Raw genomic sequence first — 72,089 nt, 5'->3', positions numbered from 1 at the left:
TAATAACGTGATATGATTATTTCACTTTTTATATATTTTTATTGTGTTAAATAATAATTATATATATTTGTATAATGTCACAGTATTATATAAAAGGAGTCCATGACACCTGATTATAATATTGTAATGTGATATACATAATTATTTAAACATGATTAACATTATGTACATGATATTATTAACATAAAATTTACATATACATACATTTATTTTTTTAAGATTTTGTAACGGACATAAACGGTTAGTTTTTACCCTATAAATATTATTTTACAAACGCATTCAATTACTCCAAACATACTATTCATTCCTAAAAATTTTCTTCATCAAAATTTTCGAAAAAGAAGAAGATGGTTCTTTCAAGGTTATTTTATATAATTATTTTGGTTATTATACTCACTAGTTTTGTATTTATCCGAGAATATATGACTCGTGTTTTTTTCTTTATTTTTAAGAATGCTTATTCTTATAATTTATTCTTAACTTTTTACTGTCATATTAATAGATTTAGAACTTAACTAATAAAATGCATTATTATTTTTCTAGTACCGCCATGTCAAATTTGACAAAGTTCGAATTTGTTGCGCTCGACAATACGAGAAAAATTATATGCCATGGACTCTCGATGTATAAATGCATTTTGAGTTATTGGGTCTAAGTGAGACCATTAAAGAAAATAGTATCTCATCATCACAAGAAAAAACAAAATTTATAATATTTTCGCATCGACATCTTGATGAATGATTAAAATGTGAATATCTCATTGAAAAAGATCACGTGGCTTTATGGAAATGCTTAAAAGAAAGATTTGAATATATAAGGGAAGTTATACTTCTGACCGCCCGTGATGAATGAAATACGTTAAGATTCCAAGATTTTAAGAAAGTCGGTGATTACAATTCAGCGATGTATCGAATAATCTCACAATTTAAATTTTGTGGACATGAGGTTACGAAATCGGAAATGCATGAAAAAATATTTTCCACTTTTCACGCATCAAATATAACTCTACAATAACAATATAAAATGTGTGGATTTGTGAGATATTCTGAACTTATCGCATGTCTTCTTGTGGCGGAAAAGAACAACGAGCTGCTATTAAGAAATCATCAGTCTCGACCCACTGAATCAGCATCATTTCCAGAAGTAAATGTTGTAAGTAAAAATGAATTTAAACATAGAAACCAAAATCAAAGTCAAAGACAAGGTTTTGGTCGAGGTCGAAATCGAGGTTGTGGACGTAGACGTGGAAGTGGTCGTGGTCGTGGTTTTGAAAATAATCTAGATATTTAGTTCTATAACTCATCTCAAAATGGCGTCATGAACCACCCACTGAAATGACATCATAAGAACATGAGTGTTAATGAAAATCACTTAAAACGATTTAAAAGTTCTTATTTTAGATGCGACACTCCAGGACATTGGTCTCGTATTTTTCGAGCTCCAGAGCACCTTTGTAAGTTCTATAAAGAATCGATAATGGGAAAAGAAAAATATACCAATTTCACTAAACGCAGTGAACGTTTGAGTGATTCAACTCATTTTGATGATGCATATTTTCTGAATGATTTATCTGAAAATGATCAATATATTGGTGGAATAGAAATGTAAAATATTTTATTTTTCATGTGCTTATATGCTAATGTTTTATTGTATAATTATGATATGCATTATATTTTTCAATAAATTACATATATAATGTCAATAATTTTTTTTCATTGCATATTTTTTTTAAGTTCAAATATGAAAAATGCTATGAACAAAGCTAAACAGAGAATTAATCACATGGAAGTTTGCATATCTCATAGTGGTAAAAATTCACACTATTATCCGAGATAAAAGATATTTTTTTGGAATTATGGTGAATACAATATCATGTTATGTAAAGTTAAGGTAAAACACTTTTTTTTGTTACCTAATGGTACAAAATTTATGATAAATGATGATTTGTATTCATCACAATCGAAAAGAAATTTGCTGAGTTTTAATGACATATATTCCCACAAATATGATACTCAGACAATAAATGAATGAAATGAGAAAAATATATGTCTTACTACATATAAATTAGGAAAGAAATATGTAGATGAAAAACTACCAATGCTCCCTACTGAATCGCATTATAAACATATAAGTCTAATTGAATCAAACATGGTAATTGATAATTTTTCAATACTGATTAATTGACATGATCGATTAGAATATTCTGGTTCAACAATGATGCAAAGAATTATAGAAAATAAACATGGTGATCCGCTGAAAGACCATAAGATCTTTCAAAATAATAAGTTCCAATGCAAAGCACGTTCTTTTGGAAAACTTATTATAATACCAACACCAGATAAAATTCAACCGATATTTCTTGAACGTATTCATGGCAATATATGTGGGCCAATTCGACCACCATGTGGACCATTTAGATATTTATGGTATTGATCGATGTCTCCAGTAGATGGTCACATATATGTTTATTATCAATTCGAAATGTGGCATTTGCAAGATTACTTGCTCAAATAAAAAAATTGCAGAATCAATTTCCCGATCATACAATCAAGATTATTGTATGTCAATGGAAATCACTGTTGAGCATCCTATTGCTCAGGTACATATACAAAATGGATTAGCTGAATCATTTATTAAACGTCTACAACTGATTGTTAGACCAATGATTATGAAAACAAAACTCCATGTTTCTATATGGAGAGATGCAATTTTACATGCTGCTGCATTAATTCGCATCAGACTAAGTGCATATCATAAATACTTCCCATTGCAGCTTGCCTTTGATAAAGAACCAGGCATTTCTCATCTGAGAATTTTTGGATGTATGATATATGTTCCTATTGCACCATCTCAACGAACAAAAATGGCACTTCAAAGAAAGATCGGAATTTATGTTGACTATGATAACATATCAATAATTCGATATCTTGAACCTCAGACAGACAACGTGTTTACAGCACGTTTTGCTGATTTTCATTTTAATGATGAAATCTTCCCAATGTTAAGGGGAGAAAAGAAATATATCAAAAATAAAATTACATGGTATACATCATCATTGTTAAATATGGATCCAAGAACTAAACAATGTGAAAATGATGTACAACAAATTGTGTACTTGCAAAGAATATCAAATCAAATATCAGATGCATTTGCAGACACAAAAGGGGTAACTAAATCATATATGCCCTTGCTCGAATTGAAATTCCAAAGAAACAAATTGAAAATACTCATGATGTCATTAAACGCTTGAAGCGTGAAAGGCCAATCGATTCCAAGGATAAAAATCATCGAAAAATAAAAAGCATAGATAAACACGATGATCACAAAATAGAGAATGATATTCCAGCAGAAATACTTGATGATGAAAATGTTCTGTTAAAATCACAAACTGATGAGAATTGTGAAATCTCTATCAATTATATTAATACTGGAAAAATATGAAACTGAAAAGATATAAAAGAAATTGATAAGATATTTTCTTACAATATGACATTTGACATCATAAATGACGATGTAGATCATGAACCAAAATCTTTTGGTGAATGTAAAAATCGACATGACTGGATAAAATGGAAAGACGTCATCTAAGTTGAATTGGATTTGCTAAATAAACGTAACAGTTTTTGGACCTATAGTCCTTACACCTGAAGGTGAAAAAACCCTACAAATGGATTTTTATTCGAAGGCGAAATGAGAAAAATAAATAGTAAGATATAAATCTCGACTTGTTGCACAATGTTTTTTCAAAGGTTTGGAATTGATTATGAAGAACGTATTCTTCTGTTATAAACCATAGTAAGGGAAAAAGATTGCAGTAACGTAAACTCTCCCTCATGTTAACACAAACGATTCGACCGGATTGATTTCTCCCATATAACGATCTTTGCAATTTCACAAAATAACATAATTTGGGTTTTGAACTTTGTTAACAAAGTTCAAAACTCAAATAATGTTATTTTGTGAAATTACAAAGATCATTATATGGGATAAAGCAATCCGGTCGAATATGGTATAATCGGCTAAGTGAACACTTGAATGCAAAGGGATATGTAAAACAATTCAATATTCCCTTGCGTTTTCATTAATAAAACAACATCCGGAGGCGTAAATGATGTTGTATATGTTTTGATTTAAACATCATGGAACGGACCAGGAAAGTCAAGAAGTTTGGTTGTACTTGAAGGAAGATTTGAAATAGGGAACTTGAAAAAACAAATTATTGGATCTGGAGTTTTGCAAATTAAACAAAAGAATTTGAAATTACAAAGATCATTATATGGGATAAAGCAATCCGGTCGAATATGGTATAATCGGCTAAGTGAACACTTAATGCAAAGGGATATGTAAACAATTCAATATTCCCTTGCGTTTTCATTAAGAAAACAACATCCGGATGCGTAATTATTGTTGTATATGTTTTGATTTAAACATCATTGGAACGGACAGGGAAATTCAAGAAGTTTTGTTGTACTTGAAGGAAGAATTTGAAATGAAGGACCTTGAAAAAACAAATTATTGTCTGGGTTTGCAAATTAAACAAAAAGAATGTGAAATATTTGTTCACTAGTCAAATTATATAGAAAATGTCCTTAAATGCTTTATTATGGATAAATCAAATCTTTTAAGTACTCCAATGATTGTTAAATCATTAAACATAGAAAAGGATTCATTCCGGTGATGTGAAGATGATGAATTTATTCTTGGTCCAGAAATAACATATCTAAGTGCTATTGATACCCTTATACATCTTGAAAATTGTACAAGACCTGATATATCTTTTGCTTTAAATTTAATGACAAGATTTAGCTCATATCCAACAAAGAGAAACTGGAACATAATTAAACATATATTCCGTTATCTACGAGGAACGACAGATTGAGACTTTTGTATTCAAAAAATACCAATCGAAGCATAATTGATTATGATGATGCAGTGTATTTATTTGATCCACACAAGTCACGTTCTCAAACCGTGTATGTATTTACTCGTAGAAGCACTGCAGTTTCTTGGCGCTCACAGAAACAAACACTCGTAAAAACTTCATCAAATCACGCCGATATTATTGGACTACATGAAGCAAGCCGTGAATGTGTATGGCTAAAATCAATGACCAAACATATCCAAATCTCATGCGGATTATCATTCGACAAGAAGCATGTGACACTATATGAAGATAATGCTGCATTTGTTACTCAAATGAAAAAATGATACATAAAAAGCGACATAACTAAACATCCCCCTAAGTTCTTCGCATTCACTCAAGAGCTTGAGAAGAATAAAGATTGATATTCGTCACATTCAGTCAAGTGAAAACTCATCATATCTCTTCAAAAGGCAGTTCCTACTGACAATATTCAGAAATCATATATATAATATTGGGATACACAATCTACGAAATTTGTGAAGAATCGTTTGTGTTAACATGAGGGAGAGTTTACGTTACTGCAATCTTTTTCCCTTACTATGGTTTTTATCACAATGAGTTTTTCCTAGTAAGGTTTTTAACGAGACATTATAAAAACACGTAATGAAGACAATCATTTTATCATGATCATAATCACAAAAAGAAGTGTTGAAAATAAGATATTGAGTGTTGAAAATATTGAAAATTAGTGTGTGATGATGTATGTAATGATGTATTTATTTTTGGATTATTTCCAAAGAAATTCTATAAATAAGTCTCTCAATTTATGAAGAAAAACACAACTGAGTGGAGAAAATTTTATAAATGTGTGTAGTTTAATATATTTTGTGAGTTTGAGATTTTTACTTTTTACCGTAAATTTTTACTTTTAACAGTGTTTAAGATATTAATAAATTATCATTTCAAAAAAAAAAAGATATTGATAAATTATGGATTTTAGAAATTGGTATATATGATTGATCTTTTATTGATAAATAAATTATTGGACTGCATGTTGAATTGTTTAATAATTATTTGTTGGCTAGTTAAGGTGTTCACTGTTGAGTTTGATGAAGAGTTGAGATGTAATCGTGGTTAATATTTTTCATAACGTTTTTTTTATATGGGTACAGTTTTTATTGATTTGAATTATGATATAATTAAAAAAATCAATTGAAATTTGATACATATAACAATCGATTATTGGTACAAAACCAAATGTTACAAAAAATGTCGTACAGTCTACTAATTTAGCATCACCTTGATTTATTCTTTTCTTGGATCAGGCAATTTTTTTGTTAGAAATATTTTTTTCTACTTAATTGTCCAATTTTGAATTTTTTGTTTATTAAATTTCAAAGTTTGATTTTAATATATTAATTTTTAATTGTTGTTAATTTGGTCCGACGTGATATAACATATAGGTAAAAATTTATGTGAGACGGTCTCACGAGTCGTATTTTGTGAGACAGATCTTTTATTTGAGTTATCTATGAAAAATTATTACTTTGTATGCTAAAAGTATTACTTTTTATTATGAATATCGATATGATTGATCCGTCTCACATATAAAAATTCGTGAGATCATCTCACAATATACATACTCTAACACATACCAATAATTTTCGATATTACTTTAACATTTTGTTACGTAAAAAAAATAAAAAAATAAAATCAAATCAAATCAAGCAGCTCGGATGTGCTGTCCATTTAGAACCTCACATCCAGACTTACAGAGGACGGTGGCAATGGAGCTCCATCTGCTAAACCCAGTTGCCATCCGAGTTTCGTGCTTCGCTACGAAATCGTCATCCAGGAATAATCCAGATTATGACAGCAGCATGGAGTCACGGGGCCTCCAGTTCCGCAAATTCTCCAAGAAAGACCTCTCAAGAATCTTGACAACCGAGGCCGCCATTAAAGCAATTGAAAAGAAGGCAAATTCTTCCAAATACAGCAATCTCTGGCCTAAGGCCATCTTGGAAGCTCTAAATGATGCTGTTAAACGGAACCGATGGGAGTCTGCTCTAAAGGTTCTTCCTTTTAGGACCTTGTTTTCTATTGATTGCTTGTCTTTGTTTGTGATCTTATTCGCATTCTTGTTTGGTGGCGCGTGGATTTGAATCTGTGTTGTTCATGTTTTGCGGGCCTATAAAATATTCTGGAAGTTCTTTTTATGATATCTTTTGTGACTGGAGTGTTGATGGATGCTAGGGTCAGAAGTTGATTTTCGATTTTCTTGCAATTTTAGTGCAAATATTGTGTTTCTGATTTTTTTTGTGTTAAGATTGTTGTAAGTAGCTGTTTCAAAGTTAATCAAATGGATGATGATTTGCAAGTTCTTGAGTGGGGATAAACTGAAAGCATTTTGATTGTGCTATCTATTGTTCTGGAGAAATTATATGTGACATTTCGAATATTTTTTACTCGAAGTGGGATCAACTGTGTTGCCTGCTCTGCTTGCTCCCTAATTCAATTAAGACAACTAAACCGTTCCAGACCCAAGCTTTTTGCATTTTATACGTGCAAAATGAGGTAGCTGTGACTTTGCCATTTTTTTGAATGAAAATTTGTTTCTCTTGCCTGTAGATATTTGATCTTCTACGTAGGCAAAATTGGTACGAGCCCAGATGTCAGACATATGCAAAGTTGTTAGTAATGCTCGGCAAGTGCAAGCAGATTGGTCAGACAACTATTCTTTTTGAGACAATGCTGGCTGATGGCCTCCGGCCTACCATCGATGTTTATACCGCTTTTGTCGGTGCCTATGCACTCAATGGCCTCTTTGATGAGGCATTTCGTGTATTTAATGATATGAAGTCTGTCCATGATTGCAAACCCGATGCTTTTACTTACTCTATCCTTGTGAAAGCCTGTATGAAACTCCGTCGATTCGATATGGTAGGGATAATCCTCGAAGAGATGTTGCTTTCGAGAATTGAGTGTAGTACTGTAACTTACAATATTCTGATTGATGGATATGGCAAAGCTAAAAGACTTGATTTGATGGAGACCTCCTTGACAGACATGATTCAGAGTGAAAAAAGTCATCCTGATGTAATCACTTTCAACTCTGTCATAGCGGCTTATGGCGGTTGTGGAAGGATTAAAGAAATGGAGGGCTGGTTTGATGAGTTTCAGCTAATGGGAATAAAGCCTGACGTTATGACTTACAACATTCTGATCAAGTCATACGGGAAATGTAGCTTGTACGAAAAAATGGGATCTGTTATGGAGTTTATGAAGAAGAGATTATATTCTCCAACAATTGTGACCTTTAACATATTAATTGAGACATTTGGAAAGGCTGGGAACATTGAGAAGATGGATGAAATTTTCTTGGAAATGAAACATCAAGGACTGAAGCCTAACTCAATTACTTACAGCTCTCTTACATGGGCATATAGTAAAGCAGGGCTTTGGGGAAAAGTTGATTCAATTTTAAGACAAGTGGAGAATTCTGATGTGGAGTTAGATACTCCATTTTTCAACTGTATTATTAGTGCTTATGGCAGTGCGGGTGATGTCGAAAAGATGAATGAATTATTCATGGCAATGAAAGGTACTGGATGTAAACCAGATTATATAACCTTTAAAACTATGATTCAAGCCTATCGTGCACAAGGAATGATCAAGGTTGCTCAGATTTTGGAGAATAATATGATATGCGCGAAGGAGACTTTAGGCACCACGTAACCATCTTATTAACTTGCTTAAGTTTTTTCTTTTTCTTGTTTAGTGAAGTTGATATATCACCTGCTTCTCTGTATTCTTTACTCACTAGTTTTATATTTTATTGACAGAACTCCATAAACCTGGGCGCTGAGGAATCTTCCTAACTATAGCCAGAGTTGGTCAAGAACTTCAATTATTTTTAAGGATTTATTTATTCCTCTGCGAGGAAGTTGGTGGTAGGAACTAGAGAAGCCATTAACCATGGGAAGATATTGCCATCTCCATTAAACCTTTGGCTGGTGAGTACATTCTCCTATAAGCCTAATTTAATTTGCAATATTTGAAAGTTTACAAAGTAATTATTTCAGGACCATGTATTAAGAGTGTTTTAACATCCTCATTTTTCACTGTGATGGATCTTCTGTTTTCTAATGCTTCATGCTAATGTGTGTTTCTCTTCAATTGATTGCATATGTTAAAGTCTCCTATCTTTAAACACCGCTCATTCTGCAAAAACATATTCAGTATGTCATAAACTATTCTTCAATAGGCCACAATGCACACGCCTCTTAGTAGAATGCATGTCTGTCTGAAACTTATCTTAAAGGAATTATTAACATGAACTGGATAGTGTTGATTTGGATACGGAAACTCTCTGCCATGAGATTTAAGACATTGGCTGACCATCAACGATCAAAATTTAATAAGTTTGAATTAACTTTTCATATAGCAGTTCTCGGATAAAGAACTACTATCTCAAATTCTACGTTTCTGTAATATTCGGACAATCCAAAAGAATGTTCAACCAACATTGTCCTTTGTTTGAAGTTTCTATCAGGTAAACATAAAACTAAAAGAATGTCCAGCTAAACTAAAACTGTTAATAAACTAATATGCACCACACTCTAAATTTGAAATTGTAGAAACTTAAACAAAAGCAAATAAGAAAATAATTGTCACCTTGGGTTGGATTTTACTATTTAATGAAATGAAGAAATAAAATTAAAATTTATTTTAATTAATTAACTAATAAGAAATTGATTGATCGTACACCCAGAATTCTAGTCCTAAATTCTTATTTTTTTAATTTAGGAGTTCGTTAAATATAACAAATCCATTTGATATTCGATTGGACTCGTGTATTTTCATCTAATTGAATAACTACTATTTGTAGTGTAACTAATTATTTGAAAATGAATATCCACGAACCAAATAAATACTTCTAGCATGATCTGTGCATCAAATATTTATTCAGTTGTGAAAAGATCTGATTAGGCTTGATATATGATGTTTACCACTACTAGATCTGAGTTCATCCACTAACAGTATATTAAAGGTGTCCATTCGATGACATGTAAATCGCAGATTAACTTAAACGACGAACAGAAGATTAAACTAAATTAAGTTAAATGCAATCCAATTTCAACATAGAATTCAATGTAGGTTATATTTTTTTAAACTCCAGCCTCTAAAAATAATTAATAACATGATCAAATAAATAATTTCGAGTAGAAAGTGAATGAATAAAATCACTTGTAGATTATGCTCAATCACGTTTCGATTTCAGATTGTGAATCCTTAGCATAAAACTCCTTAGTTCTTTTCACAAAATTTGTACTCTGAGTTTGCCAATTTCTTTGTTCTTTTTTCTTCTTTTTTAATTATTTTGGTTGCTTCTATTAGTGAGATCCGTTTTGAAGAAATTCTCCAGGGTTAGATATTTGTTAAAATCATACTTGACCATTAACTCATTTATCAGTTGTTTAATCGTGTAATTTCATCCTTCATAAGTAGTGCCAGTTATATATGATTTTGTTGACAATGTATGTTTAATAATATGCTGCCTATGATTCTGATTGCTTAATGTTTTAGCTGGGCTGAAATTTCGAGGAAAATATACGTTGCTGTCCGCCAGCCTAAATTTTGGACAGATGCAAAGCCAATTAAATGATCACATAGAGGTTCCAATCCTCCAGTCATGGGAGGACCAGAACCGTTCTGCGTCCTCTGGTTTGCTCACTCTGGACACCTTTTGGCATTCTCAGGAGTCAGGTTAAAGCGGGGAAAAAAACCTTCTTCCCAGATTTGATGCCATACTTCCGAATACAAAGGTATTGCATGTGCAGGCATCAAGATTGCACAACTGGTTTTTTGAGCATTCTGCCAGTTTTAAGAACTTTCAACTGGGGATGTTACTTGCTATGTCAAAATTATGTAAGCATGCTTATGCATATAAATCTGGTGGTTTCTAACGAGGATACAGGTACATATATACAAGACTTGTGATAAATAATTATTGAAAGAAGGGCCAACATGTTCCCCGGTTAAATTTATGTAGTGGAGCTACTATCTGGGTATGGTTTCTAAAAATGTTTACTCATACGGGGTAGCCGTTTCGAGGAACCAGCAGTCCAAAGTGTTAGCTCCGCCGCCTGCTCAGATGATATCTCCTCGAGGTTTGGGCGCTCTTTCTTGGGCACGACCAGCCCTTCTGCTCCGGGGTTGTTTCAGGTTGTCTTTAGATTGATGATTATTTCAAATTTCTTATCGTAAGATAACATTGGAAAGTTGTACAAGGAAATTGTGAAGGTAAGAATGGTATTCCAAATGCATTTGAATTCTCTAAGTGTTGGCACACAGGAAAGTGCGACTAGGCGCATGCTCATATTTTAATATGTTTCCATAATTATATATACTAATAATAATAATAATAATAATAATAATAATAAATAAAGAAAATAAACCTAAAATTGAGAAATATTTTTTGAGGAAAAAAAATTAAGGATATTATTATGACCTAGGGGTAGCAACAACCTATAATTAAATGTATGTGACTTTGTCATTTTGGTATTTAATAGGGAAAATAACCAAATGATGATTTAAGAATGTCGATTTAGAGATTTTGGTCTTTAATAAGTAAAAATCGTGTTTTAATTATTCCAATCGATTTAAAACTTCGGTGAAATAGAACTAAAAGCTAAAAAAAAACTGATTATGACGGAAAGACGCAATTTTGACGACTTGGATGATCAAAACCTAAAATATATATCTTAGAAAACTATTTTGGCAAATTTTTTCATGTTTAATAATATGTTTGTATTAGTATTTTCTAAATGCCGTTCAAATGCGCTTTCATAAGATATGATCTCTATTATATCTTTATCTCATGCTCATCTTTACTATTTTTTAATCTATTTTATATTATAGTTTTTTAAATTATTCTATATTATAGTTTGATCAAACCTAATATAGTTATATTCCACAACTTTAAAAAATAACGAAAAATTACCTTATTTAAATATGGAACAATAACTTATCATACAAATGCTATATGTGTGTGTAATTTGCATTTTTGGTCTCACATATTTTGTCTCTTTTCGATTTTGACATATATATTATCAAATTTCAGGTTTTAGTATGTTATCTTATTTTTCCAACATGATTCTGATGTGTCACAAATGTGATCATGATCATGTGACATTGATGTATGTAGTGTCACATTAGCACTCTAAATAAAAAAAAACTAAAATTACCAAAAATCAAAAAATACATAACTAAAACTGAAATTTGATAATTTAAAATACCAAAATCGAAAAAAAAAAACAACAATAACCACCACCATATATGATAAAAATGTATTCTCCATCGGGTGATAATGATAGTGGGTTGCTATTGTTTTAGCTATCCAAGAAATTCTTGGCAGGAAGAAAACATGTGTAAAAGGGATCTAAGTTAGTAAGTGCTTTCAAGAATCAATCATTACCATAATATGTCTTGTCAAATTCCAAGAATATAATTCAAAGAGTTGACAATAATAATGATTGATCAAACTCCAAGTTTATAATGGGGACACAGTCCAAATTTTGAATTTGCAAACTATGCAATAAATAATGGGTTTTTTTTGTACCTAGTTTCCCAATTCTATGCAATATTATATGTATATATATCTATAGTTTTGATATACTGTCATGTGTAATTTATTATTTGATTTAATCGTCTTCCGCTGCGTCTATTTGATCAAATTGTAGAGAAAAAAGGGTAAAATTTGGCGGAATGGAATGAAATAAACTCCGGGTATCCACCCACTTGGTGGGGAAATTGGCCTCCTGGATAATTTGATCAATTCCACTAACTTTTAATGTTTCAATAAGGTTGATAATTGTATCACATCAAATTCCGCAAGTTTAGGGATGATTTTGTGACCTGAGTATTTTGAAAAACTGAAAATATTGAGTAACCGATTACTTATAGTGGTTGGATTAAGCTTTGGGAGTTGTATATATGGACTGGACAATTCTCATTTGAAATAGTTTTTGGGGTGAAACTATGTTCAATTCTATGATTTTATCAATCTCAAGTCCGAGACGTGATCTCGGATTCGAGACCTTTTTTTTGGCTTATGGCTAGTGAGAAAAAGTATTGAAGGTTTTATTGTAATGTAATTATGTTGATTGTGAATAATAAATTATCATTATCCATTTATTCAATTTTTGCTATGTTGCAGACTTTCAGTTCTTACATATGGGAGCATCAATAACGTGCCACATTCTTGAAATTGTTAATCTAATAGAAACATGTCACCTCATTGATGCTCATATAAATGAGCATCAGTATATACGGTACATAAGGATGTAAATGAACCAAAATGTTTGTGAGCTATTCGAAATTCGATTTGATAAAAAATCTTTTAGCTTGTTTAATTAGGCACGTTAATATAAATAAACCAATATCAAGCTTTCAATATTCAGCTCGTTAGCTCGTGAACATGTTCGTTGGTAAGTTCATGAGTCATATTTTAGATGAAAAAATAATAGTTTCGATATTTGATTTATTGATTTTTCACAATACTTATTAAATATATTGAAAATTCTATTAAATTTATTTATTCTAATAAATTTACAAATTTAAAAAAAAATGTCATATTTTTCTCTAAATATAGAATTTACTTTTTAATGAATTTAATGAATATGTAAATGTATTATTCATATTTATTAAACTCGTTTAGACTCGATAAAAGCTTGAATAAGCTCGTGAACCATGAATATATTCATTAAATAAAGCTCGACGAACTCGATTATACACGACTCAAGCTCAAACATTCAAGAGTTCAACTCGACTCGATTATATCCTTAACAATACAGCAAAACTGCCCATTTATAATCTTAATTTAATATGTGAAAAGACAATGTTTCCTTTGACAATCTTCCTTTGAGTTCCAATTGGATGAGCCAAAATGAGTGGTCGACCTAAATTTTTCAAAGCCGTTTGAAATTACTAGTTAAATAAGTAATTGAGGGTAGACCCGTTGCACTCGACAATACATAAGAAAATTTAATTCTATAAAATTATATAAAGTTTTTTTTTCCCTCGTTTGGATCCACTATTATTATTTTAATTCGGTTGGTTAAGCTTACATACATTATATTATTAAGATCTAAGGGAAGGATTGACTTTTACATTTTCAAATGTAATGGAAAAATATCCTCATTTGATAAAAAAAAATTATGAAAAATTCTATAATACTAGATTTTTCTTTTTGAAAATGATAAAATCAGATATTTCATTTACTTAAACAAATCTCGCGATCCATGCCCAAATTCTTTCTCACTCAATGTTTTCACAAGTTATTTTAAATTAGTATCTCGTTCGCCTGCGTACACACACATATATATGTATGTATATACATACATATATATAACACAACCTCAAGCAGTTCATCCATAAAGCTTAGCAACTTAAATGTAGGTATAACAACTCCATAACTCACCCTCTTCTAAAATAAAGTAAAGGAAAATGTATTTTGACCTCACCTAATTCCTCTTGACATTTGTTGAGCTCCTAACTAGGGTTACAACCAATTTTTAAATGAATTTATGAAATTTGTTTTTTTATTAAAAAAAAACATGATAAAAATATTTTAATTTGAAGACTATTAAAATTTTATGCTTACATCATACAAAAAAATATTGTTAGTTTGTCAAATTGAACTAAATTGGATTTGATCAGCAATTTGATTGTTCTAAAATTGATCTTAGCACAAAATTTAGTTACTTTTCACTTTCTATATTTTTTCAGAGTAATACTGATATGACGACTGATATCAGCAACATTCAGTGTTATGTCACCACTTCGACCAAGAAAACGAACTAAAAATCTATTAAAAAAAATCAATTTATTGTACTATGAAAATATTATTATTTTCCAACAGTGACAATCTTAGACATGTATATTTAGAGATCACAAAATACAATTAATTTATAGATTTATTTATATCTAATGGTTCAATTATTGTTCATCATATAATTTATTATTTCAATTATTTATATAAAAATATCGCTTGGGCAAGGAATTGCTGTATTTTATTTTTAAAAAAATTTAATACTTCAAATTTCATAAATCGACCTAACTCGAAGGAAATATTGTAAAATTATTTTGAAGAAATAATTAATAAAGAATTAAAATGTTTAACTATTTGAAAAATATCTATTACTTATTGGAAAAGTTGGAGTCGGAAGGAAAAAATCAATGTGTTCCCACTTCCCCACTAAGGCAAAAGCAAGAACAAAGTCTAGAACCCAGTTCAGTTTTGAGAGTGCATGCATGTGCTATGTAGAAAGTGATAGACAAAAATGTGTACTTTCATTCAACTTTACTATTGTAATCAATAATTACTCTAATTATCGAGAGAACGATCGAAACATATTATTTAGATTACAATGATGTTTTGAAAGATTGAAGTCACATGCATTGTTATTAGTAACTATAATTTTTTGTAAAAAGAAAAGTACTTGATCCGTATAAATTGTATCAGTTAGGGTCGATTCTCATAAATTGAAAATCAATGTAATTGTTGGATAGCCATAATTTAATTATTCCCAGTAGGAGAACAATTTAAACTTATACTTGATTTTTAAATTGTATAACAGCTCAGATACCACTTTTTGGTTGCTATAATAATGCCGCTAACACATATTTTATTTACAATATTAGGTCCAGCCTATAAAATTCATGAACCATTCATCCTTTTTAATAATTAAATTAAATAAATAGAAAATTACGATATAATATTAAAATAATAAGTGGATGATCTAGTAAAGAGAATAACCTAACTCGTGCAAATTAAACAAGTATCAGTCGACCTAATGTGATTTCATAATCATTTCGATCTGCAAGTAAAAGCGAAAAGGTTTAAAAATGACGCAAATCTAATCAAGATTAATTTCGGGATTGCATTTCGAAATGTATAAGTTTAATCTTCCTAAAAAAAAATTAATTTTTTTTAGAAAAATGATTTTCTTGAGAAAGTTCATGATTATCCTTTGAAATGTTATTCGTCAAATAGGACTATAATGATTTTCTTGAGGAAGTTCATGATTATCCTTTGAAATGTTATTCGTCAAATAGGACTATAAATGAACCGAATCAATTCGAATATTATTAAAATTTTAATGTTCGAATTCGGATCGAATTAAGATATTCAAGTTCGAGCTCGATTCGAAGCTCGAAAGTTTTAAATTTTTTTGCTCGAGTTCAGCTAAAAAAGAAGTTCGAGTTTGGTTCGAAATATTCGAGCATATTCGCGAGCTATTTGAACTATTGTTCGGATAGTAAGGTTCGACAATGGAGGTTCGAAAGCATATATATATATATTTAATATATAATTAAATTATGTTAATTAAATATTAAGGTTCATGAGCGACGCTTAAACTATCGAACAAAATAATTTTGACTTGAGTTCGGCTCGAAAATAATTCTAACATATTAGAGTTCTGCTCGAGTTTGATAAATTCAAAACCGAATAAATATTTATCGAGCAGGCTCGAAAATTTAGCGAACCGGTTCGATTCGTTTGCATCCCTATTTTTTATCTAGCTTTCTTAGGCTGTACGTGTTATTGCGTACCGACTACATCAACTAAAATTCAAATTTAAGATTGGGAAATTATTTTTTTTTCTCCTCTAATTTTGTTATTTGCGATTTTGTTTCTATATATTATCAAATTTCAGTTTCAATCTTGTATCTTCGATTTTTTGTAATTTTAATCATTTTTCATCGGGAATGCTGATGTGACATTATGCACGCAGCGCCACATCAGCACTACATTGGTATCACATTAACGTCACGTCGGAAAAATGAATAAAATTGCCACAAAAAAACTAAAAATGAAATTCGACATATAGAAGACCAAATCACAAAGATAAAAAGATACCGGACCAAAAAACAATTTCACTCACAAAGATAAAAAGATACAGGATTTTGGATATTTATATATCCTGCATCATTAATTTTCGTCATTTTTTCACAAGAAACATCATGTCGGCATTATATCAATATTACATCGATCTCGCGTAAGCACTACACACATCTTACATTTTGCTCGCCATTTTTTAGTCTTCTCTTTCGGTTTTGTTGTTGGCTACTTGGCTTCTCAAAAGCCATAGTATGGATCCTTGGTGCAATGTTTATCCCTCGTTATAGCCCTTATTTCAACCATTTTATGTATGATATGATTGAAATACAATTTCTCTTTATTTTAGATTTGTATAACACAAAATATAAAATGAACTTCGATATTATTTTAAAAAAAATATGTTCAAAATCAGGGTGGTAAATGATCGTGCTTGCCGACTTGAGAAATATTTGATTCTTACGTATTTGAAATTATTGAATTTGAATATGTTTAAACTTTTTTTTTTATCCGAACTAGAGATCAAATTATGTTGTTCGATAGTTCGCGAACATTTTGAATGTTTCGAGTAGAACTTCGAACTCAAACGCTAGCTCAAACCGAATTCAAACCATAATTTTTTAAATTTTAACATAAATATTTCGAGCCAAATTGAGCTTTAAAATTTTCTTAATATTTTGTTTCATATATATATATATATGTGTATGTATATGTATATGTATATGTACCTCTATAATATTTTTCCTAAATAATTTAATTTAAATTAAATTAAAAGTCATATCATAATTATAAAATTACTGAGATGATAAAGCACAATTTGATAGGGATATTATTAAAAATAAGTTGCAATGATAATTTTGGGAAAAAATGTTGGTGTAAAGACAATTTATAAAAAATAAGACGGTGTTTTCTTTGTCTCTATTTGATAATTAAATTCTTTGTATAATAGTAAAGATAGTATATATATCTTCACTATTTATTTTTCTAGATTTTTAATTAATTTTTTATTAGTCAATAATCCATTATATATTGCCCGACTCGAATTTAAATTAAATTAAATTAAATATGGTATTTAATAACTAAAGCGTAGTATATAGTATTTAGCCATAATTTATAAATATATAACAAATAATAATAACAATAAATTAATAATATCCAAAAATAATTGGTAAAATTTGTGGAAATTAATAGATTATAAACTATGTAAACATGAAAAATAATTTGTAGTTAAAATTATGAAATGATAAAAACATGCATATGAATAGTATCATAAGAGAAGCGAACACATGTAAAACACAAGCAATGTAGCAAGAAGGGCCAAGTGGTGACGATAAAACCGACCATGTTTCTTTTGGAATCGTGAATCGAATTCCAAATGGAAATCGTGATAATTTTAGGTTTTTTCTCGACATGACACTGATGTGTTATTGATGTGTTTCTACGTCAACATTTCCGATGAAAAAAGACGAAAATCATCAAACTTTAGAAGATATATGATATTGCAATTTTAGTCATGTATGTTGGTTTGTTTTGAGTTTTAGTGTTGTAACATGTCAATGTTTGATTTTCATCCAATAAATTGAATATATATATAAGGTCGTATCTGGGTAAATATATTTGAATTTCATGGATTTCGATTATGTTTTTATTATTAACAATTAAACATCTATATGAAATCATAAATCCATAACTTATTTATTTACACATTATATACACAAAGTAAAATTGATCTAAACTGCTTACATTATTTAGTGAACTTGAAATCCATCATAATTAAAATGAAACACTATATAAACAACATGGAAGAATATAATGTGAAAAATACATTTGAAGTTTATAATTTAGTTTATCTAAAACTACAAAAAAAAAAAAAAACATTTGAATATATTTGAAATCTATAGATTTGAAATACATTGATCAAAACGCAATCAAAGTTATTGGATGAAATAAATTACAAAATTAAAACACAAAAGATGTTGATTTAGCATTACTAAAATTACAATTTATCAATTATAAAAATACCAATCAACCTTAAAAAGTAATTTTTTTCCGTATAATAAAAATTACTACGAAAATTAAATTTATAATTTATCCACAACTACCACATTTCATCACTTTTTGAAAATAAACAAAAAATTTATACAAATAATCGATATATTTTATATAGTTGCATCAATATTTTTATTATAAAATTCACGCAGTATTCACACAATAATTACAAACTATAATACCATAATTGAGTGGGTTTTATATTAGACAAACTCACGGATCTATATCCGTAATACAATCGATCTGGTCCATATATGAAGTGAAAATTAATATTTTTTGTATTTTTTATAGATCGAGTCAGAAGATACATCTCACAAAACTTATTTAAGACAATCTTAAAGTGAACATAATTATAATATTTTCAATTTAAATCTTGATAGTTTTACTTAAAAATTATCTAAACTCCAAAAACAATTACCCATGATCAACCGACTAAGACGTGACGGTGGCCTATTTATTTGATTTATTTGTGCATAAGCAAAACAGGAAAGACGTCGGAAAGAGTCCAAAACCAAGAAGATACATGAAATGCCATGGATTCCTCTATATATAGCCTCGCTCTGCCCATTATCTCCTGCCAAATCTCTCCCCGTCTTCTTCATCAATTATCCATCCATTTACATTTATCTCACTCGATTTTTTTCATGGATAACCCAAATCGATACTCTGTTATCATCGTCGGAGCCGGAATTTCAGGTACATAATTCCCAGTTGTTCAATTCCTTGATGCCCAGAAATTCTTGATTCTGATGAATGATTTGCATGTGCGTCTGTACGTTTCTACGTAGGGATGACGGCGGCGAAGGTTCTGGCGGAGAATGGGGTGGAAGACGTGGTTATACTGGAGGCGTCGGACAGGATAGGCGGGCGGCTGAATAAGGAGGATTTTGGCGGCGTTACGGTGGAGCTCGGAGCCGGATGGATCTCCGGAGTAGGCGGGAAACAGTCGAACCCCGTGTGGAATCTCGCCCGCCAGCTCAACCTCCGCACCTGCTTCTCCGATTACAGCAACGCTCGATACAATATCTACGATAAAAGGTAATTATCATTATTTAAATTAATTCCAAATTTAAGTGAACGCAATTAAATTTTTCTTTAAAAAAAAATTTAAAATATATTTACACATGCATGCACTTTTATTAAACCAGTTTATCACAATCATTCAAATCAATATTTATCAATATTCATTGTCAGACGTTGCAGGGAGGCGTAGTAAACCGATATCCCTCGAGTTAGTGTCTATATATATTATATATAAAAAAATTTTATGAGACAGTCTAATCGATCAATTTTGTAAGACTTATCTTTTATTTGGGTCACCCATAAAAAATATTATTTTTTAATTATAAATATAGACATAGTTGACACGTATTTTCAATAAAAATCAGTGAGACCGTATCACAAAATACACACACAATATATATATATATATATATATATATATATATATACATTTAATATTTTTTTATCCTAAACTAGCATTAATTTTTTAAAAGGGGTCCTCATACTAGAAATTAAGTTAATTAATATAACTAGTACAAGTAACATTAATTAATCTATTGATACTATATTTACCAATCTTAATCTATTTATTTTTAATGATAATCTCTCTGGTTATTTTATAATTATTACTTGTTCTTGATAAGGACACTCCCATTAAGGATAATCCATTCCTTAATTATTGAATTTATACTAAATATATGTTTTATATATATATATATATATATATAATGGTTTAGTGGGAAAATATTTCCAAGCTGTATTGCGGCAGACTCATACAACAAGGCGGTGAATGCTGCAATTCAGAAGCTACGCTACGAAGAAGCCAATCAAGATTACGACGACACCGCATCGTAAGCATTTATTTGTAATTTTTCTCTAAATTCGAACTCGTGATTATTTAGTTTCATACGTATTTACTAATCTACCGACTCGAACACTCGATGTATTATATATTTATTATTATTGGTAATCGGTCCAATTTTTTTTTTTATATATATAAAAATTGTAATGTGACAGAGTTCCAAAGACTCCAATAGAGCTGGCAATTGACTTCATCCTGCATGACTTTGAAATGGCAGGTCAATATTTTATGATTTTTACTTCTTTTTTTTAATAATTAAATAGTAAATAATACGAATATGTAGATGACAATGATACAACTCAAATCTTTTAAATCGTATAATGGTTCAAACATTATGTTTCGAGACAAAAACCTGTGTGAGACGGTCTCACGGGTCGTATTTTGTGAGACGGATATCTTAATTAGGTCATCCATGAAAAAATATTACTTTTTATTATGAATATCGGTAGGGTTACTCATCTCACAGATAAAGATTCGTGAGACTGTCTCATAAAAGACATACTCATGTTTCGATTATTCTGCTCAGTAGGGACAGATATTACATCTTAGTTATCATTTTATTTTTTTAATATATATTTATTTATTTATAGAGGTGGAACCAATTTCGACGTTCGTAGATTTTGGTGAGAGGGAATTTCTGGTGGCAGATGAAAGAGGATACGAGTCTTTGCTATATAAAATGGCAGAGACGTTTCTTTTTACCTCGGAGGGTAAAATTTTGGACGATCGGTTAAAACTAAATAAGGTTAGTTTATAACTTTTATGTCAAACAAAATTATTTTCTTTTCTTACATACATACATATATATATATATATATGTTGTTTAATTTAATCATAAGATTTTTAATAATATATATATGTTGTTTAATTTATTCATAAGATTTTTAATAAATAAATATATATATATATATATTGGATCAAATTCCTAGCAAGAATAATTTAATCTGGTTAGTCGTGTGGTATATGTTTGTTTTATTATGTGGATTTGGTCCATTTTTAATCAATGGAAGCAAACAAAATATTCAATTATTTGTGTACTTTTGTGTATGTTGCTACCGAGTTTGTGAAAAAAGTAGGTTTTGGCTTTAAGAGAGTTTATTAACTTTTATATTTTGAGTTTTTGGTCCACTGAATATTCAAATTTTATTGTTGGTTTTAGTCGTGGAAGTTGTTAATATTGCAACAACGTAAAATGATATATGTCTGACATCACGTCATGAAATGAATTAAAACAGATGGAAATTAAAAGTTAGTGTACCAAGACAAATATTGGACAAGTTAATAAACTAAAACTTGATATGAGACGAGTAAGTGGACTAAAAAAATAATAATTTATGAAATCTATAAAAATAGAAGTAAATTTATATCTTGATGTGATTGTTAAAGAAACCTTTGCGTTTATCTTGAGGAGAAGCTTATTTTAGAAAACATCGTACGCAAAAAATTTCTCCAATTTGGTTAAATTTTGTGTCTTAATAAAATTGGTGGATAGAAAAGAAAACATGTTAAATAAAATTAAACAAAAAAAAAAAAAAAGACATCCAAGTCCCTTTCATGCTCTCTCTAATTAATTGTTTGAATTTGTTCTAAGTTCTAAAAAATAAAATTGCTTTTTTTACTAATTTGTTATATAATATATTAACATTTCTTGTATTTATTCGATGTCTATAAATCAAGAAAATAGTGATTGAATCGATGGAATTCGATCCAGGTCGTTCGGGAGTTGCATCACTCTAAAAACGGCGTCGTGCTGAGGGCCGAGGACGGTTCTATTTACAAAGCCGACTACGCGATGGTATCCGTAAGCATCGGTGTTCTCCAAAGCCAACTCATCAAAATCTCACCACCTCTCCCCGTAAGCCGATTTCGAAAATATTTTATTTCCAAATTATATTTTAAAATTAATTATTTGCAATTTTCCTAACATAAATTGAACATGTTACATGGGGAAACTCATAATCTTTGAACTTAACATTAATAATATAATAAAGATCCAATAATATTGGTTAAATGAAATTTAAAAAATATTAATATTATTGTATTTATTTACTCATGGCCCTAATTGGATTGGACAACCTAGTCTAATAAATTGTTGCAACAACACTAATATTTTATAAGGTGAACACTCACGTTTCATATTCATGTGAGTATCGATTGAGGTAATGTTCATCTATTAGATATACATGACGCCACTTTAGTGTTCTTTGGATATTTAGGTAAAAATGATGCTTTTGCGTTATTTTTATAGGTGACAATTGCAACATGATATATATGTTATATTATTAAGTTGAGATACATGGAATAACTAATTTTTGATGTCGTGATCTGTTTTAACTCAACATTCGAACCAAATGGTGTTTGTTTTTTTTTCCGTTATCGGAGTTACAAGTTTTTTCAATAAAAATATATGTATATAATATAATCTAAATGTGACAGAGATGGAAAACAGAAGCCATTGCAAGTTGTGAGATTATGGTGTACACAAAGGTGTTCCTAAAATTTCCAAGCAAATTTTGGCCCTCTGGTCCTGGCAAAGAATTCTTTATCTACGCCCACGAACGAAGAGGATACTACACGTTTTGGCAGGTAAATTTTTATTTATTTTTTTCCTTATGTGCATTATTAGTTAGCTAGTCTAATTATGGCTGGCTAGAGTCTATCTGCTCGATATTAAGAACGAGAAATTGTAATTTTAGTTCTGTATGTTTGTCTTTTTTTTTTAATTATATATGGTGTTCTATATTATCTAATTTTCAATATTGGTCTTGTATTTTAAAATTTTTAGTCATTTTTCATGAGTGTGCTGATGTCGTGTCGACGTCGTATCAATTAAATGACTAAAATTACAAAATTAAAAAAATTAAAACTCAAATTTGACAACATATAAATTAGAATCATAGGAAAATTTAATATTTTTTTCCCGTTTGTGAGGAAAACTTAGCCTTTAGCAACTCAAGTAATGCGAAATAAACACTTGATTGCCCCGAGAAAGTGTCTGAGTATATGGAATATGTGAACGTTTGGTGAAGAGTTCGATTCTCTCGACCAACATTTTATCAGACGATTTTTGTCACACAAAACTATTGGTGTGATTTACCTCGCTAACTTAGTTTGCAACAATTTTATTTCCTATAATTTTGAGTTGCATGATATTTTTAACGACTAGCTACCTTTATTTTATCAGCACATGGAGAATGCGTACCCGGGATGCAGCATCCTCGTCGTGACTTTGACAAACGGAGAATCAAAACGGATCGAAGCGCAATCCGATCAAGAGACGATGAAGGAGGCCATGGAAGTGCTGAGAAACATGTTTGGTCCCAACATCCCGGATGCAACCGATATACTCGTCCCTCGCTGGTGGAACAACCGTTTTCAGAGAGGAAGCTATAGCAACTACCCGATTTACGTCGATAATCAAATCGTCGATGACATTAAGGTTTGTAGCTTGTGTTTACCTGTCAGTTTAAAGATGACTTGTTGTGCTCGATTGATTTTGTAATGCATGTAATATTGTTTCAGTGTCCGGTGGGTCGGATATTTTTCACCGGCGAGCATACGAGCGAGAAGTTTAATGGCTACGTGCATGGGGCTTACCTTGCAGGTGAACTATTCATGTACACACACACACAAAAAATACATATATAGTTGTAGATATAGATATATTACCTTAATTATTTTGCATATCTAGCAGGAATCGAGACGAGTAACGCTCTGCTAGAAGAAATGACGACTCGAAAGAAGCGAAGAAGCGAAAATCAAACCTTTCCACTAGAACCATTGTTATCCCTGACGGGATCTTTAGCATTGTCCCAATCCGACCCAAGATCAAGCTTACATACAATTGACATTCCTCAACAACTCTTCTTACAAGCAACCAAGATTCAGACTACCAATATTCGAGTTCCGGAGGCTATCTTATGACTATACAGACCTATTGATAATATTTGTCTTTACGATCATAACAATCTGACTGATAACGAGAGCGTCTCTACAGATTTTGATGAGCATCAATGAGGGTGATGGATCGGGGGCGAAAAACGTGTCGCTGATGTTGAACTTGCTTCTGTTTTGTTGAAGATCTTGAAGGAAGATGAGTTGATTAGAGGAAAGGTTACACATGTTTCTTTGGCAATGTACATAGTTTTTCTACATCTGGTTTGGTCAATTGTTGTTTGAATTAATATAATTTCTTCTTTTTATGAGTTGCACATTCGTATGGAGATATTTTTTAAAATCTTTTTATGAATAGTTAGTCATGAATCATCAAATTAGCTCGGTGAAAAAAAATTCAAGCTAATTTCATTATGTCGGAAATAAGGGTCGATAGGTATAGCAAAAACAAAATATTTAGATGGAAGTTTGTCGAATAACATAGTTAAAGAGAATTTTCGTGTCATCGTACATGATAACCCATAAATGGACCCCCCAAAATTAGAGCTAAATCCACGGCCCATCGCTATCCTATATGGAAGGTCCATGACAGGCCCCTGTACTCTCCTATAAATATCAGGTTTGAGTCTCTAATTGAACATTCACTATATTATTTTCAGCAGCACTGTTAGCTGCTCTTACCTTATATCCTTAGTCTCTGACTTGAGCGTCGGAGGGGCTACGTCGGGACACCCTCCCGACCCCCTTCTAACGGTCTTATTTGTGATTTCAGGTTTAGGGAAATTTCAAAACCTGCGTCGGACTAGTGATATTTGCTGAAATCGGACTCTAAATTTTCAATGAGTATCAATATATATATATGTAATATAGAATACTCACAAACGGTTACGCACTAACACAAATTAAATATTGGCATTTGATTGCATTGAAGAAAATAATGGTCATATAATTTATGATTATCATTAAGCCCATTAACCCAATTTAGAGCTATAAATAATGTCAAAAGATTAATAAAAATTAAAGCCATAAATCAAGATATTAAATTAAAATCATTTACATGAAAATGAAAGTTACTTGTCAAGAAATTGAAATAGTAACTAAAATTTGAAAATAATTGATTTCTTCAAAATAAATTGAATATATACCCATATTTAAAGTACAATTTTTGATCAATTGTACATTCACTGTATACATATGTGAACACCGCTAAGATGAAATTCACATGTTAGATGTGATGAATTATATCAAAATTGTATATATAATAAGCGAATGTCATCTCAGTGATGCTCACATTGATATTCATGATAAGTGTGTAACATATCAAACCTATATAAAATTATACATATTAAACGATAAAATCTTATTATATTATATCGACATGTGATGCGAATATAATGATATCAATTATTATTTAAACCAAATTTTCATATTTGTGCTATAAATTCTAGTAAATTGAAATTTTGGATAATGACACAAATTGTTATTATAATATGAAAAATGGTAAATTTAGTCAACTATGTTGTTTTGTTTTCTATTTTTTATTCTTAACATTGTCAAATTTTAGTGTCAGTCTTATAATTTTTCTTTTTGTTGATTTATAGTCCTTTTTTCCCGGAATTCTTATATGAGTCGGACATATCAGCAAATTTTTTGTGCCGTATTAATATTTTTCAATATCACATCAGCACTCGGACGATATACAACTAAAAACCAAAAAGAAAAAAGAAAAAAAAAGTTACATGATAACATTAATGTTGAATGCAATAATTGTCTTTGCTGGGTTTAACAATCGAAATGAGACTCTTGAGCTGTTGTACGATTAAAAAATTTGAGTTGCACTGTTATCACCATCTATAACTTTTGGTAAAACGACAAGCGTTCGGTCCTATTATCATGACCAAACCACGAGTTCAATTTTCATTTATAGTAGAGTGACATTATTGAGTTGCAATAATTGTTTCTGATGAGAAGAATAATCGAAATGCTCGCGCTACTATATGGTTGAAAGATTTGAGTTGCACCGCTATCAATAGATATAACTTTTGGTAAAGCGACAATCATTCGGTCATATAATTAACATCGACGATCGGTTAGATGATAAAAATAGAAAACATAATATATTATAGATATTTAACCAATTCATATTTTTACACAAATCAAATTCCTTGAAAGATGAGGGAAGATTAATGTAATTTACCTCTATGATTAAATCCAATATATATGAAATTAGTACAAGTATTTACTATTTGATTAACATGAAGTAATTCAATTTTCTACAAGATTTTCAATACATTGAGAGTTTTGCTTATTCTAAGCACTAAAATAAATATCCAGATTGTGATAATAACAATTTCATGTCGACAACTTTGACAAATGAAGAGAATATTAATTGAAATTGTAATGAATCAAATTGAATTATCTTCTTTCCATAAATTGGACCAACGTTGTATGTATAAATTAAAAGCAATGCAACATATTTGTTGAATTAAGCCAAATCACATATAATTAATTAGTAGAAATATGAAGCATTTCTATGCATATTGCTGCTTAATTTTCACTCTCACTGCCTTGGTTGCTGGTAAGTTCATAAATTTTATTTTCATAATTTAATTGTCCTTTTGTCCCTTTAATTATTCATTGAAAATTTTAAAATATAAAATATAATATTTTCATAGTTATTCACGAAATAATAGTAAAAATATTTTTTTTTTATTTTTTTCGACGTATTTATGAAAAAAAACAACCCAAAAATATATAACTTAATAGATGTTAGTAATTATTCATTAATATTTAGACACAAAATCTTTAAAAAATATATATTATACCAATTATCTTTCTAAGAACCCAAATTGTATATTTTACTATAATTTTCACAAATTTCAATTGATTAACTTGATTTTACGAAATAAAAATTAACAAAAATATGGTTGTTAATATAGTTTTAAGCTTTTAAACTAATCGCATCAACAATTTTTTTCCCTTTAAAAATAGGTTTTATAAAATAAGACGCTTCTTACATTGAAATAATATAGATGAATATAAATTTACAAACATTTTTTACTAAAATTTAAAACAATTAAAATAAAAATTTACAAAAACGATTTATTTCTATAGAATTTACAAGCATGGTTTTCATAAGATTTGTTTGATGATCAATTGGACTAATTATTTAAGTAGATTGTTTTGTTATCATTTTCAAAATTTATGGTACACAAAACCTGTTGTGAAATATTATCACGAGTTAATTTTGTGAGATGGATCTCTAACGACCCAACTCATGAAAAACAATATTTTTTATGTCAAAATAATTAATTTTCATTGCATGTATAGATCAAATCGACCATCAAAATGGGTGATTTTTTTACACTCCTAATAAAAGATTAATTAAGCTCTCGTCACACCTTAATTATCGACAAACTAATCCATTATTTTTCGTGAAAATCTCAATGTGACTAAAGAATTTGCTCACTCGAATGAGATAAATATCAAAATTTAATTTAGGAAAAAAACATCAACAATAACTCTTTTATTATTATTATTTTTGTTTGGCGACGAATTATATATTTCGAATTTTTTTGTTGCAGTGGAGAGCAGAAGCAGTCAAAGAGACATCCAACGGGAGTCGCCATATTGCTACAAAGTATTGCCAGAAATCCAGTGCACAGTTGCGAACGTGACGATAGAATGCGAACCCACATGCAAGAAGAAGTGTGGAGTCGACTCGAATGCGCGTTGCGTTTTGCCTTACGTTGGTGCACCATCTTACTGTAGTTGCGAATTTCGATCTCCCGATTGCACCAAATTCTACGTATGTTGAGTGAGCCCTTCGATTATGCCAACAAGTTTTTACTATATATATTTGTCTTGGAAAGGATAATGCTTCATGTAACGGGAGCGATCGAAATATTACGTTTGAGATATTATATGATTTATCTGATTATTGTTTTACTATTCCAGCCGCTATAGTTTTTGGGTAAATACAATTATATGATCCTTTATTATTATGACACAGTTATAATAATAATGATTACGATGGATTTGAAATCAACCTCAAATATGAGATGTAATTTTGAATCAACTTTTCAGATTCTTCTTCCTCTATTCAAATCCCGCTTTCCAAATCAAATCATTTAATTTATTCAAACGAAACCTAAGATTATCTTTGGTTACTTTGATAACACAGCCAGTTGTTTTTAGGGGTGATCAAAAATTTTTATTAACCGCCCGAACCGAATTGTACCGCACCGTTTTTCATAATATTTTATAAAAACCGCGATTAAAACCGTAAGGCTAATTTTTCATGTAAAACCGCGATTAATTTTTCAAAATACTAACCGACCGCATATGGCAATTCGGTTTGAATTTTTTTTAAAAAAACCGCAAAACCGTGATCACCCCTAACTGTTGTAGTTTATAATAATGCTCCAGCAACGTACTCTTCCACTCTGTTTAATAACGAGAAATTTTTAGTTGTGGTGATGCAATGATACAAGATTCAAGTTTCCACATCCAAATTCGAATCCGAAAATACCATAATCCCATGGTAAACAGGTTAGGGGGGGTGACACTAAAAAATTGGAATCATATTTCAAAGCACCTCAAAATATATGGCATGAGAAATCTGCAACAAGTTAAAGTTCTCTTTTGCTGAAAGTGAAAGGGACTCTCAGAACTATCCACAAAATCAAATAGCTGCAAGAAATTACTTCTGCAAAAGACAGGCACCACATTTGCTTGTTGCCGCCAATTATTCGCTTATTCGAAAACGATAGGTGGTGCAAGTAATAAATATGGTTTCATCTTACAGAAACAAAAAAAATAATGATAACAAGACATCTCAAATACCTATCACTCGCTAGGCAAGCTATGATGCCTCGCACTGCTTATTTATGTTTTTCTGCGACGTCTTTCAATTTTTCCTTCAATTCACCAGTCTGCGTACGAAAAAAACAAGAGGAAGAAGAAGAGTTTTAGAGTTCTCTGATCAGAAAAATAAGACACAAACAACCATGCAGGGCTTTGATATCCATATGGAGCCAGACTAATCAGGCACCTCAAAGTGTTTCAAGGAGAGTTGTGTGGTTACAACAAACAACTTTGGTCCTTCCTTTTATTCAAGTAACAGGATTGATCCATGCGTCCCTAAAATGGTTCCAGTGGATAATTGTATATTTTGTCCCAAATGTTACCACAAACAAATTTGGTCCTCCATTTGATTCAAGCCACAGAATTGGCCCCTCCTCGCATAAAAAATAGGCAATATGTGTCCACCCACCTACCTAACATTAACACACTCTTCAGCCTGAATTTGAACATTTTAATATGTGAACTACCATAGTTTCTTATCAATTCGATGTGTCACAACTTTGCCAAGCTTATTTTAGCACTTTTGCTCAATTTCTATTAATTTTATAAATTCAAATGAGAGATTAATTTTTTGATATTTGTGAAACACGGGATCTATACTTTAGTGGTAAAAGTTAGGGATGAAAACCAAGTGCATTAACCCCTAGTTTTAAATCAGAAACATTCACAGATGCATCACATACATGCAAACACATCTGTAAGAAATTGGACCGAGTATGATGGTAGGGATGTAAAATGACCAATTTTGCCAAGGACCAAAGTTAACACATGCATGTACTAGAGGATCAAATATGTTTTGGTGGTAGAGTTTAATGAACAAAAGTTGAAACTGTCCTGGATTTGAAAATCAAAGAAGAAAAGGGGCGAACCTGATGCATGCTAAGAATGATATCAGATCCTCCAATGAACTCCCCATTGATGAATATTTGAGGGAATGTTGGCCAGTGGCTGCAAGAAATTGTGGCATGTGTTATTATATAGCGTAATTTTTGAAATAAAAAGAGAAAAAACAACACTTCTCTATTTTGTCAAGTATATGTAAATAGATAAGAGTACAAGAAGGCTTATGACACTATGCAAACTAGTGTAGAACCAAGCCTTGTGAAGAATTTTGGAGAATACCAAGATAATCTATGATATTATAGTGTTCCCAGCAAAGTTGCAATCAGAATATCACACAATCCATTTCAACTTGAGTCCCAAACACGTGTAAAAAATATGTAATTTATCTATTTCTGACAACAGGAATATGCAATTTATTACAAAAAAAAAAAAATACAGATTCACTCCAAAAACATATATCAACTCATCCTCGCACATATCCTAGGGTTAGTACCTAACCTATTAATTATCGGGGTAAAAGAAAAAACAGGGAAGTCACATAATGGTGGTAGTAAAATATTTTCTTTAGTATATTCAAAAAAATTATTTTCTTCGGTAGCCATCTATTCTGTCAAACTTAATATCGCATAAATTGAAAAATTCTAGCTATTCAGACACTCATACCAATAAAAACATGAATAGTAATAATTTACCTGAAAGCTTTTACAGCATTCTTTAGTTCAAGGTCTTCTAATATATTTCTGGAACTTAAAGGAACATCTGCAAAGCCCCATTTTAACTGATAACAAGGTCGAGCATAAAAGTGTAGCAGAAAACAATCCATTCCATGTGAAGAAGTTTAAGACTTAATGTACATATTACTTTTGTAGAACCATACTGAGTGCATGTTGTTTGTCGATCAACCCAATTCAGTTAAGTTACAAAAAATGATTCATCAAAAATCGTATGGCTAATAAATCTATCTCTTGCACGTAATTCAAAGAAGAGAATTCAAATATACCAGACCACTGCATTAAGGAGCCCACCCCACCTCCAAACAACATTAAAAATCTGGATTAAAAACATTCATTTTATAAAAAGAAAGCACTTTTTTAATGAAATCTACCAAAGCCAAGGCGGGATTCATGCAGAAACCCCTAAAAGTAAATTAAAATAAATAACAGAAACTACAAAAGGGTAGGACTAGGCTAAGAACCCTTTTGGATTATAAAACAAATAAACAAAATAGAGAAAGATGGATGAAAACACCTAGACAAAATTGCAATTAAACGATAAATTGCGCATTTAAAAATAACATGTGTTGTCTTTCTTACGATGTTCTTTCAAAACTCTCACTGCTAATGCACTAAATCCACATCGGGGAAGATCAGGCACCCCTTTCATGTATATCATTACAGAGTTTTCCGTCAAATCCTGTGAATCAGAGATAGCATAACCATACAGATGTCAACCCTTGTCGATATAAGGCAAGGCTATTGAACAGGCGTACTTGGACAATAAGGGAAATGAAATAAAGGATGAAGAAATTTTGAACCAAGTATGTCATTATATTAGGGACTGGATCAACAATACAATGAAGCACTCAGATGACAAGGGTACGTACCTGCTCGACAATGTCTTTTACAGAAACGCCAGAACTCTCAGTTTTAATAGTGGGTATAAAATCTTCATGTGTGTCACCAGGCACATTGGTAGAAAGCCGAAGAATGCTCTGATAGAAAGAACTAGATGCCTATAACAGGAATAGAGCAACATTAGATGAAATTTGGCAGTCAGAAAAGACTCTCATAGATATACACAGATGATAAGAGTCTAAAAAGTCCTTGTACAGTAGCAAAGAATCTAAAATGAAAAAAACGATGAAACACCTGAGAAATTTGGGAAAAGGGTGGCCCAAGTGAAATAAAACTTATAGACTTACAGTCAACCCCGAGGCTGGAAAAGGTGCAACACCTCTACGAATTATGTCAGCCAATAACCTCACCATATTTATATGCTTAATTCAGCGTCACCCTCTTGTAGCTGCACAAAGTATCCAATAAATAAAAAACTAATTTCCGATTCTACGAAAATTTGCACCAAGACATAGCAATAGAAATTTACAATGGGTAAAGTCATAAAACAAAAACTTCAAGATTGGATAAAGTCATAAAACAGAAACTTCAAGATCGGATAAAGTTAAATACTGAAAGTTAAAGTTTCAAGGTAATGGTTAAGATATCACATTTCATAAATAAATAAAGACGACTTAAAGAACAAATGGCTCTTTCTTTTTAAGTCAGCAGCATAACTGAAAGCAATCGACTTCCATCCCCTTCCTGCCCCAAAGCCCAAATCAGAAAAACTAATGACAAACTATTTTTTCAAAAATAGCTTAGTCAAGCATCAAGATGTCAATAAATAATTAAAATAGTAATATCTTTCAGCACATGGAGACAACAAACAAAAACAAGACACGGTTAAAAACAAAAGCACAACAAACTGATATTTTTCCATGTGATCTTTAACTCTATGGAACAAAGTCATGTATCTATTCAAACCTATTGTTTAAATATTAACACATCTTTGGTTCCTAAGGAATACTCAAATTTAAAATGTTACAAAGACATAATAGAACAACCGCCTTCAACACAGCTAGTCAAGTTCCAAAAAAACAGAAGTTTCTTAGAGTTCCAGGATTTATAATTGCTTAAAATACAAGAAAACAAGAAATTGTCAAAAATTTTCGTTGCCCTTTTTTCCCGTATAATGGTGCAAAATTTTCATTCGAAATGAACTGATATTCATCATCCAATCTATTCTTAAAAGAGTCACTCACCCTGGAAGTCATAAGAACGAGAAATTATTCACTACAAAATGCAAACTCAACACTTAATTATTTCACTCCATATCGAGCATGAATCTTAACATAGATTTGAAAAAACCATAACTAATTCATAGAAAAACCTAGCACGACACGAGAACAAAGAGACAACCAAAAAATTTCCATGTTTCACGTAGAAACCTAAAGATTTCATTTTTTAAAAAAACAAACAGCAGCTGGAGCAACGCAATCACTAATTCAGGAATATAAAACAGACCCTTTTTTTCCTGAGAACCAATTACTCATTTCAAGATCAGAAATCAACATAAGATCGAGTACCAGTAACGATTAACCCTAGCTCATCAAAGCCAACAAATCCATCACATGCATAACACTGCACGATTCAAAATCACAACAATAGAAAGGTTAAATTTACTAAGAATTACAAATGTGATTTCTCACCCAGAATTTTGAATTGAATAGATTCACCAGAAGCCCGCATAATTTCAACAGCATCAGCACTTCGAGCAAGATGGTGACTGGTGAGAGACGAGGAGAAGCCAGAGCATTTCCAATTTTCATCTGCCCAATGGCATTATGTAGTACCAAAAGCCACTAATATTAATTTACAAAACATCCCTGAAATTTTCAATAATTACACTTTATTCTTTGTGAATTTGTTTTAAATATCCACAGTCAAACTTAAATTTACGTTCAGTCTCTATCAGAAAAATTATATGTCACAACAAATTATGTTTGCACCCTCTGAGCCTACATATATTTTCTCGGATGAAAATAAATACAAAACATAAAAAATGTGATATTAATATATGATATTTAAGTACCAACTATTTCAAATCTGATACTAATATATGATTTTTGAGTACCAAAATATATATAACAAATACTGATATTAATAACAAATTTGTTTTTCGGATGAAAATCGATATAAAACATTGAAAATATGATATTAATGTACGATATTTGAGTACCAATTGTTTCAAATATGATACTAATATATAATTTTAACTATATTTATAATTTCAACTCATTTAATACACAAGAATTCTCTACTATTCTTACTTTATTTCCCAAGTGGTGCTTAGTAATCATTTATCTAAAGTCGATTTCAACTTCCTTGTTAAAAATCAAACAATAACTAATTCAATAGCACAATAATTTTTTTATTTGATTCGTTGAAGTTATAGGTCTTCCGGACTCTATAAACACGAACAATATGTTTTTCTATGTCCTATTCAAAATACTCTATCCCGAGTGATAGATCTCAAATAAATATGACAATTCAGTAGTGATCAAGTAACTAAAAGCAACAAGATCCGGAAATATAAATAAACAAAAAACTAATCGTATAAACAAATCAACAATTCATAAATAAATATTCGACAAAACTACGTCATCTTCTATATTTAATAAATTAGTTCATGAATGAAAAACAACAAAATAAATTCATGTTCTTCAACATCACTAATCAACTAAAATTAAGTAAGAAGAATGGAAGAAGAATCGAATCAGAGTTGTCACTCCGTCCTCGCTAGATGCGCTCTTCGTCTTCGTTTTTCGTTCTTGCTCTTTTTCCCGTTCTCTAGATTTTTGTGCGTGCCTGCGGCCTCTTTCCTCTCGTGGCTAGGGCTTCGCCTTTTTATATTTGCATGACGGCTTCGAGAGCCCATAAAAAGCCCGCCCAATTATGTGTTTGGCTTTGCTCGTCCGTGTCGCATGCGCGCACTCGTGTCATCAACACAGCGCACGACACACGATGCTTGTTCTTGGTCTGCTTGGGCATGCGGTGCTTGTTCTTGCTCGTCCTTTCTTGTTTACTTCATTCTTCCATTTCGACATTTAATTTTTCCTCGTTGGTCGCGAGTTATGTGCACATGTTTGATTCCTACAACGGCATAAACAACTGCCAAAAACATGTAAATCTGCTCGATAATTGCACACTTTCATAGCAATTCCTTGGGTAATTTAGGTGCAAAACTTGCACTTATCAAGCATTCACCAAACTTTTGTCGCTTTACTAAAGCTATAACTAGTGATAATGGTACAACTCAAATATTTTAAACAGTACAACTGCCCAAGCATCACGGTGCGATCGCTCTCTCAGCAGAGACAATTATTGCATCCCAAAAATCTTCCACCCAACATTGCATTCTTTGCAGTTAATGAAAATTGAACTCATGAACTTGACTCCGATACCAATTGTACGACCTAGTGCTTGTCGTTTTACCAAAAAATATAGTTAGTATTAATAGTGCAACTCAAATATTTTAAATTGTACAACAACTCAAACCCCAGGGTTCAATCGCTCTCTCAGCAGAGACAATTGTTGCACCCCAAAAATCTTTCACCCAATAATTGTACTCTTTGCAATTAATGTGAATCGAACTTGTGACCTTCACTCTTTAAAATTAATGTGAATCAAATTGTGATCTTGACTCTGAGTTTTATCAAAAGCTATAGCTAGTGATAATGATACAACTCAAATCTTTTAAACAATACAACAGTTTAAACACCACAATTCGATCGCTCTCTATCGACATAAATAATTATTGCATCTCAACAGTATACTACTATCATTTGACATAGATTTTGGTGCAATTGGAGCATAATGAAGAAAGAAGTCACTGGTGTTCTTGCTAGATGTCAAATGTGTCAGACAAGTCAAGTAGAAATCAAAGACTAGGAGAATTTTTTCAACAACTAGAACTTCCGAAATTAAAATAAGAGCATATTTATATGAATCTTGTAGTAGGTTTGCCAAAGAAAATAATAAGTCATCACTAAATATGGGTGATTGTGATAGACGACTCACAAAGTCCGTGCATCGTTCGCATGAATTTTATCTACCTTGTACATGAAGCATCTGGTCTAATAAAGATTCGAACCATATTCTTAAAACCGAACCGCTCTTAATTAAAGGAAACTCAAACAAAGACTTAAAGTACGAAGAATTTTCTATTCATATCGTGGAATCATTCCGGATATGAAAGTACAAAAGTCCAATCACGTTGAACAAGAATTTACCCGAGAATTAGAAGAGAAAATATACAAACAATGTCCTTACCTCTTTAAAGACCAAACCAAACCAAGTTTCGAGGAAGAAACTCTCAATAAAGAGGGAGGGACATGAAGACCCGGACCAACTATGAAGGGGAGGCGACAAGAACATTTCGAATTTTACCGATTTATTCATGAAAATTAAACCATGAAGGGGAGATGATCCGACCAACTACGAAGGTGATGTGAATTTGCACTTGTACATATAAATTTGATTTGGAGAAGGATTTGATAAATGAATTTCAAATAGCTATAATTTTCAATGTATTTGAAATGCATTAAAATTAAAATTGAAATTCATTAACTTAATATATATATTTGATTTGAAATTTACTTGAAATTTTTCTATCCAAACAAGTCAAGAAATTTGAAATCATGGATGTCAAATCCATCAATCCAAATGTAACACGAGTGAATAAAGATATATTAAGTAATCATGTGTAAATAAAACATCATATGATTTTTTTTTTGTTATTATGACAAAATAATTTTTTTAAAACAAAAATATTTTGAATAAAAAAAGTTACTGAATATTTGCAAGACTCCAAGTGATTTGAGCTATTCCGAGTAAGGGTGAGCATTCAATATTTTTGGTTATCGATGATACTCAATTTGGTAAGACTGAACCAACCAATTTTTTTATAAAATTGAATCCACTGATTTGTTCATGAAAATCAAACAAGATTAAACTGATTTAAAATTCATTAACCCAATTTCGAGAAAAAAAATTGATTAGTTTTGTGTAATAAAACAATTTTTCGAAAAATAATTATAAATTGTTTTTTGCAAATGGGCAAGAATGAGAACTGATTTCATAGTTAAATATAGGGGTCCAAACGAACCGAGAAGGTTCGCAAGTTTTTCGAGTCGCATTGAAATATATTTGATTCGTATTCGCGCTTATCGAATTTGAGCCGAACTTGAACATGTTCGAACATTTTTGGAGCCGAACTCGAGCCCAAATTATTTATTATATAGTTAGCAAGTGCTCTCGCGAGTTTTAATATTTTATTAATATAATATAATTATATATTAAATAAATAAATTTCGAGTTTTCCGAGTACTTATTTCTAACAACAATAAATAATTCACAAACATGTTTGAATCTTTCGAGACGAACTCGAGCTTTGAGTAGAACCGAATTCAAGCCAAAAGTTTTAAAATTTTCGAACTTTGAATCGAGCTCTAACTAAAATAGCACTAATTCGAGCCGAAAATTTTTCTGATATTCGACTCGATTTGTTTCGTTTACACTACTAGTTAATATAAAACACACGTCCCAATAAAATATTAGAAATATGGTCTATAAAAAATTAATAAATTTTCAAAAAGTTTATTTTTTAAAAAATTATAAGATAAACCGAATTTTTAACCTAAAACGAAAACCAGACTGATTTAACCAAATTTTCGAAAATGAAAATTGATTTTTGAATTACCGATTTGATATGTTTGACCAAATTATTGCTCAATCCATAACTTGGCCGGATATACGAGCAAAACCCTTATTTAGTCATGTAAATAGGAATGACAGTTGATTCGAGTAGAATCTTGAGCGGCACTTGTCCTATTTGGGTACATCAAATCGGTATGGTCAGAACACACAAACTTACGTGAGATCGTCTTCTATAAGACAAATATCTTATTTGACCCGATTTATTATAAATTATTACCGTGTATGCTAAAAATGTGAAGACCCAAAAAAATAGCTACACAAAACCATGAATTAAGTCTCCATTCAAACCATGCAACATTTGGCATGGAGAGGAAAGACCTAAAGTCACCATGAATTAAAACTCATTCAAACCATGCAACCTTTGGCATGGAGGGGGAAGACCTAAAGTCATATTGGTGCCTATAAATAGTGGCAAATGAATGAATGGAACTAACACCAAAACAACATCAAAAGTTCTCTCCAAAAAGTTGCAATTTTCGAGTACCAAATATTCTGCACAATTTCAGAAGGTTTTGCTCATAGTTTTACAAATCCAAATCTAATCTCCACCGTTCAGAATACACCTACACGTGTTTTGAACAACATATCCAAAATTCAGATCGATCCAACGGTTCAATTAAGCGCACACATTTTTTCAAAATGACTGGTCGGTGTCAAACTACAATTTGTTCATTCCAAGATTTTGCAACAATCTTTCAAGTAAGTGAGTTTTTGCTATACACTTGCATTTCATGAGTGTACTATTTAATATATATATCGACATACTTGTTCTTAGTAATTATATCCATAATTGCTTAAAAATACATTATGTATGTTTCTTGAAATTCGATCGACATGATATATTCGTTCCTATTTGTTATGAAAATCTTTGAACAATTTGTTGTTTGATATCGGTTATAATATTTGAAAGCATGTTTGAAATATTTGAAATGCACTGTCATAATTCGAATTAGAAATGCAAGGAAATTCCGATATTTGATATGTTTTTATTTAAGGCCCTGATACGGTGAATTATAATAACCGTTCTTTTGGCCTCGCCCCTTAGAGAAGTAACATATAGGGGACTGATCAGTAAACCATGAAAATGAGATGATTTTCAGTGCTATTTTGTATCTTGTTCATATTCGATTCAACATGCTTATGATTGAAATTATGATAATGTATTCGTATAATTATAACCTTGATATTTGTTATGCCCGATCGACCCCCATTTACTGAGTATTTCCCAAATACTCATCCCTTACATTCCCACCCCAGATACGAACGAGGAACAAATCGAAGATAAAGAACAAGAATATTTTTGGGGATGGTAATGAAGTCAATCCAATTCAAGACCAGTCTTATCATTATCTCTTAGTTATATTATTGTAGTTACGCTTCCGCATTTCGTTTTATATCGCATTGTAAAGACGATTATTGATTTATCTAATAGACTGGCTTTTGGCTATTTGATGTACTACGTGGCTTGTTGTTACACGATTATAAATTGTTAAACAACGCCAATGACACGTCTCGGTTTCGGGGCGTGACAAAAAATATAACAATTTAATTTAAATATAAATCGAGTTAAATTATCTCACAAGAGATCTATTATCATCGGAAATATGTACTGATTTTTCTTTTCATATCCTTTCTCAAAATTTTTGTCTTTCTTTGATGAAAATTTTGTCTACTCTAGGCAGTCTAGTTTGAAAGTAACAATAGCCTAAGCGAGTTAATGATTGCCAATCGAAAATGTACATTAAAATTTATGGGGAGTGTTGTATTTATTCAGTCACCGCCATGTTCTTGGCCGGATTCTATATTTTGCTAAATCATGTCCCGGATTCTATATTTTGCTAAATCATGTCTACGCCAGCTAATCGAAGATATAACAATTTAGGCAAAAACTTGTGTGAGACGGTCTCACGGGTCGTATTTTGTGAGACATATTTCTTATTTGGGTCATCCATGAAAAAATATTACTTTTTGTGCTAAGAGTATTATTTTTTATTTAGAATATTGGTAGGGTTAACCCGTCTCACAAAAGACCTACTCAACAATTTTTTAGGCGAATTGTTTAAGAAAACATTGCTATGAACTATGCTGCTTGCGAGTAAAATAAGATGATATTGTTGTATTGTGATATATAAGAAATACATTCTTTTAAAGAGATATAAGAAATAATCAAATTTTTTAAAAAATTGATTTTTTTAACAAGCAAACCGGTCGGTTCGGATTTAACCGTTTCACCGATTTATGTCCGCTTCTATCGGTTCTTGACTGGTTTAACCTCTAAACGGTTTACTTGCTTGGTTCAGACCGGGTTCCCAATCGATTTTTTTTTAAAATGATTTGAAGTAATCCCACACATCTCCAATTGAAAGCAGAGAAAAGTTTGAAATAACTAGTAAGTTTAAATTAAGGTTCAAGTAAAGAAATACGTCTATCTTCTTTCAAAAGTACCAAAGAGGAAAAAAAAGAGTATACTAGAATGACTTGATAACTTGCTACATGCAATGGATTATGAGACAATACGAGTCCTACGGCATTGTTGTTGGCAAGTTCAACAGAGGAAATTTTTCTCTTTCAAGCTTTCAACCATATCCTTCGGGCTCACCTCGAAAGGCGTGAAGACGACGCCCAAATCTTGTGCTCTCTTATTGCATACCTGGTAACCAGGATCCCCCGCAGCACTGGAGCAACGAAGAAAAACACGTAGAGCTTGTTAGCATTTGTAGAGTACATGCATGAAACCTTCAAATAAACAAGAGCGCAATGGATCATTTAGAGAAATATGTTGTTCTTGAATAAAAAAGTCTAACAAGAGAATTGTATGTCAGATGATCATATGCTACTCCTGAGGTGTTTTGTAAAAGATGTTCATGGAGATGTTTGCGCGAACATCTTGTAGAAAAACACTTCCCGTGGAGCGTAGGATCGTCTCAGGTGAAGAGGGTGTGATACATAAATGATTTGAAATCTGTTCAACTTGTGTGACGTTTGAACAAGATCCAATCCTGGAAATTATACATATATATTTCATACTGGTGAGAATAACACAGTCACTGCGAACACGGCTAGTAGTTAAAATTTCAAGATGCAATCAAAAGGTTACAGGAATCCTTAACATTCAAATGGCTCGTGAGTTGGGGCATGACATAGAGCAGTATGCATCAACAGAAGTTAATTTTCTTGAGCAATGAAGGATCAACCGGAAGACCGAGAACGCTACACTTACATTTTAGGCACATCCATGGAAGGATAGAGCTTCTGTAAAATCTCCAAAACCTCCGAACGAGTTAAAACACTTCCGACCAAAAGGTATCTGCCACTCGCTGAAGGGTTCTCAAACCCCAGAATATGTGCTTCAGCAACATCTCTAACATCTACAAATTGATAGGATGGGAATCCTCCTTTTCCTGTAACAGAATATCAGTTTGATGCTCAATAAATCTGAGTTGCCAAAAGGACATACAAATCATTTGACATACCTTTGATCAAGTTCAAGAAAGACTCAGAAGACAAATTAAGCGTTGGCTGAAGGATAGGACCGATCACGAATCCAGGATTTGTTACTACCAAGTCGATGCCATTTTCTTTAGCGAATTTCCACGCAGCTTCCTCTGCCAATGTTTTCGAGACAAAATACCATGCCTGCTAGAATGAGATATGATGTTTGGCTCAAAAAATTTCTCGATTTTTTATGTTGCATTGAAAAATTTTATAAATCCCAGTTTTTTTTTCCCAGCAAACTGTGAATTGCATGCAAATTTGTGGAGTATTTTAATAGAAACAAATCTGGACAGAATTAGAATCATCAAGATCAGATGCCTTAGAGTCTCCTTTAAATTTTCGATCTTACAAGTCGAAATTCATCATGGATATTGATGAGTCCATGAGGGATAAGAATATAAAGTGGAAAAAGATAAAATTTTGGTGTTCTCACAAGTACAAACCTTGATTTCTTCACAGAATACTGGATCAGAAAACCATGTTTCATCAACTACAGTATCGGGGCCTTTGGGATTGCGATTGAACGCAACTGCGACGATTGAGGATGTTAGAACCACTCTTCTAACAGATGATTCTCTGCTGCATGATTTTAGGACATTTAAAGTTCCCTTCACTGCCGGATCTATCAGTTGTACCTACACGATAACATAAATAAATCAAGAATTTAGTTTTACAAAAGATTCAGAACAAACATAGATATGCAAAGCCAGGAACAAATTGAAAATGAATCTGAACACTGTTCAAAAAATTTCCGAATGCATTCATGTGTATAATTTAGAATTTTGGTCTTCCTCACTCCAAGCCATGAATTTATAGTCAAGGTTTTAACACTGTGTGAAAATATTTCGTGTCGATTATAGTCGGAGTCCAAGATCAAGATTTCAAAAGAAATCAGGCACAATTCATAAAGATCACGGACCTGTGGGGGTCGGTTAGTTCAATGAAAGCTGGTGAGGCTGTGTGAAAGACCGCTTCACAACCATGAACCGCGGAATCAAAAGATCCATCTTCCATTAAGTTGGCTTTGAACAAGTGTAATCTCTCATCAACTCCCTCAAGTTCTTTCAAGTGGACTACTTTATTTGGATCACCTGCATTTGAAAGCGCTTGAACAAATGTTGATAGCAGACAGATATATCGTGAAGAATCTTTCTCACGGACACAACCCATGATTCTGTGTGTGAATGCGGCAGTATTGTATTCACTTCTGCCACTTGATTCTATTATGCAAGATATACAAATTTAACTGCACCTACAATCCGAAGAATCCAAGATTTTCTTCCCTGTTCAATGTGAACGTAGCAGTAACATCTCGAATTTCTGACGAAACTCTACATTTCACCTACATGGCTGAAGCAGAGGAGAGACAGCAAGGCATACACAATTTTCATATATTAGACATGAGAAAAATGTGATTTAGCTTCACATATTACAGAAAGTTTGCGATTTTTAGTTTAGCAACCCACTTCATTAGATTACCGGCTCCGCTGCATGCCGAGGGGACGAATTCATTTTATGATAGGGATGAAGAACTATGAGGCCAATCAGAACAAAATAAGAAGGTGCTCAATAGATTCAGTTCATGAGAAATAAAAACTCTAGCCATGAAAAATGGTAACAAAAGTTCCTAGTTGGCCGTATCCGGGATTCCTTCCTCATTTGTCTTAGTTTTATTTTACGTTATTTGTTTGTTTTTTGAGATCGGTACTGATCAAGAACGGATATCACATCAGATTTTGCAAAACAGACTGTAAGATAAGAAAGCAAAAACAACTCTAAGATGATCAAGAACATAACTTTCAGGTTGAATACACAGAAAAGTATGGAAAATTCTTGGTTTTATTGACAGCCAGGGCTTTCAAAGAATCACTGATCGCATACAACAACCAACAACTCTAAGATTATCAAGAAATAATAAGTCCAAAACCCGAATAAACAAAAAAAAAAAGGCAAGATGAAAGATATATATCAATACTACTTACTGAGGTTTGTAACAGTGGCTTTGACAGTGTAACCCCGCTGAAGCAGAAGCTTAACCAGCCATGAAGCTACGTACCCCGATGCTCCAGTCACGCACACAACTTTTCCCGCACCACTCATCCTCTCTCTCTCTCTCTCTCTCTTCTCTCGAGTTTCAGCTAACCTTCTGCGTCTTCGAGTGTTTGGAGACCACACAAATAAATTAGTTTTTTTCCAATTAGAAAAAATACACAGCTCAGGTTAGTCGTCAATTTTAGTCTTGCGAAAAAATATTACTTCTATTGGAAAATAATATTTAAAATCTGTGTATTGAATATTTGAATGTTGAATATTTGAATGTTGAAAATAAGAGTTGTAAATATTGAAAATTAGTGTGTGATGATGTAGGTAATGATGTATTTTATTTTTGGATTATTTGTAAATATTTCCTATAAATAGATCTCTCATTTGTGAAGAAAATCACAATTGAGTAGAGAGAAAAATATTATAAAGTATGTAGTTTGGTAAATTTTGAGAGTTTGAGATTTTTACTTTTTACCATAAATTTTTACTTTTTCACAACACGTTATCAGCACGAAGCTCTAAAAGTCCTACATACTTTTCCAAGCTCCAAACAGAAGAAAAAGATAACAAAAATAATTATATTTATTTTACTGTTATTTATTTATTGTGTATTTATTTAATATACAATATAATGTTATTATTAGAAATAATAAAAATAAATTTTTCATAAACTTGTTATAAATCCTGGGAGGATGTTAAGACGACATCCCACACTCCCGGTAAGGGATACGACAAGTATAAAAGCCTATAAGGTTTTTAAACAAAATAAATTATGACACACTCATTATAATATTATGATATGATATACATAATTATTTAAACATGTCTAATATTATATATATCATATTATTACCATAAAATTATACAAATACATACCTTTATTTTTTTTGTACCCCAACGGTCATAAATGGTAAAAAACGGCTAGTTTTTGCCCTATAAATATGATCTCACAAACACATTCCATCACTCCAACTTTCTCTTATTCTTTAAAAATTATTCATCATCAAATTTTTCGAAGAAAAAAGAAGATGGCTTTCTCAAGGATATTTTTAATTATTTTGGTTGTCATACTCACGAGTCTTGTATTTATCGGAGAATATCCTCCTCGTGCGTTTTCTTTATTTTTACAAATACTTGTACTTGTTGTTTATCCGTTACTTTGTATTGCAATAATTATTAACTAATAAAATGCATCGTAATTTTTTTTAGTACCACCATGTCAAATTTAACAAAGCTCGAATTTGTTGCGCTCGACATCACGGGAAAGAATTATATGCCATGGACTCTAGATGTAGAAATGCATCTTGAGTCATTGGGTCTAAGCAAGACCATTAAAGAAAATGGCATATGCACGTCACAAGAAAAGGCAAGAGCCATGATATTTTTGCGTCGAAATCTCGACGATGGATTGAAATGTGAATATCTGACTGAAAAAAATCCCATGGCTTTGTGGAAGGGATTAAAAGAAAGATTCGAACATATAAGAGAAGTTATACTTCCGACCGTCCGAGATGAATGGAATACATTGAGATTCCAAGACTTTAAAAAAGTCAGTGATTACAATTCGGCGATGTATAGAATAATCTCGCAATTAAAATTTTGTGGACATGAGGTCACAGAATCTGAGATGCTTGAAAAAACATTTTCCACGTTTCATGCATCAAATATTACTCTACAGCAACAATATAGAGTACGTGGATTCGCGAGATATCCTGAACTCATCGCCTGTCTTCTTGTGGCGGAAAAAAACAACGAGCTATTAATGAGAAATCATCAGTCCCGACCCACTGGATCAACAGCATTTTCAGAAGTAAATGCTGTAAGTAAAAATAAATTTAAACCTGAAAACCAAAATCAAATTCAAAGACAAGGTTTTGGTCGAGGTCGAGGTCGTGGACGTGGACGTGGAATTGGCCGTGGTCGTGGTCAAGGCAGTGGTTTTGAAAATAATCGAGATAGTTATTTTTATAACTCATCTCAAAATAACGTCCCAAACCATCCAAAGAAAAGGCATCATGAGAATACAAGTGTTAATGAGAAGCACTCAAAAAGATATGAAAGTTCTTGTTACAGATGTGGTACTCCAGGACATTGGTCCAAAGTTTGTCGAGCCCCTGAGCACCTTTGTAAACTTTATAAAGAATCATTAAAGGGGAAAGAAAAGGAGACCAACTTCACTAAACGCAGTGACCGTTTGAGTGATTCAACTCATTTTGATGCTGGTGATTTTATGAATGATTTCTCTGGAAATGATCAATATGTTGGTGGGATAGAAATGAACAATATTGATGCTGCAGATTTTCTCAACGATTTCTCTGAAAATGAACAATATAATGGTAGAATATAAATGTACAATAATCTATTTTTCATGTATTCATAGAATAATGTTTTATTGTATAATTATGATTTGTGTTATATTTAAATATATATTGCAAGTAATTTATTTCATTGCATATTTTTTTGAAGTTCAAATATGGAAAATGCTATGAGCAAAGCTGAAGTTTGCATACCCGATAGTGGTACAACGCACACTATCCTCCGAGATAAAAGATATTTCTTGGAACTAAAACCAACAAAAACAACGGTGAATACAATATCAAGTCCTGTAGACTTGATTAAAGGATGTGGTAAAGCACAATTTTTGTTACCTAATGGTACAAAATTTTTGATCAATGATGCTTTATATTCACCACAATCGAAAAGAAATTTGTTGAGTTTTAATGATATATATTCTCATGGGTATGATACTCAAATAATGAATGAAGGGAATGAGAAATATATGTGTCTTATCACATATAAATGAGGAAAGAAATATGTGATTGAAAAACTACCAATGCTCCCTACTGGATTGCATTATACACATATAAGTCCCATTGAATCAAACATGGTAGTTGATAATTCTTCGATATTAACCAATTGGCATGATCGATTGGGACATCCTGGTTCAACAATGATGCGAAGAATTATAGAAAATACACATGGTCATCCACTGAAAGACCAGAAGATCTTTCAGAATAATAAGTTTCAATGTAAAGCATGTTCTCTTGGAAAACTTATTATAAGACCATCACCAGTCAAAATCCAAACTGAATCACCAATGTTTCTTGAACGTATTCAGGGTGATATTTGTGGACCAATCCATCCACCATGTGGACCATTCAGATAATTTATGGTATTGATTGATGCCTCCAGCAGATGGTCACATGTATGTTTATTATCAACTCGAAATGTTGCATTTGCAAGATTACTTGCTCAAATAATAAAATTGAGGAATCAATTTCCCGATTATACAATCAAGAAAATTAGACTTGATAATGCTAGTGAATTTACTTCCCAAACTTTCAATGATTATTGTATGTCTATGGGAATCATTGTTGAGCATCCTGTTGCTCATGTACATACACAGAATGGATTGGCTGAATCATTGATTAAACGTCTGCAAATGATTGCTAGACCAATGATTATGAAAACAAAGCTCCCTATTTCTATATGGGGACATGCAATTTTACACGCTGCTTCATTAATTCGCATCAGACCAAGTGCATATCATAAATACTCCCCATTGCAGCTTGCATTTGGTAAAGAACCAGACATTTCTCATCTGAGAATTTTTGGATGTATGGTGTATGTGCCTATTGCACCACCGCAACGAAAGAAAATGGGACCTCAAAGAAAGGTTGGAATTTATATCGGTTATGATAGTCCATCAATCATTCGATATCTTGAACCTCAGACAGGCGACGTGTTCACAGCACGTTTTGCTGATTGTCATTTTAATGAGGAAATCTTCCCAATGTTAGGGGGAGAACAGAAACATACCGAAAAGGAAATTACATGGTATGTATCATCATTGTTACATCTGGATCCAAGAACAAAACAATGTGAAAAAGATGTACAACAAATTGTACACTTGCAAAGAATAACAAATCAAATACCAGATGCATTTGCAGACACAAAAGGGGTAACTAAATCATATATACATGCTGCAAATGCCCCTGCTCGAATTGAAATTCCAAAGAAACAAATGGAAGATACTCATGATGTCATTAAACGCCTGAAGCGTGGAAGGCCAGTCGGTTCCAAGGATAAAAATCCTCGAAAAAGAAAATTCATAGAGAAACACGATGATCACAAAATAAAGAATGACGTTTCTGAAGAAACACATGATGATCACAAAATAGAGAATGGTGTTCCTGAAGAAACACATGATGATGAAAATGTTCTGTCAGAACCACAAACTGACGAGAATCATGAAATCTCTATCAATTATATTAATACTGGAAAAATATGGAACCGAAAAGATATAGATGAAATTGATGATATATTTTCTTATAATGTGGCAATCGACATCATAAATGATAACGAAGATCATGAACCAAAATATTTTGGTGAATGTAAAAATCGGCAGGATTGGATAAAATGGAAAGATGCCATCCAGGTTGAATTAAATTCGCTAAATAAACGTAATGTTTTTGGACCTATAGTCCTTACACCTGAAGATGTAAAACCTGTTGGATACAAATGGGTTTTTATTCGAAAGCGAAATGAGAAAAATGAAATAGTAAGATATAAAGCTCGACTTGTTGCACAAGGTTTTTCTCAAAGGCCTGGAATTGATTATGAAGAAACGTATTCTCCTGTGATGGATGCAATTACGTTTCGGTATTTGATTAGCTTGTCGGTATCTGAAAATTTAGAAATGCGTCTTATGGATGTTGTTACAGCTTACTTATATGGATCACTTGATAGTAATATATATATGAAAATCCCTGAAGGATTTAAGATGCCTGAAGCACAAAGTTCAAAACCCAGGGAATGTTATTCTGTGAAATTACAAATATCATTATATGGGTTAAAGCAATCAGGTCGAATGTGGTATAATCGACTAAGTGATCACTTGATGAAAAAGGGATATGTAAATAATTCAATATGCCCTTGTGTTTTCATTAAGAAAACAACATCCGGATGCGTAATTATTGCTGTATATGTTGATGATTTAAACATCATTGGAACGAATAAAGAAATTCAAGAAGTTGTGTCATACTTGAAGGAAGAATTTGAAATGAAGGATCTTAGAAAAACTAAGTATTGTCTGGGTTTACAAATTGAACAAAAAGAATGTGGAATGTTTGTTCACCATACAAATTATACAGAAAAGATACTTAAACGTTTTAATATGGATAAAGCAAATCCTTTAAGTACTCCAATGGTTGTTAGATCATTAAACATAGAAAAGGATCCATTCCGTCCATGTGAAGATGATGAAGATATTCTTGGTCCAGAAGTACCATATCTAAGTGCCATCGGTGCCCTTATGTACCTTACAAATTGTACAAGGCCTGATATATCTTTTGCCGTGAATCTGTTGGCAAGATTTAGCACATATCCAACAAAGAGACACTGGAACAGAATTAAACATATATTCCGTTATCTACGAGGAACGACAGACTTGGGACTTTTGTATTCAAAAGATGCTAATCCAAGTATAATTGGTTATGCTGATGCTGGATACTTATCTAATCCACACAAGGCACGTTCCCAAACTGGATATGTATTTACTCGTGGAGGCACTGCAATATCTTGGCGTTCTCAGAAACAAACGCTCGTAACAACTTCATCAAATCATGCCGAGATTATTGCACTACATGAAGCAAGTCGTGAATGTGTGTGGTTAAAATCAATGACCCAACATATCCAAATTTCATGTGGATTATCATCTGATGAGAAGCCTGTGATACTATATGAAGATAATGCTGCATGTGTTGCTCAAATGAAAGAAGGATACATAAAAAGCGACAGAACTAAACATATTCCTCCTAAGTTCTTCGCATTCACCAAGGAGCTTGAGAAGAATAGATGTATTGATGTTCGTCACATTCAATCAAGTGAAAACTCATCAGATCTCTTCACAAAGGCATTTCCTACGTCAATATTCAGAAAGCACATATATAATATTGGGATGTGCAATCTACGAAATTTGTGAAGAATTGTTCATGTCAACATCAGGGGGAGTTTACGTGACTGCACTCTTTTTCCCTTACTATGGTTTTTATCCCAATGGGTTTTTCCAAGTAAGGTTTTTAACGAGGCAGTACAAAAACACGTAATGAAGACATCATCGTATCATGATCATCATCACAAGGGGGAGTATTGGAAAATAATATTTAAAATGTGTGTATTGAATATTTGAATGTTGAATATTTGAATGTTGAAAATAAGAGTTGTAAATATTGAAAATTAGTGTGTGATGATGTAGGTAATGATGTATTTTATTTTTGGATTATTTGTAAAGATTTCCTATAAATAGATCTCTCATTTGTGAAGAAAATCACAATTGAGTAGAGAGAAAAATATTATAAAGTGTGTAGTTTGGTAAATTTTGAGAGTTTGAGATTTTTACTTTTTACCATAAATTTTTACTTTTTCACAACAATTTCTTCAATGTATTTTTAGATCTCACTCGTCTCAAAAATAAAGATAATAAAACTATTTCACAAATTCTACCTAAAAATATATAAAAACAACCTTTCATGACCAAACATAGTATTTACGAAAGAAAACGGATTCTTCAACTCTCGTGAATTGGACGGGGCACAATAATCCAAGATTCACTCACATCATGAAGTATTAACACTCACTCGAGTTTCTTGAACTATTTGTCTTGTTTCCGCAGTTTAGCTTGAATACAAAAAAAAAATAAAAATATTTGTAAGCATATTTTTGTTAGTGCACGACTGCTGACAGATAATCAAGGGTGTTCTTCGGTCGGTTCTATTCGGTTTTCGATTTTTTATTTCGGTTTTTCGGTTTTCCGGTTTTACAAATATATAATCCGATATCCGAACCATTTTTCTTCGGTTCGATTTTCTACCGAAACGGTTCAGTTATTTCAATCGGTTGTTTCGGTGTTGATACAATTATTTAAATTAATAAGATAAATATATTGTAAAATATAACATGTAATCTTTTTTTATGATTCTTTTAGTAAAACATTTAAATATAAAGTCTAAATGAATTACATAAACAACAATCAATTAAATATTATTCAAAATAATTCATCATTCACTAATATAATCTCAAAAAATATATAATAAAAATAAAATTATTAATTTAATGAAATTTCGGGTTTTTCGGTTGATTCGATTTTGACATATATAATACGAAATCGAACCAAATAAATTTCGATTTTAATATTTATATCTGATGGGTATATGCTCAATTTAATTATTTAAATGGGTACATGCTCAATTTAATTATTTAATCCAACTCGATTATTTATTTGTTGGATTAATAAGAATATGTCCAATTTAATAAGCTTAATTCAATTAGTTATTTGTTTAGTTTTAACATTATTTAGGCCCAAAATTTTGGATTGTATATCCGAAAGCCCAAGCCCATTAAGCACTCCTAAAAATCTATAAATAGAGGAGTTTCTGCCCAATTCAAGGGATGCTCTCATTTTGATAAAAGTTATCCTGTTCTCTGAGTTTTCTTTAAACTGCTTACTGACTTGAGCGTCGGAGTGTCTGCGTCGGGAACCCTCCCGACGCCCACTTGACGAGTGTTCGTGACGCAGGTGACGCCCAACAAATTAACTGTGTATTGTCTACGTGGATCCGTTTACCAGCCAGGTGAGCTCATTTACGGGCCAAGTGGACCAGTTTACTAACCAGTCGAATCTCGCGTGCGCAGTCTATGCGACTCATTTATTTTAGCTGCATCAGCTTGGCGCCGTCTGTGGGAAAACTGTCATTTCGTCACTCGAGGATGCACACTCGTTCGCACACCTCTCGCAACGTTAGGGGTGAGGGGCAGCCGCCTATTATTCCTTCGCAGTCAGAGATGCTCATCACCCAAGAAGCGCTGAAAGCCATGATGGAAGAGACAGCCACTCGCGCAGCAGCTGAAGCAGTGGCCCAGATACTCGGACATCACTCACGTACTAACACTGGTGAGACAAATCCCAACGACCGTTCAAATTCCCATGTCCCCAGCAAGACGGCAAGGCGCAATGATGAAATGTGCAATGAAGATGAATCAGATGGCCGTACACATCGCCCTCCTCCACGAAGAGAAAATATCTCGCTCCACACTTACGCACGAGGATCTCGCACCTTGAATGAGCAAGACAGCCGATTGGCCGTTTTACCTGCTAGGCGCAGCCCTTTTACCAATGCCATCTTAGCCGAGTCGGTACCAGTGGGAGTGAAAATACCCAACTTGCCAGAATACGAGGGAATGGGCGACCCACAAGATCATCTCGACAAATTCTATGCGAAGGCAGATTTATACGATATTAGTGAAGCCGCTTACTGCAAAATATTTCGACTACGTTATCTGGTCGTGCGCTTACTTGGTTCAACAAGCTTCCTCCAGGAACCATAGATAGCTTGGAGCAACTAACTCAGCGTTTTCTCAATCAGTTCTCTATCAACAAGAAATACCCAAAAACAGCAGCTTATTTATTTACTATAATTCAGAAGGAAGGGGAATGCCTGAGAGAATATGTACAACGGTTCACGCAAGCTGTGCATGAGGTTCCCCATGTTAACCATGACCTGTTAGCTGGAATAATGCAGCAGAACCTCCGCCATCGAAAATTCAAGGAATCTATAGCTGGAAAACCTCCAAACACTCTGGAGGAATTGTTAGAAAGAGCCGAAAAACATATACGCATTGAAGAGGCCATCGAACCACGATACTTAGGGAAAAGAAGAAGGGAAGATGAGAGACCAGAAGGGACAAAGAGGGAGGAGAAACGAACGGCCCAAAGTCCGAGACTTCAGTACACTACCTTAAAGGCACGCTTGTCAGACATACTGGTAGTAGCAGAGCAGCAGGGTTTACTGCAACCCCCGCGCCCGATGAAAGAAAATCCTAAGCGTCAAAGATCTGACAAATACTGTCGGTTCCACAAAGATAAAGGTCATTCCACTGAGGATTGTTTCATTCTTCGGGCCGAGATAGAAAAGTTGATCAAACGAGGATATTTAGGTGACTATGTGGATAGATTCCGCAGTCAGCAGAGAGGCAACAAGCGTCCTAATGACAACCGTCCAAGCGAGCAGCAGCGAGAACGGGTCGAGAGGGGCTAAAAACCCGAGCAAAGAGAGGAGAACATGCCCACTAGGAGGCATAATCTCTGTTATAACCGGGGGCCCCGCCTGTGGTGATTCAAACAATGCAAGGAAAAATCTCGCGCGGGCAGCCAGACATGATCAAAATTCCTCATGTTTAACCGTAACTCAGTCGATTAACGAAATATCGAAGAGAGATGAAGAAGTGTTTTTTGGAGAAGAGGACTTGGAAGCCTCTCGGGGGGAACACAATGACGCCTTAATCATTTCCGCCACGATTTCTAACTTTTGGGTAAAGAAAATATTGGTAGACTCAGGAAGCTCTGCATATATCATTTTTCATGGGGCATTCCAAAAGTTGGGTCTGAGTAATGCGCAATTAATGCGAGTGAATACTCCTCTCGTCGGTTTTGCCAGAGAAGTAGTTGAAGCAGTAGGTGAAATCGCTCTACCCATATCCTTGGGATCTTACCCGCGGCTGGAGCACGAAAATGGTGAAGTTCCTAGCAGTGAAAGCCCCGTCAGCTTATAACGTGATCCTAGGCCGTCCAAGCCTCAATCTGTTTCGTGCCATTGCATCCACATACCATATGAAGCTAAAATTCCCGACTCTAGAAGGGGTAGGAGAGGCGGTCGGAGATAGCAGACTCGCAAGAGAATGTCATGCGTCCATTTTGCTAAATGCAGTGGAGGCTCGAAGAAGACATGGACCCGACATAGATTCTTCGGAGGGAAAGAAACAAAAACTTGAACAAGTTTCAAATGAAAAGGGAATACATCTCGTGGATGGAGAATCGAATGACAGAGAAAGGATGACCGCAACAGAAGCTCTCAAACATATCGAAGTAGTGCCCGGTGATCCAAGAAAAACCCTCAAGATCGGGTCAGATCTGCCAACAGAAGTGGAGAACACTTTGACAATTTTTCTGCAGCGCAACGTCGATGCATTTGCCTGGGGTGACGAGCCATTACCAGGGATACCTGCAGAATACGCACTTCATCGTCTTAATGTGGATCCTCGAATGAAGCCGGTTAAGCAGAAAAAGAGAACTTTTGGCCCAGAAAAAAATAAACATATAAATGATGAGGTGGGAAAGCTCGTAAAGGCCAAATACATCAGGCCTGTTTCGTACCCGGAATGGTTAGAAAATGTTGTGTTGGTTCCAAAGACAGGAGGAAAATGGCGTCTTTGCATAGATTTCACTGATTTAAACAAGGCATGCCCTAAAGATCTTTTCCCATTGCCTCGGATCGATTTGTTGGTCGACTCGAATGCGGGTTGCGAATTGCTCAGTTTCCTGGATGCCCACCAAGGGTACAATCAGATAGGGAATAAGCCAAATAAACTTTTTGCTGATTTCAAAGAAAAGAGAAAACAATAAAATAGAAGTTTTAGAAATTTCAAAAGGAAAAAAATGCAAAAGAAAGCAAATGGATTATAAAATCTTATAACAACATAATGATGCTAGATATTCAAGTCGTCCAAAACTTCTTCGTCTCTTACAACTTCATCTTCCATTGGCTTCTCTTCAGGGTCCTTCTCGGGATCTTCCTCTACCTATTTGGCCACCATATCCTGACATTTGTTAACATGGTTTTTTTTAGTAGTCAAGGACTTGGCTGAAATCTGAAGTACTTGGATGGCTGCCGTATCTTGCTGACAGCGTTAGGTTTCCATCAGGATGATCTACTGAATCTGGGCCAAGAGAGCCTGGGCTTTCTTTAGTATTTGTTGGTTGAAGCCGTCCGGTTCGAGGACTGTTGCTTGGGAAGCCTGTAGTTTGTTCTTGGTTTCTTCGTGTTGTTTTTCCTTTGAGTTGAGATAATAGCAAATCTCTATACGTCAGCTTGGAGGGGGTCCTTAAGCTCTTATAACTCCTGTTTTTCTCGTCGATCATTAACAAGCTTGACCGTTAAACGCTTGATCAATTGGTCTTGATTATCGAAAGCAAGCTGTTTCATATGGATAGCGGATTGAGCACGAGTACGAGGTTTTAAGGGAAGTCATTTCTTGAAATAAAATAAGAGGAGATGCTCAGAATATTTCAAAATGGTAACAAAGCAAATAATAATTGAAAAGTAATAACAAATAAGCAGCTTCAGCCAAATAAAATGTCAAATGCAAATTTTTGAGAAATTTTAAGAAATTGGAAAGTTTGGAGATTTTGATATAAATGGATCGCCTACGTGATAAGGTTTCCGGAACAATTTACGAAATCAAATTCGAGTCTCTTAGACAAAGTCATGGTTTCTACAAAATTTTCAAAAATTGGAATGCAACATAGGTGTTGAGGTTCCTGGTAAATGGCGTCGAGGCGTTAATGTCTCAAATTTCCTGCGCTGAGGTGCTTCTTGATGGTGCTGAGGAGCCCGTTCCTAGAATTTTTCAGTTGTGAACTGAATTTTTGGTGCTTAGGCACATTGTAAGCAACGCTGGGGCGACTGAACTGCAAAAAAAAAAATAAAATTATGGAGGTGCATTAAGTGCTTGGGAAAAGGCGCTGAGGCGCCATATAATGCTCATTTTCACAAAATCCAGGCGCTAAAGCACCCATTGTCGGCGCTTAGGCGCCTAGTGCTCGAATTATAGGCGTTGAGGCGTCTGTCTTGCGCAAATTCTTGAAAATATCCTAAACGGATTATGAACCTGGTAGCTTTGATACCACTTAAATGTGACGCCCCAAAACCGAGACGCGTCATTAGCATTGTTTAAAAATTTAAAATCGTGAAACAACAAGCCATGTAGTACATAAAATAGTCAAAAACCAGAATATTAAATAAATCAGGACTTTTTTGAAGTGCATAACATAAATACGGAAGCACTAACGTAATGAAAAATAAAATTAATTCGATGCTTGAAACTTCACGTCTCGAACTTGATCGCATTCCCAAAACATGTTGATAGACATGAATTAATTGTGGCGATAAAAATAAAAACCAGCAGACCAGCAGCACTCTTTAAGAAAACAGTAGACAAAAAGAAAATCAGAAGCTACTGGTCTAGTAAAACAAAAGCAGTAGAAAGGATAGAAAAACAGAATCAGTAGAAGATGTTGCCTAACGTGACTACTTTAAATGTTACCGTTAAATACCAAGTACTAGTATTAATTGCAGCATTAAATACTATACGGAGTCATTTAATTCACTTTACCGAGTTTAGTATAAAACAGGACTGATTGTTTTATAGCTTTTCTGCAGGAACCTTTTTTTGGTAATAAAGCGACTCTATCAGAAATCTGAAGACATCTTCTGATCATAAACGTTGAACTCAGTCGCTTATATATACATGGAACAAACCCTTACAGGAAGAGAACTCTACGCATAATATCTTTTCAAGGATCAACGAGACAACCTCGAAATTCCTCGATAACTTTGAGTTCAACACAAAGAAAAGTAGCACACGCTTCATAGCAAATATCTGATCTTTTGAAGATCATCTTGTGCTACTGATTCTTACACTCTTCACAATCTTTTACAACACTTATACTTTATCAGTAAGAGCTTGTAATCTGAAAAGAGTCTTTTCAGAACCTTTTGTATCACGTTCTTTTTGAGTCGAGTAACTAAGAGTTTCAGTAGGCAAAGGTGTAAGTCCTTCTGAAGTGGGTGTGTACAAGAGTTGTACTGTAATATCCAAAGTCTTTTATTGATACCTTATGGAAACAGAAGAAGGGGAGACGTAGAAGATTCATCTTCGAACTTCCAGAAACAAACCTTGTGCTATCTACTGCTTTTCGGCTTTATTATTTTTCACCCACTAACCAACAGATCGTTTTCCGCACATTATCTTGTGATCTGCTGGTCTTTATACTTGAACAAGAATCGTTAAAATCTCTAACAGGATTTTAGCACATCATTTGAAAGAATTTAATAAGTTGGCCATTGAGTTTATTCAACCACCTCTTCTAAACTCAGCCCGATCCTCAACAATTGGTATCAGAGCAGGTTATTCTTGTTCATGAAAAACTACAATAGATGGCACACTTTAGCAAGATCCCTATGTTCTCTAAGGAAGATTTTGATGATTGAAAGATTAGAATGCAAGCTCATCTTGCATCACAAGATGATGATATGTGGTATGTCATCACAGATGGTCCATTGAAAATATTAAAGCCTAACACAGCTGTTGCTGTTACTGAGAATGCATCGCAGATGGTTGAAAAATCTAGAAGTGAATGGACCAGCGAAGATAAGAAGAAGGCCAACCTTGATAATGTTGCAAAGGATATATTATATAAAACTCTCGACAAGAATACCTTTAGCAAGATTAAAATGTGTTCTACTGCAAAAGATATTTGGGAAAAGCTCATCCAGATATGTGAGGGAAATGAGCAAACGAAAGAAAACAAATTGTCTGTAGCAATGCAGAAGTTCGAAAATCTAAAAATGAAAGCTGGTGAAACTCTAAATGAGTTCGATGAAAGATTCACTAGCTTGGTAAATGAGCTAACAGCTCTGGGTAAAGAGCATAGCAACAGAGAAATAGCTCTCAAGGTGATGAGAACCTTACCCAGAGAATGGGATGTAAAAACAATGGCTTTGAGAGTGTCCAAAGATCTAAACAAGTTGGAACTGCACGACTTGTTTGCAGAACTGAAAGCATACGAGTTCGAACTGGAGGTAAGAAGTGGAGAAGAGCCCTCAAGTCTACCTACCAAGGCTCTTGCTGCTACTGCTACTGCTACTGCTACTACCTCTTCTACTGCTGCTACAACTGTACCTCAAGCATTACCTACTGTGATCATTGACAGTACATTGGAGAAGACTGCTGAACAAATCAGTAGTGATGCTATGTCCTTGTTTGTAAAGAAATTCTCCAGGTTCATGAAAAAGAACCATCGAACTTATCAGGGTCCCAATCGCAACTTCAAGAAAGATTCACCATCTGGTGATACAGGATGCTTTAACTGCGGAAAAATAGGTCACTTCATTGCTGATTGTCCTAAACCAAAGAAGGATGACCAGAACAGAAAGGATCACAAGAGGAATGAGAAAAAGTCCAGAAGAGATCGAAAAGAAATGATTGCTGAAGAAAGCAAATCTAAATGGGCGGACTCCAGTTCTGAGTCATCTGATTCAGAAAGTCATTCCAGTGACAGTGATGCAGAAGAAGTTAAATGTCTCATGGCAAACACTGATTCAACCTCGACATCTGGAGAGATATTTGATTTTGATTCTAACGAATTCACACGAACTGATCTAGTTAATGTATTACATGACATGGTAGAAGAGTATTCTAGACTTTCTCAATCATTCGAAGAAGTTAAGATCGAAAATTAGAACTTAAAGGATCAGAACAGTAAGTTAACTTGCTTGCAAGTAGACAGCTGTAATGATTTACAAGTTGAGATGAGTAAATTAAAAACAGAGAATGAAAGAGCAAAAGCAGATTACCAGAAGATGCTTTCTGAAAACCAGAAGTTATCACTACTGGTAAATGCTTGGAACAAGTCTTCTATTTCACTGGAAAAGATGCAAGAGTTACAAAAACAATCTGGAGACAGGAGTGGTCTCGGATTTTGTAATAATGAAGGCACCTCTGAAACAAATACTAAGCCAAAACTGGATATGTGCAAAGGGAAGTATATTCACTTTGTGAAATCCAGCGTGGTACAAAAACCAGAAATACCTACTGTTTGAGTAGAAAGGAATGTAAATCAGATGAACAGAAGAATGCACTATGGTCTGGGTTATGTTAAACCTAAGGAAAAAGTTGACCAGAGTTCTAGAATCATGAGTGGATTCAACTCAGGAAGACAACCTCCTATGAAGGTTAAAAACTACCAGTACTATAATTCTAAACCTGTTCAGAAGAGATACAGGCTGGACAATAGAAACAGAAGGGAAGAACAACATACTAGGATGCACAATGTTAAAAACAACAGACCCTTTGTTGCACACACTTCCATGGATACCCGAAGTACAAAAATTGTACAAATGTGGGTCCCTAAAGGACTGATAAGGCTTGGACCCAAATAGATTTGGGTACCAGATACTTAAAATTTGTGTTTGCAAGAACAACAGAAGAAAACAGAAATCAGTAACTCTACATGGTATCTGGACAGTGGATGTTCCAGACACATGACTGGACATAAAAACCTACTCTCCGAGATAATGAGTTGCACTGGACCAAAGATAACTTTTGGAGACAACTCAAAAGGTAAAACCGTGGGTAAAGGTAATATTATCCATGGTAACATAACCATTAATGATGTGTTATTAGTTGACAACCTTTGTTACAATCTAATTAGCATTAGTCAACTATGTGATAATGGTTATTCTGTAGCTTTTCAGAAGCACTCATGTGTAGTTAGAGATTCTGCTGAAACTACTGTATTAACTGGAAAGAGAGAAGGCAACACCTACAGAGTCTCTTGGAACTCAAATCATGTCAACACTCCTACATGCTTAGTTGCCTCGCTTAGTAATAAACACTTGCTATGACACAAGAAATTGAATCATCTGAATTTCAAGTCAATCAATCATCTCAAAAAGCAGAATATAGTTGATAGCCTACCTGATATTAATTTTGTTAAAAAATCATGTTTGTTCTGCTTGTCAGCTTGGGAAACAGATAAGATCTAGTTTCAAGAACAAAGATAGCAAGTCAACTTCAAGATGTCTGGAATTACTGCATATGAATCTATTTGGTCCAATCCCTATCATGAGCTTAGGGGGAATGAAATATACTCTTGTTGTTATTGATGATTTTTCTAGATTCACTTGGGTAATATTTCTCGCAGGAAAAGATCAAACCAGTAGCCTCCTGATCAAGCTTCTGAAAAGGATTCAAAATGAAAAAATCTTCTTCCATCATTAAAATCAGAAGTGATCGGGGTACTGAGTTCACTAACAAAAATCTTGAGTTATATTTGGATGAACAGGGGATTCATCATGAATATTCAGCTGCCAGAACACCTCAACAAAACGGAGTAGTTGAGAGGAGAAATAGAACTCTAAAAGAAGCAGCTAGAACAATGCTAGCAGATGCAGACATCACTCAGCGCTTCTGGGCTGAAGCAATTAACACTGCTTGTTACACGCAAAACAGAACTATGGTCAACAAAAGCACAATCGAACTCCGTATGAAATATGGAAAGGGAATAAACCCAACGTATCTTATTTTCATGTGTTTGGTTGCAAATGTTTTGTACTAAATAATGGCAAAAATCACTTAACTGCATTTGACTCAAAATCAGATGCTGGACTATTTCTTGGTTACTCTGCTGTAAGCAAAGCCTTTAGAATTTTCAACAATAGAACTCTTAATGTTGAAGAGTCGATTCATGTTGTCTTCGATGAAGACAGCAGTGCTCCTGAAATATCTAACACGTCAGATTTAAGTAACAGGTTAGACAGGATCCACTTGGAACTGGACAGTGAAGATGATGTAGAAGCAAACATCAAGGATCTTCAAAATCTAGAACCAGACATTCCGATAGTGGAACCAGAAGTACAGACATTAGATCTGCCAATACCAGCAGAAGACACTCAAGAACCTACTACTGGTTCCGTCGAGAACAATCTCAACATATCAAATCAGGACTATTATCTCTTGCCATTTTTTTCTTAAGAATGACTATCTGGTTTAACCCATGTTCATATTTATAGATGAAAACCAGGGACCAAAGCTCGAGAAATTCTTGACTACAGTAGATATATGAAACATCCCATATCTAGCTCTCATCGGATTTGTTACCACATATTGCACTAATTTAGGAAAAACTTTATTCTGATATTCTGTGATTCTGTGTCAGAAGCAAAAGGTATTTTGTCTCATTAACAAAACAAGGCTTATTTTATCTTCCAGTAGAAGCTATCAAGACGACTTCTCTTCTTCTGAATTTTATTCATCATTCATCAGTTATTTATCTTATTTAGCCAACAGTAAGTTATTTGCAGGAAAGCAGAAGGGAATATCAAGTACTTAAACTGAAATTTTATTAGAAACCATTCCAGTACATTAAACGATGCAGAAGTAAAAGCAGTAGATCAACAAATGCTCTTTAACAAGAAGCTTTACATTAAACTTTTTGCATTCAGTAATATCAGCAGATCGTAGTATCTTCAGCAGGAAAAGGATGGTCTGCTTCGAAAAGATTCCAGCAAGCTTGGGTCTAGTAAGAATCTAGCATGCTTGGGTCTTGTTAGCACTAATGTATAATCAGATACTTTACAGGGCATCAGCTTCATCGATCAACCAGCACTCTCTTATTGCATTAGAAAGCCTCTGGAAAAGATCGATGCTACATCTCCGACTAAATGGAAGCAACAAATCTTTCTGATTGTTGACATTACAACTCCAGGAGTTTGATCCAAGGATCATTACGTAAAGAATGACATCTTCAAACTTCTTTCTGAACATTTTTGCTTCGGCTCCTGGATCAGACTCTAACTCTTCTTTAACTTGAGCTTTCATTTTAGATTATGAATGTTTAACTTCGTTTAAGTTGTGCAGGCATTTATAGTAATCTTCGGAAGACACAAAGACTCTTGCGACTGTTCATTTTCAACGGTTCAGATTGAAAGATTGCCAAAAGTCGTTTGGTGTTTAATATCCACTTATTAGTTGCATTTACCGAGGGGGAACAGTATCTTAGTCAGACTAAGATTTTTATACCTTTTTCAGAAAACAGATAGAGTATTTGTCTTTTCGATAAAACAACAAGTCTGCTGGTTTTGTCACAGTGCTCAAATATTTCAGCACTCTGAAATTTCCAGCAGACGTTATCATAAAATGACAAATCTTCTTCTGATTATTTTTAGTAACCGTCTGGACAGCCCGCCTATTTCAAATTTTTAAATCATTCGCATCTCTGACAAACTTTGCAAGTCTTTTCAAACATTCAACCATAAAAATACTGACACGTGTCCTTATGTTTACTTGACGGCTGTGCATTCATTTTAAAATATCACCTTCTCATTTTTCACTTTTACCGTTTCAAAACTGTTGCTACTCAGCTACTGCTTTCTCTTAATCATCTTCTATCTACTGCAAATTTTATCTGATCATTTCATCGTAGAGAAATGGCCGGAGTATACACTCTTAATGCATATCAAGTCAACTTTGCTTCATTTCTCAATGTCAAAGATAAGAATCTTGTTAAAATGTTTCAAGACCTTGAGAAATCAGGACTTCGAAACTTCTTGGAAGCACCAGCTGTGATATACAAAAATGATCTTCTGGATTTCTACGCTAAGGCAACTGTGCATGAAGGAAATATCGTCCACTCTCAAGGAGATGCATCCATCTCCATTGATGCCGCACTATTGGGCGCGACTTTTCTCCTCCCACTTTCAGGTACTTCTGAACTATCTGATATTTCCAAGCTAGAAATGTCTATTGCTCTTAGCACTTTCTCAGCCACTGGAGAAGAATTGTCTCCTTCTTGCCACAAAAAGTTACTCAAAATGGAATATCAAATTCTGGCTGATATTGTGGCGAATGCTATATTAGTCAAAGCTGGCACGTTCGACAAGTTAACAAAGGAGAAAGTTTAATTGATGGCTGCCATCACTAAGGGAACTAAAGTGGATTGGAGTCATTTCATATTCAGAATCATGAAAGACATGGTCATCAAGAAAAGTTATGGATTTGCTGTTCAGATCAGCACAATGCTCAAGGATGCTGGTTTCGCTTTTACAAGTGAACATGATGCTGTTTCGGTAACAATGATTGATGCTGAGAATGTACTCGCTTTAAGGCCCAAGCCAACCGTGGCTGAATTTGTTGCCTTGAAAAAGGAGATTGGAGAGACTCTTTCTGAGACTCAGAAACCTCAACGAAAGATTAAAAGGAAAAGAGTGATCGTCTCTACTGATTCTGATAAAACAGTATCAGAAGAGTCTGTTGCTGATGTTCAACCATCCCTACCAACTCCAATAAAAAAGAAAGCACGGACTGTTATTAAAATCAAGAAGACAGCAGCAATTTCTGAAATTGAGAAAGTGCCAATCAGACAGGTGTTTCCAGAAGTGGTTCCATCTGCACGATCTAATGCTCCTACTTCAGTGCAAGCTGCTGCATCTGTTCCAGCAACATCTACTACTTCTACTTTCAGACCAATGTCTGGAATAGTGATTAAAGAACCAACAAGGGGGTCTTCTGCATTTCGACCCATTTTGCCTATTTCATCAACCGACAAAGGCAAAGGAAAGATGATTGAAGAACCACAACTTTTTGGACTCAGAACAACTATGACCACAGGTGTTGATCTTCATTTGGCAGAAATAGAAAGCTCTGCCAATGATGACATGAATTTCTTTGACGAGTGGCACAAGGTCCGAATTTTTCATTCTTTTGCTTACTTCAAGAAGAAAGGATCCTATGGGAAAATAATGAACGCTGAGAAGAGGGTCTTTCAGCTTTCCAAAACAGAAAATGTAATCGAGGCCTTGCGTAGAAGAAGCTACATCCTCGAACAGCTGAAATGTCAGAAGTTGGAATCGGTTCTGAAAATTCTTAAATCAAATTTTGATCCTACAATTCCTACTGCTGTTCAGGATCAAAACGTCATTCTGATTCTAACTGACAAATTGAAACAGATGAGTGAGCAACTTCTTGATCAAGAAAAGGGCTTTGGCGAGCCAATTGAATATCAAGTCGGCCTTGTTCCAGACTTTCCACAGATCCAGACAGTTGAGGAACGGACTACAGCTTCACCAAAAGCTTCTGTTCTCAGTACTCCTGCATCACCAACAAGGCCTCTTCAGTCATCATCTCTTTTGTCTGTGCATGAACTGGCTTCCGTTGAAGAAGTCATTGAGTCAATTGTTCCCACGTCCCCTACTACTCAGGAAGCAGTTCCAGCTACTTCATTGCCACAATCACCCTCTCCAACCGCAGAACAACATATGGCAGAATCAGATGATGTATCTCTTTTGCTAAATCTAGAGAAATTTTCTGCTGCTCATCAAGCTGAAATGAAAGTTCTTCTGAACCAGCAATCTGAACCCATAACTGCAGAACAATCAGCTACACCTACTGCCGTTGCTCCAACAGAAGAGAACTTGGTCTCCAACTTGGTTGCTCCTGATGAAGAGATTGTTCCTACCATAATTGCTGCCGAACCAAATGTCTCTGCTATTCCAGATCATACCTCTGCTGACCCTGGTCCTTCTACTGCTGTGATGGACACCACTTCCCTCACCACCAATCAAGTCTCTACTGCACTGATTGTCACTGATCCTGTTCAAACTCTCACGAACACTCGCGCTGCTGAAATGAGGCAACGCATGGTTGCGCGAACCCCCTCACCTGAATCAGAATCATTAAATATGGAGTTTCAGATTGACGTTCTGCAAAGGGAACTCAATAACCTGTCTGATTTAGTCAAGCGGATGTCCTGTAAAAGCATATCAGAATTTAGTGGTGCTCAGTTATTCAGAGAACGAATGAGCAAACAAATATATAAAACGGTGGAATCCGTGGAGAAAATGCATACTGAAACCATTGTTTTCAGACAAGCTGTATCGAGAAATTATAGTCACATCGTGCTTGCTCAAACTGATATACTAAATCGACTCACCGAGCATGATGATCTCATTCGATCATTTTCCACCTCCATGGAAGTAATGGATGCCAATTTGATTCTCAAACTCAATCTCTCACTACTCTCAATGATCGTATCTCTACTCAAGCTCCGTATCTGGAGATGTTAACCAATGGCATTCAAAACTTGTCTGGAAGAATGAATGATCTTATGGCCCATGTGATTGCCGTTGATGCCAAAAAGGGGGAAGAAAAACGAAGAGATCCATCTGAAGCAGAACTAAGGCAATCAGAAGCTGAACCTTCAGATAGAAGATTTCAGGATCCTCAAGATGAAGAAGTCATTTACAGGGACATTGAAACTGATTGACAATTTACTGTGTTAATTTCATTGATATTATTCTTTTGCTAACTGATTATCTGTTATTTAACGCTTTCCTACTGTTTAGGTTTTGGCATCACCACAAAGGGGGAAATTGATAGACATGAATTAATTGTGGCGATGAATATAAAAACCAGCAGACCAGCAGCACTCTTTAAGAAAACAGTAGACAAAAAGAAAATCAGAAGCTACTGGTCTAGTAAAACAAAAGCAGTAGAAATGATAGAAAAACAGAATCAGTAGAAGATGTTGCCTAACGTGACTACTTTAAATGTTACCGTATTAATTGCAGAATTAAATACTATACGGAGTCATTTAATTCACTTTACCGAGTTTAGTATAAAACATGACTGATTGTTTTATAGCTTTTCTGCAGGAACATTTTTTTGGTAATAAAGCTGACTCTATCAGAAATCTGAAGACATCTTCTGATCATAAACGTTGAACTCAGTCACTTATATATACATGGAACAAACCCTTACAGGAAGAGAACTCTACGCATAATATCTTTTCAAGGATCAACGAGACAACCTCGAAATTCCTCGATAACTTTGAGTTCAACACAAAGAAAAGTAGTACACGCTTCATAGCAAATATCTGATCTTTTGAAGATCATCTTGTGCTACTGATTCTTACACTCTTCACAATCTTTTACAACACTTATACTTTATCAGGAAGAGCTTGTAATCTGAAAAGAGTCTTTTCAGAACCTTTTGTATCACGTTCTTTTTGAGTCGAGTAACTAAGAGTTTCAGTAGGCAAAGGTGTAAGTCCTTCTGAAGTGGGTGTGTACAAGAGTTGTACTGTAATATCCAAAGTCTTTTATTGATACCTTCTGGAAACAGAAGAAGGGGAGACGTAGTAGATTCATCTTCGAACTTCCAGAAACAAACCTTGCGCTATCTACTGCTTTTCGGCTTTATTATTTTTCACCCACTAACTAACAGATTGTTTTTCGCACATTATCTTGTGATCTGCTGGTCTTTATACTTGAACAAGAATCGTTAAAATCTCTAACAGGATTTTAGCACATCATTTGAAAGAATTTAATAAGTTGGCCATTGAGTTTATTCAACCCTCCCTTCTAAACTCAACCCAATCCTCAACACATGTGTTGTTCACCCTCTTCCAATTGATCTTCTCACTTATATGGGAGACAAATAAGGAGGGTGTGTGTTTGTAAAAACTGAAACGTTTACCGCTTAAAATACTATTGAAATGTTTTTTTTAAAAGGGTACGACCGAAAATACACACACATATCAACATTTAAATAAGTTAAACATGCGTTTTAAAAGGTCATCCAACCTCTGAATAAAAATAACTGCAGTTAATTAAATCTTAAAATGAAATCGATCTCCGAGTCTACTATTTAAAAGAGAATCTCGTACATATACCGAAAGTCTGACGAATCAACAATGTAACAAGATTCAAAAACATTAAAAAATATTGCTTAAACCCATGACTCATAATCATGTTATGCGGAAGAAATGCAAGGTCCTCGGGTTTTCACGTGCACCCCCAGCTAAGCTTACTCAATCTTTAGCGCCTCCAGTCTCCTCAATCACATGATCACCTGTATCAATCACACCTAGTGATTCTAAAGACTCAACATACCTGAACCGTGATAGCAAATACATATACATCACATGCAACAGTGACAAGTACTGTAATTAAAATACCTTTCATGATCTTAAAAACATGAGCTTAAACATAACATGTCAAAGCATAAATGTGTCCATAACATATCTCATCATGTCAACATATACGTGTTCAATTTTCTTTATTTGAATCTCGTTCATTAGTTCTGACTTTCATGTCAGCTCTAGTCGATGGATCCATCTACATAAAACCGCGGTACCCGACGACGGAGACATCAGCGACAGTATTACCCATCCACCGAGCCTTGGCCTTAAATGTTCGTGCTCGTTTTCGTGTTTGTATTAGTCACAGCCAACTCTCTTCCGTCAAAAAACATGTCATCGTATTATATACGTAAATTTTCTTAAAATCAAGCATGCAACATATTTTTTGTATTTCCATTCAAGTTCGTGATAACATATACATTAAAACATGTCAATTTGTGATCAGGACATTGCCAGGACTGCTAACTCCTCCCGGGTGCAAAATGATCATTTTGACCCTGGAAACCCTAATTGACCGTTTTACCCCTGAACCTCAAAATTTCGACTCGAAGCCAACCAGACTTATTAAAGCACCTCAAAACATATTTATAACCATTTCCTAGACATAAACTCGAGCCCCATGCAAGAACTTCTATAATTCGTTTTAAAGCTTGTACCAGGGTGCCGGTTTTAACGCGAATTAACTCGAAACTCAACAAAATCTTTCCAAGCTTAAACCATGACTTGAACCTACAGGACCAGCCCTTGAAATACTTATTTCAGACAACATAAGACCCTCAAAAACCCTCGGCCAGCTGCTGGAATTTTCTGCACGTATTGAGATTCAAACCCTAGTGCACCTAGCCTCCGACCTTTGACCCTAGACCCAAAACCGACGCTTCCAGACCTTGTCTAATGTCTCTAGGAGCATGAACAGACCCACGTGAACCTGATTGGACCAACCTTACATGCGTTTACAGCCATTGCGATTGGGATCACTCGAACTCGCCCAAAACTCGACCTAGCTTATCATCAAGTTTCGATCCAAGCCTAGCCCTTCTACCAGCTGACCATAGACCATTCCCAGTTCTGACACATACCTCACACAACTTGAACCAGTGTCTGGAATGATCCATGCATGGCTGCCCTCTCCCTTTCACCCGATCTAGCCATTCAAACCCGAGAACCAAGAGATCACCATCGGCCCTTACCCTTTCGATCTAGATATGATATAATCCTTAACTACCATCGAAACATGTTGTAAAATTTTCTCTAAAGCTCAAAGATCCGGCAGCCCTCAACCATATTAAAAACGTGAGCATCATGGCATAAAATATGCATATTTTCGTGTAAAAATCATGTAAATTGAATGCAAGATGATAAATTCAAGTAATATCATGCAAAAACCATTCCAAACACATATCATGATGTGATTGATGAGAAAAAGAAGGTATAGGGCGTGTCTTTGCATATTTACGCTCGAAACCCTTGAGATAATCGCATAGAACGTGCACCGGAGAGACATAGAAGAAGTTCATTGAAAAACTTTGGGAGGAGTCGAGGGGATTGCTGCTGTACTTTTTGAAAACATGCTGCTGAAGGTTGGGGAGGGGCGGCCAAGTTGAAGGGGTGGAGTGTTTACGGTTTTGAAAGTAGGTTAGGTATATTATAATTAGTATAATAGGCCCTTAATTAAAAAATATTAAGAAGGATTTTAGGTCCATTATGTATTAAATTAGTCCCACTAAGCCCAAAAATACTCCCGTAAAATATTTTGTTTTGGTACGTTTTTGAAAATATCGTCCGAACCATCAAAAAAGTCCCCCGACTTGCTAAATTTTGCATACCAGTTAAAAATATGACTCGGCGAGTAAAAATATTCTACCAAGGCCATTCTCGAAAATCTCATTTAATTACACCATATATTAAATAATTAAAATTAATTATTTAATAAAAATATTTTTCCTTAATTGTCCCCGGTCTCCGTTCATCGTTCGAGCGTGAAATACTGCTAAAAGCTTTATATCGTGCAATCTTAATGAACCAAGAATTAAACATACATATTAATGTTAAAATCATGCATTTAATGCATTAAAAATAAATTAATTAAAATACATAAGAAGTTTGATAACTTGCATGCATGTGGTTCACGTGCACTTTCAAATTTTTGGGACGTTACAAAAACGCTCAGTATGTAGGGTTGATTAATACACACAAATGTCGAAACAAACATATAATAAGTGTTTAAAAGTGACATGTCACAGAACTTGTCACAACATGAATCAAGGAATGAAACAAATATAATTCGAAACAAGATATCATAACATATTATAATTGAAGCATAAAATTATACAAGACACTGTTATTCATATTTTTTTCAATTGTATACTGATCAATCCTTAATTGTTACTCCTTTAAGTGGGCGAGATCATATATGAGTTATTATTAACCACCGCATCAAAGCATTATCTTATCTTATCATGTTTTGGATAGTTCCTTATCATTTTTAATTCGAATCCTGACAATGCATTTTCAAAATTTTATAGCATAATAGAGAAATCATGAAGAACGAAACATATATGGAATCAGAGGACATGAATCGAGTAGTGTACAGTTGAGTTTTCAAAAATCGGAACATTATTTTTTAAAAACATATATATAGGCTCACTTACCTGTTTTTCTTGAATCAAATAAAACGTGAAGAACTTGCTGCTCGAAATGCTATTACCTTGATGCTTGCAATTGGCTCAAGCGAGAGCCGAGTGTTGTTCAAAATTTGGTGCTGCTTGGCTTGCTTCTAGGACATAACCTTGGCTCAAGATATCGACAAATATCTTGCTCTAAAATACCGAAGGAATTGTAGCACGAAATCGCCCTTTCTTGTAGCTAGTTTGACCCAAAATCTGGAGTATTTTGGAGAGGATTTGGTGTGATTTACTTTAAGCTCCAGCTACTATTTATAGGCTGCAAGCAACAAGCTGAAAATTTCTCCATTCATGTCTATTCATTCCATTTAAATGACATTGTTCCTCCTTTATGCTGTTACAAGTCCATGAGATTCATTAACCTTTCTTTACTTCTAATTTTCAAAAATATGTCTTGCAACGGGCGTCATATTCTGCAAGGTGGTCAATTATTCAACTTTATTGCTGTAAATGGCTTGTAATGTCCGTTTATTGGTTGTTACAAGTCATTCAATATCAACATTAAGGTGTATGAATTATTTGTCTATCATGGTGCTTAGTTGAATTCCTTAGATTTTAGAGTATGACAATGCATTTTGGATACCATGAATCCGGTTCTTCACAGCATCCCCTACAAGACTGCCGCAACGAAGAATAACATGTAGATCTTGTTAGCATTTGTAGATACCAGCATGAAACCATCAAATTAACAAGTAGCCAATGGATCATTTAGAGAAATATCTTGTTCTTGGATAAAAAAATCCAACAAGAGACTTGTATGTCTAAACATAGTTTTTATGTCTCAGGTAAAAGGATGTGATCATACTAAATGAAACAAAATGTTACACAATTTGGAGCACTAAGTCGAGGAGAGATTTTGTCTTGGAAATTATACATATATATTTCATAATGGTGAGAATAATACAATCACTGTGAGCTACACTGTTAGCAGTTAACAAAACTTCATTTTAAGATGTGATCAATAGATTATATGAATCATTCGCATTCAAATGTCTTGCGAGTTGGGGGCATGACACAAAGTACTCCCCATCTGACAGTATGCATCAACAAAAACTTGAGACCGTCTCGCAAGAAAACATATTCTTTATTAGTCATTTTTAAGTTGGTTTATTTATATTATATCACTTGTGTTATGTACTCTCATGTTATGCGTCTTAGCAGTTAGCGGTGTATAAATTCACTCCACAACAACATTTGATGCTTCATTGGTTGGTTGGTCGGGCGTAGATATGTCAAAACCAGGATCGTCTCACCTCATCCAACCATCAAATGGATCAGGTCGGGCTAGGCCAGGCCGTCTATATGACAGGTTAGACAACCTCAACCCAACTCCGAAGTTGTTATTTAGGCAGACAAACCTATCAAATATTTTAAAAAGATTTTGAAATCCTTAACTTGAACTGAATTTTTTTTAAAAAAAATATTAAGTCATAGATTTGACATCTATCATCCAAACACAAAACGAGAGAATAAATATATTCAAGTAATTTATAATTTATTGTAAATAAAATTCAATATGATACATTGTTATTATGACACAATTATATTTTTAACATAAAATATTTAATATTTATTGGACTCCCAAGTGATTTGGGTTATTTAGCGAGAACATTCGGTATATTCGTTGTCATGCCCCAGGGACGGGGTTGGTTGACACCGGCGTTACTCTCAAATTTACATTCGAAAACAACAAGCCTTAGAAGTACAAAATTCAGAAACCAGTGTTTTTATTCATAATACTAAATAATTCATTGTATGATACAAACTCAAATACTAATGTTTTACAGCGAAAATGTAAAACCAGACATAACAATGCCTTAACAGATACAGCGGAAACATAACTTAAAATTTAACAACAACGGTCTTCTTCACCAACCCCAAAACTGATGCTGCTCTTCTTCTTCTAACAATTCTTCCTCGTTCTTATCTGAAATGGGTTTGGTGGGTGAGTGATATGGTTGTCACTCAGTAAGCGGAGGCGCGAATAACTCCCAGTTTTCAAAGTTATTTTCAACAGAAACAGTAATACAAATAATATACACGAACTCTTATTTTCAGAACAAGAATCAGTATTCAGGAATCAGTATAAGAACAAAAATCAGAATTTAACAAGTAAGCAAGCACTGAGCACGTTAGTAAATTTCATGGCTAAACTGATATCAGTCCCCTATATGTTCTGTCCTCTAAGGGGTGAGACCAGTAATCAGTAATCAGAATTCAGTAATGTTCAGAATATATATTCCTACCATTAGTTCACTAGGTTTCAGTGCTTCAAAAATCAGAGATCAGAAATATATAAAACATGAATTATCAAACTTATTTCAAGATTTATATACATAAGCCCACTTACTGTAATTTGCTAGAAAGTTTCGGTTGAAATCTGGAATCTACTTGTTCTTGTTACTGGTTTCTACTGCTCGAAAATAGGCACTCTCTTAACTCGAATTTTCAAGTGATACTCAAGATTTGTGTAACACCAATTCAGAGATTTGATGGTTTTATTTATAGGCAAATTTCTGACTGTTAGCCTCCCAAATAAATGGCCATAATCTGCTATTATGTGCCATTACAGCCTTTATTCCATAATAATTGCTTCAGTTACAAGTCATAAGCTGAATCAGTAACTATCTGTTGGAATTCTGTATGCTGCTGGATTCCATCTGCTGGAATTCTGTCTGCCGCTGCATTCTATCTGCTGGAATTCTGTCTGCTGGAAAACTACCAGCTTCTGGAATATTAGTTGCTACTGGAATTGTAGCTTCTGAAATATGCTAGCTACTGCTGGAAATTCAGGTTCTCACATTCGTTACCGATCAACCAAATTCAGTAAAACCGGAATAAAACTAAACTAACCGATTTGTTTGTCAAAACTAAATAACACCAAATCGATTTAATTCGGTAACCGAACTAACCAATTTTTTGGGAAAAAATAAGATTTTTTTTAGGCGAATGGCAAGAATGAGAACTGATTTCATAGTTAGACGTAAAACCTCAGGACACAATAAAAATTGACCTATAAAAAAATTATATTTTTTCAAAATAATAATATAATATTTTATATAATTATCTGTTTGACCCATTTTTATATAATAAAAAACAGAAATCAATCCTATTTAACTAATATTTTTTAAAATCAAAACTAAGTTTATTGAATTACTGGTTTGGTCATATACTGCAGGTAATCCCCTTATGCAGTCAGCTAATTAGGAATGATAATGGATCCGACTAGAACCTTGACCCGAGCCGGACTTGTCCTATTTGGGGTGAATTTGGATACATAAACTCGGTATCGGTTCAGATCGGCTCTTGTCCTATTTGGGGTGAATTTGGATACATCAACTCGGTATCGGTTCAGATCGAATTTGGATACATCAACTCGGTATCGGTTCGGAAATTGGTACCGACTTTTTTTATTCAGGTGAGTTTGGATCCAATAATAGAACCCTTCCCATATAGAAAATATAATAAGTTATGATACCCCATGGACATTAGGCCCAAACCACATTTGGGACCCCTGGCCCATCTCCAACCAAGGTGGAAGGCCTAACTCGGGCCCATGTATTCTCCTATAAATACCAGGTTCGGATGTCTAACTCATGGATTCAATATATTGTTTTTCAGCAGCACCCTTAGCTGCTCGCCACATATATCCTCAGT

General features: G+C 33.6%; 5 protein-coding genes across 9 annotated transcripts; 3 read left to right on the top strand and 2 right to left on the bottom strand.

Moving 5' to 3' along the window:
- Positions 1 to 6,570: 6,570 nt before the first annotated feature.
- LOC142518360 (pentatricopeptide repeat-containing protein At3g53170) lies at positions 6,571 to 10,911 on the top strand. Of its 2 annotated transcripts, none has more exons than XM_075621120.1 (4): positions 6,571 to 6,936; positions 7,493 to 8,588; positions 8,707 to 8,877; positions 10,451 to 10,911. In XM_075621120.1, the coding sequence occupies exons 1-3, from the start codon at positions 6,601 to 6,603 to the stop codon at positions 8,727 to 8,729; spliced, it is 1,455 nt and encodes a 484-aa protein (XP_075477235.1). In that variant the 5' UTR covers positions 6,571 to 6,600; the 3' UTR covers positions 8,730 to 8,877; positions 10,451 to 10,911. The 2 variants fall into 2 exon arrangements, with proteins under 2 accessions (XP_075477235.1, XP_075477236.1); XM_075621121.1 differs by having other exon boundaries at positions 7,493 to 8,595.
- Positions 10,912 to 19,373: 8,462 nt separating this feature from the next.
- Positions 19,374 to 24,923, top strand: LOC142518296 (polyamine oxidase 1-like). Of its 3 annotated transcripts, none has more exons than XM_075621059.1 (10): positions 19,374 to 19,511; positions 19,604 to 19,853; positions 20,555 to 20,668; positions 20,835 to 20,896; positions 21,270 to 21,424; positions 22,391 to 22,480; positions 23,116 to 23,265; positions 23,864 to 24,118; positions 24,202 to 24,283; positions 24,374 to 24,923. In XM_075621059.1, the coding sequence occupies exons 1-10, from the start codon at positions 19,460 to 19,462 to the stop codon at positions 24,601 to 24,603; spliced, it is 1,440 nt and encodes a 479-aa protein (XP_075477174.1). In that variant the 5' UTR covers positions 19,374 to 19,459; the 3' UTR covers positions 24,604 to 24,923. The 3 variants fall into 3 exon arrangements, with proteins under 3 accessions (XP_075477174.1, XP_075477173.1, XP_075477175.1); XM_075621058.1 differs by having other exon boundaries at positions 22,391 to 22,534; positions 24,374 to 24,922; XM_075621060.1 differs by lacking the exon at positions 22,391 to 22,480.
- Positions 24,924 to 28,970: 4,047 nt separating this feature from the next.
- Positions 28,971 to 32,310, bottom strand: LOC142519198 (monothiol glutaredoxin-S15, mitochondrial-like). Of its 2 annotated transcripts, XM_075622137.1 has the most exons (7): positions 32,204 to 32,310; positions 31,886 to 32,014; positions 31,596 to 31,695; positions 30,975 to 31,041; positions 30,309 to 30,387; positions 29,419 to 29,507; positions 28,971 to 29,281 (listed from the first exon to the last, which is right to left on the bottom strand). In XM_075622137.1, the coding sequence occupies exons 1-6, from the start codon at positions 32,267 to 32,269 to the stop codon at positions 29,457 to 29,459; spliced, it is 492 nt and encodes a 163-aa protein (XP_075478252.1). In that variant the 5' UTR covers positions 32,270 to 32,310; the 3' UTR covers positions 28,971 to 29,281; positions 29,419 to 29,456. The 2 variants fall into 2 exon arrangements, with proteins under 2 accessions (XP_075478252.1, XP_075478251.1); XM_075622136.1 differs by having other exon boundaries at positions 28,971 to 29,507.
- Positions 32,311 to 39,975: 7,665 nt separating this feature from the next.
- On the bottom strand, positions 39,976 to 43,293 carry LOC142517750 (phenylacetaldehyde reductase-like). The gene is made up of 6 exons (XM_075620156.1): positions 43,094 to 43,293; positions 42,027 to 42,202; positions 41,555 to 41,746; positions 41,090 to 41,252; positions 40,837 to 41,017; positions 39,976 to 40,291 (listed from the first exon to the last, which is right to left on the bottom strand). Exons 1-6 carry the CDS (start codon positions 43,209 to 43,211, stop codon positions 40,162 to 40,164), a joined length of 960 nt encoding a protein of 319 aa, XP_075476271.1. The 5' UTR covers positions 43,212 to 43,293; the 3' UTR covers positions 39,976 to 40,161.
- A 9,429-nt stretch (positions 43,294 to 52,722) lies between these two features.
- LOC142519791 (uncharacterized) lies at positions 52,723 to 53,613 on the top strand. The gene has a single exon (XM_075622816.1). The coding sequence runs from the start codon at positions 52,723 to 52,725 to the stop codon at positions 53,611 to 53,613; it is 891 nt and encodes a 296-aa protein (XP_075478931.1).
- The last annotated feature ends 18,476 nt before the right edge of the window (positions 53,614 to 72,089 follow it).

This window comes from Primulina tabacum, chromosome 11 (genome assembly GCF_025594145.1).
Source record: "Primulina tabacum isolate GXHZ01 chromosome 11, ASM2559414v2, whole genome shotgun sequence".
NCBI lineage: Eukaryota > Viridiplantae > Streptophyta > Magnoliopsida > Lamiales > Gesneriaceae > Primulina > Primulina tabacum.
The sequence above is the reverse complement of the archived record's forward strand: the minus strand, read 5'-3'. Positions and strand labels throughout refer to the sequence as shown.

Coding starts and splice junctions, on each gene's coding strand:
- LOC142518296 (XM_075621058.1), top strand. CDS start 19,460: ATGGATAACCCAAATCGATACTCTGTTATCATCGTCGGAGCCGGAATT. Junction 19,854..20,554: donor TACAATATCTACGATAAAAG/GTAATTATCATT, acceptor ATAATGGTTTAG/TGGGAAAATATTTCCAAGCT. Junction 24,119..24,201: donor AAATCGTCGATGACATTAAG/GTTTGTAGCTTG, acceptor ATATTGTTTCAG/TGTCCGGTGGGTCGGATATT.
- LOC142517750 (XM_075620156.1), bottom strand. CDS start 43,211: ATGAGTGGTGCGGGAAAAGTTGTGTGCGTGACTGGAGCATCGGGGTAC. Junction 41,747..42,026: donor TAACCGACCCCCACAGGTCC/GTGATCTTTATG, acceptor GTTATCGTGTAG/GTACAACTGATAGATCCGGC. Junction 41,253..41,554: donor TATTCTGTGAAGAAATCAAG/GTTTGTACTTGT, acceptor TCATTCTAGCAG/GCATGGTATTTTGTCTCGAA.
- LOC142518360 (XM_075621120.1), top strand. CDS start 6,601: ATGTGCTGTCCATTTAGAACCTCACATCCAGACTTACAGAGGACGGTG. Junction 6,937..7,492: donor GATGGGAGTCTGCTCTAAAG/GTTCTTCCTTTT, acceptor TCTTGCCTGTAG/ATATTTGATCTTCTACGTAG. Junction 8,589..8,706: donor ATGCGCGAAGGAGACTTTAG/GCACCACGTAAC, acceptor TTTTATTGACAG/AACTCCATAAACCTGGGCGC.
- LOC142519198 (XM_075622136.1), bottom strand. CDS start 32,269: ATGGTGAGGTTATTGGCTGACATAATTCGTAGAGGTGTTGCACCTTTT. Junction 32,015..32,203: donor TTCCAGCCTCGGGGTTGACT/GTAAGTCTATAA, acceptor TTCCTGTTATAG/GCATCTAGTTCTTTCTATCA. Junction 29,508..30,308: donor TCATTCTTAGCATGCATCAG/GTTCGCCCCTTT, acceptor TTTCGTACGCAG/ACTGGTGAATTGAAGGAAAA.
- LOC142519791 (XM_075622816.1), top strand. CDS start 52,723: ATGGTGAAGTTCCTAGCAGTGAAAGCCCCGTCAGCTTATAACGTGATC.